The 72,089-nt window shown below is 35.4% G+C and overlaps 3 protein-coding genes across 4 annotated transcripts in view; 2 read left to right on the top strand and 1 right to left on the bottom strand.

Moving 5' to 3' along the window:
- Positions 1–3,985: 3,985 nt before the first annotated feature.
- On the bottom strand, positions 3,986–6,351 carry LOC126689366 (probable membrane-associated kinase regulator 1). Its single transcript, XM_050384539.1, has 2 exons — positions 5,265–6,351; positions 3,986–4,249 (listed from the first exon to the last, which is right to left on the bottom strand). Exons 1-2 carry the CDS (start codon positions 6,273–6,275, stop codon positions 4,247–4,249), a joined length of 1,014 nt encoding a protein of 337 aa, XP_050240496.1. The 5' UTR covers positions 6,276–6,351; the 3' UTR covers positions 3,986–4,246.
- Positions 6,352–21,391: 15,040 nt separating this feature from the next.
- Positions 21,392–31,024, top strand: LOC126689367 (cyclin-T1-4-like). Of its 2 annotated transcripts, XM_050384540.1 has the most exons (7): positions 21,395–21,608; positions 22,433–23,027; positions 23,195–23,276; positions 23,808–23,942; positions 24,249–24,424; positions 30,044–30,189; positions 30,587–31,024. In XM_050384540.1, exons 2-7 carry the CDS (start codon positions 22,444–22,446, stop codon positions 30,616–30,618), a joined length of 1,155 nt encoding a protein of 384 aa, XP_050240497.1. In that variant the 5' UTR covers positions 21,395–21,608; positions 22,433–22,443; the 3' UTR covers positions 30,619–31,024. The 2 variants fall into 2 exon arrangements, with proteins under 2 accessions (XP_050240498.1, XP_050240497.1); XM_050384541.1 differs by lacking the exons at positions 30,044–30,189; positions 30,587–31,024 and adding an exon at positions 24,907–28,133 and having other exon boundaries at positions 21,392–21,608.
- Positions 31,025–64,496: 33,472 nt separating this feature from the next.
- The window catches only part of LOC126689368 (long chain acyl-CoA synthetase 6, peroxisomal-like), a 15,475-nt gene continuing 7,882 nt past the window's right edge, over positions 64,497–72,089 (top strand). Inside the window, exons 1-9 of the mRNA XM_050384542.1 lie at positions 64,497–64,844; positions 69,132–69,192; positions 69,286–69,363; positions 69,978–70,049; positions 70,173–70,254; positions 70,413–70,518; positions 70,611–70,687; positions 71,573–71,617; positions 71,701–71,787. Coding sequence (XP_050240499.1) covers positions 64,730–64,844; positions 69,132–69,192; positions 69,286–69,363; positions 69,978–70,049; positions 70,173–70,254; positions 70,413–70,518; positions 70,611–70,687; positions 71,573–71,617; positions 71,701–71,787 — 723 coding nt within the window. The 5' untranslated portion in view covers positions 64,497–64,729. The remainder of the gene's footprint in view (positions 64,845–69,131; positions 69,193–69,285; positions 69,364–69,977; positions 70,050–70,172; positions 70,255–70,412; positions 70,519–70,610; positions 70,688–71,572; positions 71,618–71,700; positions 71,788–72,089) is intronic.

Genomic DNA, 72,089 nt, shown 5'->3' on the forward strand with positions numbered 1-72,089 from the left:
TGGAGACCATCCCCGAGAGCCCAAATTTCAGCCACAAAGCTGTCAGCTCTTCCAATCTTCCTAGAAAAACCCATCACCCAATTGCCACGATCATCCCTTATCAAACCACCACCAGCTGCATTGCCTGCCAAGCCACTTGCTGCACCGTCTGAATTGAGTTTAAACCAGCTCATATTTGGTTTTCCCCATCTGACTTGCTTAACCACCATATGAATATTACGATTTGGTTTTGAACCACAAAGCAGGAACTCAGTAGCTAATTTAGTTACCACCTTGTCAAGATTCGGATTGGGCCTTTTGTTGGAAAAACAAACATTGTTTCTCTGCTTCCATATCATCCATATCGCATAAGGGAAGAGAATGTTCCAAGGTAAAAAGCACTCTATTGAAGACGTGGCTAAAATTCTTTTTCAATATATATATTTTTTATCAAAAAATTTTCATTTTCAGTTTCAATACTGCATTTTTACTGAAGTGCAAGCCAAGAAAGCAAAAATGATATTAATGTCCTCCGTAGCCATAGGAGGTCCAAAAAATGTTGGTATTACGTAAAATGTTACAATTATCTTACATGACCGACGGTGATGTTTTACATGGTATTAGATTTTTTTTAGTCTCTCTATCATCTCTTGGAGAAATTATAAGGTCTTCATTGTGAACAAGTGACATGCTCCACTATTTCACTAAAAAATTTCCACTAGTTAATTTTTTTTTTTCTAACTCAGCAATTTTAAATAGATGAGAGTTTTTTAGTGAAATGGTGAACCACGTCACTTGTTCACCACGAAGATCTCATAATTTTTTCATCTCTTGGGACCACTGAGAAAACGAGTTAGATTCTAAAATCTACAAATCACTCTGGTGACTAGTTTCTCCACAAAAAAAAAAAAACTTTGGTGACTATGATTTGTCCACTACGAAGACCTTATAATTTCTCCATCTCTTGGGATCACTATGAAAAATGAGTTAGATTCTAAAATCTCCAAATCACTCTGGTGACTAGTTTCTAAAAAAAGAAAAACTCTAGTGACTATGACTTGTCCACCACGAGGAGTCGAAGACCTTATAGTTTCGCCATCTCTTCGGACCACTGAGAAAAACGAGTTAGATTCTAAAATTTTTGAATCACTATGGTGACTAGTTTCTCAAAAAAATAAAAAATAAAAGCAAAAACAAAAACTCTGGTGACTACGATTTGTTAGTATCCATTCTGATTTTTTGAACCGGAACAAAGTTTCTCTCCAAATTAGTTTGAAAAGAAATTCTACAAACTCCTCATATATTTTTATATTGAGTGTGAATTTTGAAAATCTAACTGTTAGATTGCATGTTTTTATTATATTTTTTATGCATGTAAAATTTCAAGAAAATTAAAGATCAATTGCTATCTCATCAAACAAATGTTAAAATTTCAAATTTTATGATTTAAAATTGCGTATAAAAAATAAGTTTATTAATTGAATAGTAATTAATATCCAATTTGAACGAAATTTGATATATATGTTAAGAACATAAGGAATATGAAATTCAACGATTAAATTTTTAAAATTCACACAAAAAATGATATATAAGAAGTTTGAAAAGTTTATCTTCAAACTAAATTGGAGAGAAACTTTATTCTTTGAATTGACATTGGCTAATTTAAAAGGGAGCAGCGAAAGAACAAATACAAATGTATGGTCCTGATTGCTTCATACAATCATGCACTTGGCCGTACTATAGTTGGTTACCCCATCGTTATCTCTTCTCTCTTTCCTTCTTCACCAATAATTGCCATTTGCCAAATTCATGCATCCAAATTGCGCGTGAAGTTCACGTCTCACAAATCATAAGACCGTACAATCATGCATGTATCTACTATGTTTATTTGTATGGAAAACCCAAGGAACAAGCCAAAATTTCACACATAATTTCAATACACAATAGTTCCACTTTTTATCAAATTCTGGTCCCATATATAAATAATATAATTTAAATACCTAATCATAAGTTCTATCATAAGTTCTTTTTTTTTTTTTTTTTTTTTGGAGGGGAATGTCTAATCATAAGTCCCTCAAATGTGTTATAAAATTAGATGTGAATTTGCGTGTGTTTGTAACAACTATATATACATTTATGATGATATACAACCATTCAGTTATCGTTAGAATTTGAGAATATGAGATACTTCAAAGTTCAAACAAGAGCATATGTGAGAATTTTGTGGTTTTAAATTTGTAAACTCTATATCAATTGCTACTTTTTTGTATATGAAATGAAGATATCAAGTGTTTGAATTCCTATTCCAAAATCTGAGATACTTCAAAGTTCAAACAAAAGTATGTGTGAGAATTTTGTGATTTTAAATCTTTAAGCTGTATATCAATTGCTTCCTTTTTGTGCCTGAAATGGAGATATAAAGTGTTTGAATCCTCATTCCACTTAAAACATACCAAGGAAAAAAAACACACATACACACAAATGAAACCCAATATGCTCTAATGGCATTCCACTCTCATTTGTGAGATTAGACTTAAGGACCCAATCCTTTTACTCACTTATAGAAAAGAAAACTAACTATGAAAAATGTAATTGTTGCAACTTGCCAGGAAGGTTGTGCTCACTAGCAAGAATTTACATCATCTAGCCTATGCTATTGATACAATCATATGGATTTTCTATCAAGAAAAGAATGTGGTCCAAGTGTAATATTTAATATTTTTCGATTAATTTTCCAAAATTACAAGCAAATAAAATTGTAGTGCTTTCTGTGTCTTTTTTTTTTTTTTTTCCTAGTTAATATTATTAGAAACATATAAAACCAGTCGCACCCTTTACCAACCATTGACCGTACGAATTGTAATTATTAGGTAATTATATTTGTGGAGCCAAATCTATCATTTCATATGAAAATTTATTTGGATTTTACTCAGTCAAACATGAATTAAGCTCATAGGAAAATGAATTACTAGAAAAATTGTCAGTGTGTCTTGCAAAATGAATTATTGAATTGACAAAATTGAAAGTTAGAGGATTGAAAAAAAAAATGTGAAAATTAGAGGGTCAGTTTTGCATTTTTTTCCTTTTTTGTTGGGGGGAGGGGAATGTCTAATCATAAGTTACTTCTCATATGTGTTATAAAATTATGTGTGAATTTGCGTGTGTTTGTAACAACTATATATACATTTATGATGATATACAACCATTCAGTTATCGTTCGAATTTGAGAATATGAGATACTTCTAAGTTCAAACAAAAGCATGTGTGAGAATTTTGTGGTTTTAAATTTATAAGCTCTATATCAATTGCTACCTTTTTGTGTATGAAATAGAGATATCAAGTGTTTGAATCCCTATTTCAAAATCTGAGATACTTCAAAGTTCAAACAAAAGCATGTGTGAGAATTTTGTGGTTTTAAATCTTTAAGCTCTATATCAATTACTTCCTTTTTGTGTCTGAAATGGAGATATAAAGTGTTTGAATCCTCATTCCACTTAAAATATACCAAGGAAAAAAAACACACATACACACACAAATGAAACCCAATATGCTCTAATGGCATTCCACTCTCATTTGTGAGATTAGACTTAAGGACCCAATCCTCCTTTTACTCACTTATAGAAAAGAAAACTAACTATGAAAAATGTAATTGTTGCAACTTGCCAGGAAGGTTGTTCTCACAAGCAAGAATTTACATCATCTAGCCTATGCTATTGATACAATCATATGGATTTTCTATCAAGAAAAGAATGTGGTCCAAGTGTAATATTTAATATTTTTCGATTAATTTTCCAAAATTACAAGTAAATAAAATTGATAGTGCTCTCTGTTTTTTTTTCTTTTTCCCAGTTAATATTATCAGGAACATATAAAACCCAGTCCCACCCTTTACGGCTTTACCAACCATTGCCCGTACGAATAGTACTTATTAGGTAATTATATTTGTGGATCCAGATCTATCATATCATATGAAAATTTATTTGGATTTTACACAGTCAAACATGAATAAGCTCATAGGAAAATGAATTACTAGAAAAATTGTCGATGTGTCTTCACGCGTTTAACAAAGAGCGTTGAAATTCTAAAAATATTTATTACTCATAATTGAAAATTTTGAAAATGTCGTAAATGAAACTTCGTAGCACTGCCCTCACTCAATAAATAAAATGTGTCGCCGTCTTATCCGATGGGGAAAGCTGACTGATGCTTCATTAATTCAAAAGCACTTGGATGATTCCACGGAAAACAAAATACTTCTTCTTTCTTTTTACTACAAAGTCAGAAATTCAAAATCCACATCAATGAGTAAAACAAAAACATAGGAGTACTCTATGAATTATCAACGTAAAAAGTCATCTTGAAAGTAGTGACAGCCAAAAAACACCTCGTGGTAGCCATTTCGGCAAGCAGGTTTACGTTTCAGAAAAACGACAAATGTACATAACTATGGCGTAAAAGCAAATGCAACGTCCTCCTGTTGATGATTAATAATTTATTTTAAGAAAAATTTGATATTATTTTTATAAAAAATAAAAAAATTTATCAAAATATAAATTGTTTTTTTTTTTTCATAAAAATTTTATTTAAATGAGTTATTAACTATTGTCGTAAGAAGATCCGTTAACATTTCTCAAAATTTAAACATATGAGAAAAAAAAGAAAAAAGGAAAAAGATGAAAAGTTGAATTGTTGTTTTCAAACAGTCAAACTAAGACTTAGTTTGGATAGTTTCAGTGGGCGTTGCGTGTTTGTGTTTAATTTCTGTGGGTCTTGTGCACAGTTCAGAGAACCCACAAGTACAGAATTTAGTAAAATCATCTTTAAAATTGAGTCCTATACTATTTACATATTAAAATTTTTTTTTTACAATATTTTTAGTTTTTAATAATAAAAGGTATCTATTATTTTTTTACAATATTTTTAGTTTTTAGTAAAAAACGGTATCCAAAAAATCTTATAAGAATCATCAAATCTGATGAGGATTTCAAGTTCCAAAGGCTTGGATTCCAAACTAGATTTTCCCATTAATACATTGATACATTGATACAATACGAATGTTACACAGATCACATCACATGTAGCTTTTTACTTCACGTTAGGAAGGAAAAAAAAAAAAAGTCAAATACTTTTTCTTAACCTTTTTACTTATTGCATAATAGCAACAAAAGTGACAACACACAAAGCTAGATTCAAAAAAAAAAAAAATCTTAGGAAACTAAAAATTACTGCTAAATATAATCAGTTAATTTTGATTCATATCTCAAATTTCAAATCTCATTACTGACCATGGTCTTGTTCTGAATCATGGAGTTCTTGCAATGAGCAATTGCACCTTGAATTGCACTCTGTAACTCCTCCATCGACGACGTGTCGCTGTTATACATTCCTCCAACCTTACTCGTCCCTGTACTCGTACCCGTACTCGTACCCATGAACCCGGTTCGACTAAGCACACCCGAATGGCTCGGTGAGGACCTCATCGAAGATGGACAGCTCGAAACACAGCTTTTCCTACGTGGGTACCTCAAATTCCCCGAAAAAGATTGAGAGATTAATCCACTAACACTTTCTTTCCTCGTACTGATCTTATCACTGTGTTCTTTCGCAGCTAACAAAGACACAGTTCTCGCCGTTGTAGAACTCGTCGTAACAAGTCCTCCTCCTCCTCCTCCTCCTCCCATTTTTTGTTGTTGCTGTTGTTGTTTTTGGGAGAGTTTTTCATACAAAGGCTTCACTTTCTTCAAATACTTTCGTATAACCTCTTTGGCTGTAGAGCTCGTTCTTTTCACTGATGAACCGGATACAGTATCTGGGTCACGTGTCTTTGGATCTTTTTTGAACACAGATGAGAATCTTGACAATGAGAAATACTTGGGTTTCTTGATCTGGGTGTTAGGGTTGTGAAGGCGTTTGAACTCGTCGTCCTCAGTGACTGAGCTGGGTCTCGATGAGTCACACTCGGCCAGCAATAAGAGGTCGCTGTTGAAGGAAGAGTGAGAGTCGTTGGAGCTACCTGTGGAGTCACGAGAGGCGGTGGTGGTGGTGTCTGAGGAGGAAGAGGTGCTTGAGGAAGCTAAGAGGAGAGTACGGACCATGGAGAGGCGAGGAGAGGTGTGGAGAGGTAAGAGTTGGCCTTTGTAGAAGAGCTCGTCGGCTGGACAGAGAGTGGTGGAGGATCTGCGTGGGGAGAGAGAGATGGTGAACTCGAAGTCTGAGGAGGAAGAGGATGAGAATGAGTGGGATGGTGAAGGTGGGAGGGTGTGGGATTTGGAGGGTCTCTCTGTTCTCCTACCCATTGTTGATTGCTACATCATCTGTCTATAGTGTTGAGAGAGAGAGAGAGAGAGATGGATTTGAGAGCAAAGTTTGGAAGGGACTCGAATGGGTACTTCTTATAATGGTTTTGAGAGGTAGATTGACCCATACTTTTTTTTTTGGCCTTTTCCTTTTTACCTGTACTAAATTACTAATGCTACTTTTATTATCTACCTATCATAATAAAAGTTGGGTTACTAAACTTATTATTCCGAAACTTAACTTTAAAATTTCCAATGAGTAAATTTGGGCCATGCTAAGGGAAATTTTGAATTTTCTTTCGTTTAATTATGTATCTACTGAATGTTTGGTAACCATGCATACAACTGTAGGACTATTTACATCCAATAAATGGTCTGGTACTCAAAAGAATAGGCTTTTGAAGGAGGCTTTAAAAGCTTCCTCCCGCATTAAAAACTAACAAAAGTTCATTAAAATCTAAGACTTTAGGTTAATGTGGCTCAACAATATTATTGAATTCAAAAACTTATTGGGTGGTTTTGAAAAGTTAATGAAACCCAAAAAAAAAAAAAAAAAAAAGGTAGGATGAAAATATTTGACATGACCCAATAGGTTAAGGTTTAAGTTTAATAAGTTCGTATCAAATTCAGATCTATACTAATAGATTCGTTAAATAAACAAGCCATTCCAAGTTTGACCCATGAAGCTCATTTGAGCCATTTGACCCATTTAATTGAATTTCAAATCTACCAATTTATTTTGAAAAATTTATTAGATCCGTCATGTACTCGTGTTAAGTTGTGTATTGACCATAACATGACTCATTTATTAAATAAGTTAAGCGAATCATGTATTATCATACAACTTATTTAATAAACAAGTTGTGTTAGAGTCAACTAATCATATCACGATAAATAAATGTGTTATATTCATATTAACTTTTTTTAAAATTTTTGAGAGAGTTTCAACTTATGGCGTTTACTTCTGATAATAATTTTTTATCACCAAACTAAGATACTAATTAATTTTTTGTATAAGTGGAGATTAAACTCTAAATTTTCTATACAATTATCAACATTTTTATCAATTGAGCTAACTAAAACCCACAAATTCATACTAACCCTATATAGTTATAAGTAGACACAACAAGACAACTAATATACCCACGTTGTGGGGGGAAATCAAAAGTTACTTTGTTGGTGGTCCATGCGCACAAGAGGTTGGCCGAGGAAGGAACGGGCCACCAGTTTCCGTGGTGATTAATTAGGCAAGTGGGTGGGTTGTGTTTTCTTAATTAATTTTTACACTTCACCTTTTTCACGTTAAATAGCTGGGTGTTGGAAAATGGTGGATCTGGGGTTTCTGATGGAATCACATGGGTGAGTTCGAAACGTCTCTTTCACTGCCTTCGTATCCCCGCCCTGTGTTATTTGTGTGATCAGTCATGTGTTTGTGATTTAGACATGGTTAGGTGTCACGTGCCCTAATCATGAAATGTAGGGGTTTAGATCATGGGTTTGATGAACTCTCAGAAAGGTTGAGTTTTGATATTTTTATAAAGGGATGATCTCTTTGTTGGTTTCGTTTTTTTTTTTTTTTTTTTTTTGGGGGGGGGGGGGGGGGGGGGTAATTGGGACACCAAAGGTTGCTGTAAATTACTAATTATAGTGTGAGCAATGTGTGCTGACTGCTGACTCATATCACACTTGTTGAGTTGTTTCGATCTGAAGTGTGACTATTTTTTTTTTTACATTCTTTTAGTGAGTTTAGACCCATTAAACACAGCTGTTTAGGCCCTAAAAGATGTGAATTTTATGATGATTAGTTGTTTGTGAGTGGTGACTTGTGTTATTATATTGCATGCATGTAATGGGTCAACGTGACTTGTTTCCTTTTTATTAACTTTTACAATGTCTTTTCGATACTTCTTTTTCTTTTCCATCCATTTATTACAAAACTTGTTGACAGATGCATTTATTAATAAATTTTTTTATAGAAAAAAAATTATTAATATTTTAATAAGTTTTTTTATTTTTCATAAAAGTCGAGTCAAAACTTTCCTTTAAAAGTTTATAAAAAATTATCTTAAAAATACCCATTAACGGAACTCTTATACGAAATCAAATGGATTAACAAAGATGCTTAGTGTTTTTCACACAAACCAAAAAAAAAAAAAAAAAAAAAATGCAGATGCTCAAACCGGTGGATCCGCAGCATTAACTAATTATTAGATGCTTTGATTAGAAGGAACATTTTATGTATTATCTTTATGTAGCAGTTTGATATTAACATGAAATTTTTATCAATTTAGGGTCTGTAGCTGTAATTAAGCTTTTAAAATATTGATACCAACTATCTCAGTCTCGAGGAAATTAAACAGACTTCACGTGAGAGAGAAGCATCGACTTAAATATTAATACATTATACTATTATTCATTAGGTTGGACTGTTATCGAATTACAAGTTAGATTAGATTCTCAAGACTTGATAATAATCCCAACATGAATAACAATGTTATATATTATTATACTAAGAAATTTATTTACTGTCAGGCAACGAACTAGCATTGGACTTCGAACTATATATATGTATCTTTACTGCTGCAATCTTGTCGTTAATTTCGTGACAATAATTATTATATAATTAATCTTTTGTACCTTAAATACATCGAAGTACCTAATCATGCCATCAAGAAGTTCGAGGCTTCAAAAAGCCAAGATCAGAAAAAGAAGGTTATATGGAGATTGGAGGCCTTGCCTTAAGGTAGTAAAGACTAAAGACCAAAGAGAAAGAAGAAAATATTATCATCAACAGGTTTAGTGAATTTATGAAAAGGGAATTTGAAACAGATTTTATAAAGAAAAACCAGAAAAAGAATTATAAGAGATTGCAATTGCATATTACTATTAGATCCAATCTACAAATTGCAGGTATTTTGGTTAGTTGGTTTAGTGGTAACTTAAAAGTCATTGCTTCACGCATGAAGGTTGACATTAATAATATTTATAGGATTTCTTTTTGATGGATTAACAAAGTTATAGCCACTTTTCGTGTTAGAACTAATATGCAGAAATGAAAAAGTTGAAATTTGGAAATTTGGGCAGCAAATAATTCTTTGCAGGTTGTGAATGAATTAAACTCTTTTATGAACAATTTGGATTCGATTAGATAAAAAAAATTGTTTATGTTTATTTATGTAACAAAAGAGTCAAGATCAAGTGCAGACTTAGGCTCAACTACTAAATAAGCTAAATTCAAAATAATGTATTCATGATGAAGGGGGAAAAAAACTCCATGAGTATAAATTTATTTTTATATATAAAGACTTGATAGGGTTAAGTTTGTAAAATGAATTCATAAGGTATTAAATTATTATTTGTTATTTATTACTAATATATATAGTTCATTTTGAAAAAAAATATATATATACATTTTAACAAGTTTGGTGAATCTAATTTGTATGTATTCATGAATGAAAATAATTTTATTTAGTTAAATCCATAATATAATTTATATTTTAATTTATTTATTAATTATAAACACAGAATTTGTGAAGAGATACAAATTTTAGTCATAGTTTATAATATATATTATAACAAACAAATTAATCAAGTAACTCATAAACAAGTTTAAACTTATTTAATAGGAATATAAAAAAGTGTTAACATGAAATTTGCTTTGTTGATAAGCTTTATAATTAGCATAGCTCATATTTGAAATAAAATAAAATTAATGAACGATCCTCAATTATTAATACCGATCAGCATAAATTATCAAACCTATCAGAAATTATTCACTAATTCAAAGGCGCAATGGGAATTCATCCAGTAAACTTAACCTAAATATAACAATAAATAAACTGCTTACTAGTTTTAGGCTTTCTTTTTGCACATGGACTTGGATTAGCTTAGCTGATTACTAGATTTGTCTGTATTGAATTGGAGTTATCCTAACTCTATGTTTCTTACTCTTTGGATCCGAGTTGAGGATATATTATGTAATCTAATATTATGTTCAATGCAAGTTTGCATTGTTTAATTTGATATTGGATTTTTTTTTTAATAAAAATGATAATTTATTAAAATGCACAATAGACATTAGTATAATGCTAAGTCCATGTTTTTTTTCGACGTAGGATTATCTACTCGTATAATTGGAATAGAATGTTTTGGTATCCAATATCCATTTTTCATCACTATTTTCAAAACTATCATATTGCTTAGTTAAATATTTTCTAAAAATAAAAGTTAGTGACAAAAAGTATTCTTACAAATTATTATAAGATATATTGAAACAAACAAAAAAATTAATGGGTAAAATAGTCAAGTTGAAAAAAATATTTTGAATATATAGCTAATTCCATAACCCGTATATTTATTAATAGTTATAATTATAACAAAACTTTTTCAAATAAAAAAATCATATTGAGACAGTTAATTATTTGAACAAAAAAAAAGTATTATACAATGGAATCTAAACATGTTTGTATGCGATATTTATAAACATATGCATGACACGTACGTCCATGAGGCTAGTTACTTTTTTTTTTTTTTTTTTTTTTTGAGAAACTAGGCTAGTTACTTATGTTGGGCTATAAGAGAGTATGGTTGTGTTTTTAACAGGAGATTTTTTGAAATTTAGTCCATGAAGCAAGGGCTTAGGTTGCTAGGCCCAAAATTTTTGGTCCATTTTTAGTCCATTGTGAATATTTTGTACGGAATAAAAATATCGTTGTTTCAAATTAAGATTTGGTGTGTTGTGTTGAAAGAGAAAAATTGTATTATCGCATCTTATATTTTTTTTCATGTAAATAGTGAAATCATTGCAATTTCGTGCATATAGAAAAATTGTTGAACCACAAAAATATTACCTTGCATGATTTTTTTAAAACATATATTTCTTTTTATTTTTGCATCTCATAATCACTGATCTAAAATTTTCGTGTATATTCCCGCAACTTATTAGGGCAAAGTAAATAATTTAGTGCAAAATAACCAGCAAAGGGTGCTTAATAAAAAAACCCAGCGAACTTTATGGATTTCAGGCACCTTATGGAATGCAGCTGGACCATCCAAGTGTGCCACATCTTCTATGAAGCTAATGGCTGCGCAGATGCTTTAGCAAAGAGGAGAAACCAACAACATTGTTTTTTGAAAACCTACGATATCTATTCCGCTTTTGTATATGTAACTTTTGTATGGGATATGGAAAATCTTAGAACTAGTAGACTATGTCCTCTAAAGCTTGAACTGCATGTTGTTGTATAAACTCTTATATATATAATCAAATAATACTCTCCCTTTTATCAAAAACAAAAAAAACAAAAAAAAACCAGCGAATGGGTGGTTATTTCTGTCTCTGGGAATACAAACAAAGATGAAAGAACCATTGATGCATACAATGATTACTTGGGAGGGCAAGCCAATGATCGATCGATGTGTCCATTGGAGTGTCAGAGATACTCTTATCTTTTTTTTAATCTTCTGTGCATGTTTGATTTTGGGACCTTGAATTAGCAATCTATTATACTTAAATTACCAATTTTAATTGGAGGAGATATTTAGGAAATCCAAAGGTCGAAGTTTGTGTACAAGAAAAAGAGAGCTAGCTAATCCTAATCCAACTGGGTACAGTACAACAGGGAGCACAGAACCTTACAGTTGGTGAATGAGATTGACTAGAGATGGGGCGGCTGGCTCTACATGCTGCTGCCGTGTTGCACATTTACTGCTCATTCTAGAGTTGTCTTTTTCCAGGATGATTAACTGGTCCCAAACAAGATCATCTTTATCTTCTTCCCATTATTAAAGTTATCCTGGGAATACAAACTAGAAAGCCCTACATATTGGGTTGAGACTTGAGAGAGAATGATGCCATAATTAGCGGTGCTGGTTAAGGGCAGAAAAAAACAAAAAATATTTGTTAGAAAAAGTAAAAAAATCCTAAAATAGCACTTGTAAACTGAAAAGGTAACATAAATTGAGAAAGATGACACAATTTTTTCCAGAAAAAGGTGTACTTAATGGGCACCGTACGGTGCCCGTTAACACAACCCATTATATAAACAAAAACAACAATTGAGCCAGAGCTAGCTGGTATTCCCCAAAACGCTTTGAGGTGCAACCATTCGAAAAAAATGTTTTTATTTTCTATATAAACAAAGTCGTTCGTTATTATTATATGAATTGAAAAAAATAAAAATATATGAATTACTAGTTCAGCAAATTTGGATTATTATATATCACTTGTGTGGTACAAAATCGTGGTGTAACATATATTCTCCCCATTCTGGTCGTTGTAGTGACTAGTACTCGACCATTGGCTTGAGGCAATTTTCAATATTAAGGAATTTTTTTTGTTTTTGTTTTCAATATGTATATATATACTCGATAGTTGAAAGATGTGGGAGATTTAAGCCTTGGACATTTCTATTAGAAATGTCAAGAGGTGTCAATTGAATTGCAGTTCTCTTGACAACAATATGAGACTAGTTAGTAGTTACTCTTAATCCCAGTTTCAATACAATATGATGCAAGAAATGAGGGCTAAAGAATAGAATGCAAGCGAAATTAGTTTGTGGGCTTGATTTTACCCGCAAGTCCGCAACAATCCTTACACACAAGATGCTGAATGGATGCGTGCTTTTCACAAAGTTGAACTAAAGATTTTGGGCAGCTAGCTTTTTGTTGGGCTCCGTCAGGGTCTAAGATGTGCTTAAGGGTTGATCCATGACTTGGAAGCCCCAAAAAAATTAAAAGCCCATCTTCTCCCAAATTATGCTAGCCCAACCTACCATTAATTAGGGGGCCTGACTCATATCTTGATTCATGACATTTTAAAACGATCAATCTTTGACTTAAGAAAGAAAAAGAAAAAGCTCAAGCTAAAAAACAAAAAAAGGCCCACTTTCATTTAAATTTTGAAATGAAAATCAACTTATTTTATTATTCAGCTTATTTTTGCTATTATTTATAGGTTTTATTACACTTTTTGATACTATTCATGGGTTTCACTATAATTTTTACCTTTATGTACAATACTTTTTAGCAAAAAGTTTTCAATTTCAGTTAAGGATCCGTTTGGGAACATCTTATTTAGCTAAAACTGAAAACTTTTTGTTGAAAGTACGGTAGATAAGTCTAAAAGGTAGTTGAAATAGTACATTGAGACCTATGAATAGTACCAAAAAGTACAATGAGACCCATAAATAGTAGCAAAAATAAACTAAATAGTAGTAAAAATAAACTAAATAGTAAAAAAAACTGATTTTTTAAGCTAATGCCAAACGTACACTAAAATAAGCTGATCCAAATTGACATTAAGTGTGTGTTTAGCTAAAACAATGGTGGGTCCCGTGTACCATTTACGGGACCTGTAAGTATTTTTTTTCAAAAAAACAATTTTAAAACTGAGTTTTACGGTACTATTTACCCATTTAAAAATTAATTTACCATAATATTATTAATTTTTAATAATAAACGGCATTCAAATCACCTAAAATTTGAACTTGTTTGTTCAGTCCAGTTCAAGCACCTCGATACTGATTCTCAAAAAAAAAAAAAAAAAGCACCTCGCTACTAGTTTATGTTTATCTACTTTATCTTTTTTTTCTTCTTTTCTTTTTGGTCTCACACCATTTTCAACTTCTTCTTCTTTTTAGTTGAGAAGGACACCATTTTCAACTTGATTAGACGTTTCTTTATGTCATAAGTTATGGATAAGTTTTTTTTTTTTGTTTTTTTGTTTTGGTGAGAAACAGTTATGGATAAGTCCTCTGTAAGAAAATTCTTTGTGTGTGTCTCTCAAAAACTTTGTTTAGTTATGGATAAGTCTAATGTTTTTAATTGGATTCCATTCTTACAAAATATAAGATTTTGGAGATAAGATCATATAAGTGGCCATGGACTCATCACCATCGGGCCTGCTGGCCCAAGTGGTATCTAGTCAACTAAGTGACTTTAAGCTCAAGGTTCTAGCCCCTGCATAAATATTTATCCAGTAAAAAAAAAAAAAAAAAAAAAGAAAGTGGCCATGGACTCATCGCTGTTTTATAACCTACTAGCCCAATGAACCTGGATGGAAAAAAAAATAATAAAAAATAAAAGAAAGTGATAAGGGAGTCTTGAATAGACTTGAGAGTGATTTTTTTTTTTTTTTAAATTTTTATAAGAATGAAAGTGATACAGGTGATAAAAGTACTAAAAGTTAGGCTCTTTTAGATATACACTACTGTCTGTTTATTTAAAATATTCTCCCATCTTCTTGTATGTGTGTTAAAATACTTAATATTCTTAAAAAAAAAAAAAAAAGTGATAAGAGTAAGAGAGATTGGAATTCATGCTTATAATAAAGCATATTATCACCTTCATGAAGCACATTAATACCAATTCTCTCTCTCTCTCTCTCTCTCTCTCTCTCTCTCCACAATCTTCATAACTCATGAGGCAGGATTGTTAATTTGAGAGTTAATGGTGGTGCATGAGAGTAAAACACTCTTCAAGTCTTAGATGGAGTTTGCTCCCCTAGACCATGAATGCACTATCTTTGTGGATTCCGTTGTTTGAATTAATAAAATTGTTTAATTCAACCTATTAAAAAAAATCACCTCAATTTAAACCAAATTTACAAAATAGTTTCAAGTTTATCAAAGTGAACTGAATTGGACGAAACTAAACTGAATAGAACGAAATGGACCACATGAATCAAAGTATACCAAACGGAGTGAATTGGACCGAAGTAGACCAAAAAATGTTGGAAGAAACTCCTAGACCATACATTCCATTATCAAAACACATAAAAGAAAGGGGGGGGGGGGGGCTTAGGAGGTTTACAATTTTGTCTTCTTTACCGTCTTCTTTTATACCAACTACTATTTTTTTTTTTTTAATTTTTAGTCTTCATTAAAATAAATGGTAGATGGATAAGTTTTTGGTTGCTCATATTCTCTCTTTGTTCTTTGATTTAGGATTATGGCTGCCCATTAAAAATTATTGATTCTTAGAGCATTCATAGCAGTGTAGCTATAATGTTATATTGCTAAAATTTAGCTCCACAAACACAAAAAAACCCCTACACTAGTGGAGTCATAGTTAAAAAATTTAGATGAATTGCTACAGTGCACATCTATCTATAGATGTTAGGCCTGTCCACGGGTCGGTTCGGGTCGGGTTTGTGCCCAACTTGGAACCAACCCGACCAGATCGGATGGTCAGAATTTCAACCCGCTGCCGACCGCGTGGTTGATCGGATCGGGCGGATCAAACGTTCAACAGAGGGCGGTCAGTTCGGTCGGAGTTGGAAATCTGAAAATCGGCCAAATTCCGGCACTTTAACGGCGAAATCGGCGAAATTTCGGTGATATTTTCGCCGGATTTTTGCTGGATTTTCTTCGGATTTGTCGAAATCTCATCAGGTTCGGCGAAATCTTGCCAAATCTAGTGAGATCTCGCCAAATCCGGTGAAGATTCCATGGATCTAGTTGAGATCTCGCCGGATCTAAAAAACTTCTTCCGGAAATGCTTAGATCTCGGTTCAGTCGGGTTTCTTCGGGTTTTGGAGAGAAAACCCGCCAACCGACCCGCCATTTTCGGGTTCTAGAGGCCGAGATCCGCCGCCGACTGTCACCGGCGTCGGATCAGACGGTTGTCGGGTCAGATCGGACGGGTTTGGGCGGGTTGGTCGGATCACGGTTTTGTTGGACACCCCTAATAGATGTGTACTGTAGCTTGGAGCAAAAAAAAAAAAAAGTAATTTTTTATTCCAGCCCCTTCTTTTTTTATTCATTCTCTCATTCCCTCTCTCTCATTCACTGAAGCTCATCGTCGTACCTGGCAGAGAACATCCATGGTGTTCTGACCAAGACTCTCCGACAGCAACTTGACCCGAAACTTCTAGACCCCACTCTTCACGTCTTGTTGAGTTTCGGCCTTGGGGACAGCCCTCACGATCTTGCTCGAATTCGAAGTCACCGTCGAATCCTTTCCGGAACCGAAACCGATCGACCTCCCATAGTAGTTGAACGTGGGCGCCCACGTTGAAGACTTCGGCTTGGTGCCCCGAGCCCCATACGGCTCCACTTTGCCACCTTCATACGCATACACACCATCATTGCGAATCAATCGTAGCGCGGAGACTCCTTCGATCGCTTCCCATATGGATCGGACCCTAAATCGGACCAGCTTTGACCAAACCCTCCGTACCTATCGTCGAAATACCCACCGGCGTGGTTGAATTTCACTGGAGATTTGGGTTCCTTTTTTTTCTTTTTTTTTTCCTGCTATGGACTGGTGGTGGTGGTGGTAGTGGTGGTGGTTGTGGGTGTGGCTGATGGTAGAGTGGTTGTGGACCTGTGGTTGGTGCTGTGGTTGTTTTTTTTTTTTTTTTTTGTTGTAGGATATATTATTTTATGTTAGTGGATATATTATTTTATTGTGATGTGTATATTATTTTATTGTGTTGAAAGCTAAAATAGATCCACTGCTGCAGCATGTGTGTAGGTAAAATAGATAAAGTGACTTTTTGTGTAGCTAAATAGCTAAAATTTTGCCTTCACTACTGTGAATGCTCTTAGGTAAGTAATTATCATGTTTTCAATTATATTAACTGTTTTAAAAAAGAATTTGAAATGGTTTTCAATAATACGTAGTACATATTAATTGCACGTAGAAAAGATAGGTTGAGAAATACAGAAAGTTGTAACTAGGAACATGGATTGTATAAAAATGGAGAAACAAATCCATTATTTTAGGATCATCAAATCTATGAAAGTTAAATTGAATTAAGCACATGCCTACTTTACGTACGTATTTTGGCTATATGCCAATTTTTAGTTGAATGGTTTTATGGGGTAAACCAAAACACATTTGCAATCAGATGAATATGAAGTTGATTCATTAAGGATCTGGGTTGCTAAATTGGATTTTATTTTTCTCCAATAAATGAGAATTTCTTCCTAATATGAAAGGGTTCCAAACTTCCAATTATTGAAATTGTGAGTGTAACATTGAAGATGCCAAGAGGGACCACATATTGAGCTATTCAGTACAATAATTTTAGCCCTAAAATTAGTTTATGTATTTAAATGGTTTTGCAACTTTACGAGTTGGTGTTACCAATATTTTCTATACGCTCAATTTGTTTATTTATTTGGGTGATAAGTGTTCTATATGTACTTAACACTCATCGTTATCATGTAATTGTGTGTGTCTTTTTTTTTTTTTTTTTTGTGTAGTTCTTATTTTATAATTAAGTTTTTCTAATATAGTTATTAACAATATGTGTTTACTTAAATATTGTGTTCATTTTATTGTTTTTATATATCTATATTATTGTAAGGGGGTGGGTTGTGCTAGTGGTATTTGACTGCCTCCTGCTGCACTAAGCCCAAGTTTTCTGGATAAGAGAGTCGGGACTGGCCCAGTTTCAGCTTAAGTTGATCCGGTTTGTGCGCAAACTAGGCCAAATCTGCCAGAGACGTGTTCACGGCAGGCGAAACTGTTTCAGACAAATCGTGGCAGGCAGGCATAATAATAATAAATTAAACAAAAAATATCTAGCCACTTTAATGGGGAATTGACCAAATAACCCTTAAAATCAATTACAATAACAGTACTATTTGTTTTCTTTTTTTTACAGAAGAGAAAAAGGCATAACAGAGGACATCAAATGTTAATAAGCATGGGTTAGTCGGAATATTAGAGGAAATCGATCGAAAATCCAATCCGTAGGAGCAGAACCACAAAGGGGAGAATGTTTTTCCTCAAAGCAATCAATCTCTCAGGAAAAAGTCCTGCCGTAGAGGTTAACCGCCCTGAGGGAAACGGGTATGAGTGGTTTTCTGTGTAGGTACTCTCGAGTTTTCTTACAGAGGGTCGGATTTCATGAAGGAGAGAAGGGACTAATCTACCGGTGTATGCCCACCTTTCTAATTCTCACTATTTCTTTCTTTCTTCTCACTTCGTTTTATTTGCTATTTCTTTTAAGTTTTTCTATTTCTTAATCAAAGTTCTCGTTGTTCCTCCATTTTCTATTCACGGCAAGACCTTCCTTTTATAGTGCCTGCCGTGACCCGATTTTACTGTTTTAACCCTTAGCTCCCTTTATCTGGTCTGGATGTACTGGTCGACCATCACTGTTCCGTCTGTGTGTCGCCCTCCCATCGCCAGACAAGGAAGAGTATTTTGTTTGCTAGTCTGTCGTGGCACCCTTTCCTGCTACGGTCTGGGTTATTTCTCTCTCCCTATCCCTCATGGCATGCACTTAATGGTTCCAACTCAGCTTGCCTCTTTTGGGTAGTAAGCCATCCCAGCAGGACACATCCTCGAAAGAGCCTGAGCTGGAACCATAAAAATAGATTTTTCCTCTCTCTCCACCACCAAACCATGCCCTCTGATCCTTTGACCCCCTGACCTCACCATGCTCTGTATTGGCTGGGTACAGGCTAGTGGTGCCTGGGCCTTGCTTGTGTCTTCATTCCATATGTGTCCAAAACTTGCCTGCTGCCCATTCGTTTGCCGTGGTTTGGAGGTTCACCGTCCGTGTTTTTTTGACCTCTTATGTGGGCTGCTTTTTGTTTTCCCACTCATCTCAAGAGCTGGGCTTTATTTGATGATGGGTCTTACATTTCTTTGGCCCATTTCTTGGTTTCCTTTATTTCTTGCAATGTCGTTCTGTTATTCCTGCTGTAATAATTTAATCCTGCTGGACCTCTTTTAGGGTAGCCATTTATTCCTTCTCTCAGTGGCTTGGCATGGCCATTGGTTTGCTTTTATTTATGGGCTCCTATGTCCCTTTTGGTTTTCCTTTGGGCATCCTCGGCCCGTTTGCTTTCTTTGGGCTTCCTTGTCCCTTTTGCCAATTCTACATTTCCATGGGTTTTTTACTAACTTCATTGGACTTCCTTGGCCCAATAACCTTATTCTCATCCTTGGGATTTATGGGCTTGCCATAAACTCCTTACTTTCTTAGTTTGCATTACTTTGGGTCTGCGGCAGCCCTTTCTCGCTTTTCTACCTCATACACTGCCCATGAGATGATATTTCTCTTTTTCCGGGCTTCTTTGAGTCCACTTGCCTCTTCAAGACCCATTTGTTTATTTCTTGGGCCTGTGATTCATTATTCCTTCCGCTTGAGCCTAATGGTTTTGCTGTCTGCTTTGTCAATTCTTTGTTGCCCTTGTTATTGGGCTTTCTTTCTTTCCACCTGGATTCTCACAAATGACCCTCAACAATTATATATAAGAGGATTCCTATCTTTCAACTGGACTTTTATGTGGTTCAAAAATACCCTCATTATTGAAGGGTAACTTCTTTTAGAAATATGGTCATAAATGTCAAATAACAAATTTCATTTGAATTCAAAAAGAGAATTCTTAAAATTTAGGATTTTTTTTTTCAATTTAGGATTTTTTTCCTTCACGTTTAAAAAAGAAATTACAGTTACTGTTTATCTCTAAAGTTTATCATTTTTATTTTTTTTGAAAAATAAAAAATATATATTTCTAAATTATAATAGATGCAAATTATTAACCTTTATAAAAAAAATAGAAAAGTCTCTACGCACGTGCATAAACGTATGCTTAGAGGCTAGTGTTGTTATATCCTATTAGCTTCAATGCTGGATAGTAACTTAATAAAACTCTCTCTCTCTCTCTCTCTCTCTCTCTTTCTCTCTCTCTCTCTCTATATATATATATATATATATATAAAAGGCAAATCACCTTAATTTAAACCAATCTACAAAATATTTCCAAGTTTATCTTCCTTATAAATCAGGTTAACCTAAAAAATTATATAATTTTTTTATGAATAACTAAGAATTAGTTTAGGGTTCATACCTATATGTTCCATCCATTCATTTTTAAAAAAATAAAAAATAAAATATTATCACAATATCTTTTCTTTTTAAAACTATTCAGATACTTTTTTTTTTTTTTTTTTTTTTTTTTTTTAAGATATGGCTCAAGTTTTTTATGGAATGGCAAAAATTTACTAATTGAACTAAGCAGAATCTACTATTAAATGTGACACGCCATACTATAAATTCTCAAAAAAAGAAAAAGAAAAAAAGGATGACTTGACTAGTTATGATTATACAACCTCATAAGTCAAGGCCAAAATTGACCCGGAAGCCCGTATCTACATGCACACGGCCCACTTATACGTCATGGACCTCGTGGGTTCGTACAGTATGTGCACCCAAAAAGGCCGAGACAACAACATTTTACCGAAAAGAAAAAAAAAAAGGTTGATTGAGTTGACTTCGTTAATTCTCTACCTTCCCCTCCATTATTTTATAAAAGTATTGTAATTCACAACATTTTTATAACAAATTAAAAGTGCTAAGAGCATTCATATCAATTTATGAAAAAAAAAATTCATCTATTTTGATATAAAAACATATATTTTTTATTTTATTTTACATATTTACTTTTCAAAATAACTCATATAAAATTATATATTTTACATAACATTACATTAAAATATCAATTTAAAAAAAAATCATTTATCTTTCTTCACGCACAATAACCGCCTTTCATTCTTTTCGTCCAATTTTGGAATACGTAAAGAAAGAATAAAAAACTATATACAAAGTGAATAATGTCAACGTAAATTTACACAATTACTTTACAAATTTACTTAGCTTCACTGATGTAGATAATTTAAGGGATTAAATATGTAAAATTAATATCTTTTTTCTATTTTATATTAATTGGTACAAATATTTTAAATTGTTACTATTTTTAATTTGAATTTATAACTTCAGTTTTTTTTTTCTTTTCTTTTCTGATTAAGATTTGTCATCAAAAGTGTTATGAAAAGGGAAAATTATTAGGTATTTTCAGAATATCATAAATACATACTTTTTCCTCTCATATGAATGATAGGTTTCACCATGAATTTAATTAGTGAGACTCATCATTCATTTGAGAGAAAGAAAGTTCGCATTTATAATAATCTAAAAGTGCACAATAATTTTCCAATAAAAAGACAGCAACTCTCCTTATTTTGTGTTGGATAAAAGTGCCTTATACCTTACTCCACTTCACCACCGAACACCAACAAAATACCAAACATCCACCAAAAAAAAAAAAAAAAAAAAAAAAAAACCCAAAATATCTTTATAATAACAAGCTCGTGTAAGGCGTTTCCTATTATAATTCACCCTCCTTATCTTTCTGTCTATCTGTCTGTCTCTCTTTCTCTTGGGTTTGAATTTTTTTTCCTCTTCCTCATCTTTTTCTTCTTCTCTGTCACCAAACCCTAATTTCCTCCCAATTCCGATCTCAAAATATCTCTCCTTAACCTGATTATATTAACCCCCGAAGCTTTCAGATCTCCCTCCCTGCTAGCCAGGTTGATTTCTTTAATTTTAATTTTAATTTTCAATCTCAATCACGATCTGATTTTTTGTTTGTTTGTTATTATTGCTATAATTTGTGATTGTTGTTGATCTGTATCTCAGGTTGATCAGATTCGAATTTCACATCTTTTAGATTTTTACTACTTTTAAACGTAAATGCTCCTACGTATATTTATGCGTATAATTGTATATCTTGATGGATAATAGGTGTACCATGTTATCTGATTGCGGAACCGGGCCGATTATTTATGTTTTTATTGGTTATTTGAATAATTAACTGTGAGATTACCAACTTTTAATAGGAATTAGAATGGAAATTAAGCTGAATTTGATAAAGTTCTGAATTGTTTTTATTAAAAACCTTCTTAATGTGATATGTCAGATTGTTAATAAGGAAAATTTAATGTAGAGCTGGAAAGATAAATTTTTTTTAAAAAAATTTCTTTTTTCAATATGGTTAACAATGGACATTTTTATAATTTCGTTAATTTAAGGCTGCACGCCTCCAAATCTTGCAAAAATAGGATCTTTGTGAACTGGGTATGTTTTTTTTTTTTTGGTTATAATGGGGGAGGGGAGATTTGGACCCTGAACGTTTGTGTTAGAAACGCTAGGAGGTGCCAATTGAGCTATGAGGCTTTTGGCCACTAGGCACGATCTTTTACTTTCTGATGATAAGAAGGGTACAATAATAAGAACATAAATGGTAGGTTGTTACTCGTTGAACGATTGGTTTATAATTGCCGACTTGTGGAGGAAAATTACTATATTTGTCTTAGATTTTTCTAATATGATCTATTTGTTTCTTGTTGTATAGGAGGAGCAAAGATGTCTTTTGTACGGAATTTCAGTTTGCAAGGAGGCGTTGCCAATGATGACTATTGGTCCTCCTTCACTAGGAACAACTTTATCAACAACAATAGGAACAAGACTAGAAACAATTATAACAATAGGAATTTTAGCAATAACAAAGACTACTCGGGGAAATTTTGGCAGCAAAATGAAAACTTTCATCATATGAAAACTGGCAATTCCCATTATGTCAACCCTGATAATTACACTCATGTAAATCCTAATGGTGCAAGTGCACCGTCTTTGAAAAGAAGAAAATTTTCAGCCTCTACTTGGGGAGGTAGTGGGAGACACTATGTGCCGTCTATCGCATATGACCAAGCCCCTTTAACCTGTAACAGCACTTTCCCTCCTATTCGATCTAATGTGGAGGCCTCTATGGCTACCGGCTGTAAACGTGATCGTTCACATTTAGAAGATGAAGAACCAGTATTCTTGTCACGGGATGAGATTGAAAGGTGCTCCCCGTCAAGGAAAGATGGTATTGATGCACTTCGTGAAGCACATTTGCGTTACTCATATTGCACCTTCCTTCAAAATCTTGGATTGCACCTAGAGTTGTAAGCTCCTCTTCTCAAATTGTTATTTAATTTTTCTGTTTCCATTCTGATTTGAGAAATTAAAATTTTATATATTTCTTACTGATTGGGTTCTAAAAACAATAATTTGCAGTTCTCATTTGAGTCCTTTGTCACCCCCTGATGTTTTTTTGACATGTATCTTGCAGGCCACAAACCACTATTGGCACTGCCATGGTTCTATGCCACCGTTTTTTTGTTCGGCAATCACATGCTTCCCATGATAGATTTGTGAGTATTTCAATTATTATGAATAAAACTTGCAGATTGTTTGTATGAGTTTCATAGATTTGTGATTTTTTTTGCATCCTTTCTATTTTAAAATAGTTTTTTTCTAGAAACTACAAGTCCTATTAATCTTTGGAGGAAGTCCAATTTAATCCTCTTATGCTTATTTGAAAATATTATATATATATATATATATAAATTATTTTATTGTAGTAAAATCTGATGAACCATTGTACTTATTTTTATAATTATATTATTAATTAAATTAATAATGACATCTCTGGTTTGACCATCAGAGAACCAGGACTACTGTGGAAAAAGTTTAATCATTTCTAAGATTTAGTGGCTCTCTTTATTTGGGTTGAAATTTAGTTTTAACGGACAATACATCCCACCCTCAACTCCTTATTTTTAGAGGGGATGAGATGAATATTTCCAAAGACCACTGGAAGCCGTCTTCTACTTGCTTTTGAAATGTTATTTATTAATCTGGTTGCATATCAGTTTATTAATTCTGATCTGGCTCTGCTGCAGTTGATTGCTACTGCTGCTCTATTTCTTGCTTCAAAGTCTGAGGAGACCCCACGCCCTTTGAACAATGTAGTGAGAGCTTCTTGTGAAATTTTCCATAAGCAGGATATTTCTTTCTTGTCCTATCTGCTCCCCACTGTAAGTTCTTCATAGCTTCACTCACCACCCCCCACCTCCCCCCCCCAAAAAAAAAAAAAAAGAATAAGAAAAAAGAAATTCAGCAAGTTAAGTTTGAATTTAAAAAGGGCTGAGATATCTATGGTATCTTATAAGAATTTTTTACAAAATTTTGTCAACATGTAAAAATCATATTATGGGACTGTTTTGTCAATTAGGTATTTATTTTGTTGTCCAACATCAATATGCGTCTAAAATGGTTTTTGAGTATTGAAATACTTTGAAACTTTAATTTTTTCTTATGTTGACATGTATTGTGTTAAACAGGACTGGTTTGAGCAATATCGGGAGCGGGTGATTGAGGCTGAGCATGTGATACTGAGTACTTTAAATTTTGAGCTTAATGTGCAGCATCCATATGCTCCTCTTACATCCATTCTTAACAAATTTGGTCTTTCAAAATCTGTTTTGGTCAGTCTGGCATTAAACTTGGTCAGTGAAGGGTAAGTTATCACTTCCAAAATAGTTACTGTTTTTTCAATTGGATGTTGTTACTGGTGCAATATGTTTGGGTTAGCTGTTTGTTTCATTTAGCACACCTAGCTAGCTCATGTTGTACTTCTCCTGATGATGTGCACCTTGAACCTTTTGAGTTAATTTATGCATTAATTCTGACCATGTACCTTTCGTTTGTTGTTTGGGCCTGTATATTGTAATAATTGTCTTTGCAAAGTAGTTCAGCTGAAAATATAGTATAGGAAGCAGGATTTGGACAGTGATTTTTAGAAGCAGCTCAGCCAAATTGCAGATTTGTTGGGTTCTGGAGGTCGTTCTGAGGAGATGGCTACACTGGTTGTCTTCCCTTTCTTTGAGGCAGTTCAAAACTTGAGTTTTGTTTGTGTCAATAATTTTCTTCTTTGAGCCACTACTCTATGTAGTTATTCTGGTTGGGATATTGATATTTTTGGCATGCATATAATTGCAGGGTCTACACAAGATTAGCGTGCTCGCATGTATGATATTCTTACCTGGCGGATTGATATGCTGTTCATGGAAAGTTTTGTTTTACATCTGAAGTTGAACTGCCAGTGTGGTGTTGATGACTTCATCACAAATACACCCCCATCAACTTGGTCATTGGCTATTAAAGATAGCCTCAGGACCTCTGACTTATAAATTAAAAATAATAATAATAATATAAAGATAGCCTCAGGACCTGCAAAATCAGCTTTGCCATACTAGATTGACACTCAATTGTTTTCCCTCCCCATTGTCTGTGGTATCCATGTGAAGCTAGTCCTCTAGATTTCTTATGCAAACATATGACTTTTGACACATGGCAACCTATCCACTCACCGTCCATTTACTGACTTGGAGGTGTACCATTGGCTAGGCAGATAGTAATTTCTTTTTCCTTGTTGCCTATGATTTTTATCACTACCTGGTGAGGAGTATTGTCAGGTAGCTGACAATACCTGACAACCTGAGGTATTGTCAGGTAGCTTATTAAATAAAAGGGGGCATTATCAGGTAGCTGGGAAGATTATTGGGTTTAGCAGATGTTTTGCCAAGTTTTTCTGACTACCAAGATTTGTTATTATTTTTTTGAACTACTTTTATCTGACAAGTTCAACTCATGTATTTTTTTTTAACTTCAAATACTTAAATGATTTTTTCTTAGTATCCGAGAACTTTGGTTTGATTTCAGTTTCAACCAAGTGTTATGAAAGTACAAATCTTGCCCCAGGAGTTGCTGCTTAATGTAAAGTGTCACATCTGATGTATAGTAAAAGCATTGTGTGGCTGTTTGGGTCAGACTTTCATCTTATTATCTAAATTCTCTTTCCCAGTAAAATAAAAAAATAAAAACTATAAAATGCTTTAGTACCTCTCATCTTGGATGGATAGGTGCTGAAAGATTAGTCAATGCTATAGATGTGAAATGCAAAAATTGGAAGGAGAACAGCAAAGTTTATTGACATTAGGTCCAAATCTATTATGTAGCAAGCATTTCCCCCCAGAGTCTTTCTTATTTTTCAGTGTTTATGGCTTAGATGCAAGTGGTTGGTCAGCAAGTAATGTCAGCCCAGTTAAATTGGACCACCTTTTACGGTTGCAGTAATCTATTGATGTTTGACAGGTGCAGCTGGGTCAGTGACTTCTAGAGTAGATTAGTTAGGACTTAGGAAGTATAAGTTCTTTTGTACTTGATCTACTTTGTCTCTGTAAATTATATGTAAATTATATCCATGAAGTTGTGTTTTAGATCTGATGTCTTGAGATTAATGGGAAACCAGGGGAGGGTTTATATGTTCAGTCTTTACCAACATATCTAAAGAATAGTTTATATCCTAGAAGTCATCAAATTTATACACAATTCTAGTTTCAATAACTCAGTAATTGAAGAGTTTCCACCTAGCCATTTCAATATTACCTTAAACAAACAAATATAATAATAATAATAATAATAATAATAATAAAGGGAAAAAAGAAAAAAGAAAAAGAAAATGGGAGGAAAGTTGGAGAATGTGGATGGAATTTCTCTTCCTGCATCTTGAGACAAGGTGAGAGAATTGAATATTATAACTTGTTTAATATCTATATCTTTTCCTTGTCCTTCTCTTTCTCTTTTTCTCATTTTGTTGTGTTGTAAAAAAAATAACTATGGCTAAGAGCCTTATGGGTCAGTGGCACTGCCCAATCTCCCTTAGGGGGAGAATCTGGGAGTTATTTTCCCTTCTTTTCTTCACTAATATTTTATTACTTACTAAAACACAAGTATGTTGATAGCTGTTGTTGCCTGAGTCCTCGACTAAGTTTTCATGACCTCCTTGCTTCTTCCTCATCCATTGATTATGATGAGTCAATTTTTAATAGTTTTCACTCCTGCCTTTTTCAATTATATTACAGACCACATAAACCTGTGACATAAGTCCCTCTAATTATCCTTACCCACCTTGCTCACTTGGATTTTTGGGGCTGATCTCATGTTTATGAATTTTGGTACTAGTATGTATACCATTCACACTGGATACACCCCTCTTCCACTCCCTCCATCCCAACCTGACAAATGAGGGTCTTCATGACCATGTTCTCTCAACCTTTATATTAATATATCATTGAAGAATATTTAAGAAATAGGGTACATGAGTCCTTTCATGCTATTTGCTACTTTGCCTTTAAAATATACTTTCCAAATTATTGTGGAACTGTTATAATCCTTTTTGACCATTATGTCATAATCACTTTTGTACATTTATTTTTGTTGTTGTTATCATTGTCGTCATCTTCATCATCATTTACTTTTCTATTACTTTTTTTTATTCTAATTCTACTATTCTTTATTTGGAATCTTTTTTCTCTAAATAACCTTAATGAACTTTTTAAGTTGTTTATATGGAAGTATGTGGAGAATATTTTTTGGGATATATTCAGTGACATGATCTATTGTTGCCTTCCCTTTGATATTTTGGATCCGAAAATATGTTTTCCAAATGTTATTATTATTATCATTAGTTTCATCTATAAAATTTTATTATTATTATCATTATTTCTATCTCTGTTTACTTCGCTATAACTGTTTCTTTTTCTACAAGTACATGCTTTATGGGGAATCTATTTTCTATAAATAACTTGATGAACTTTTGAAGTTGTTAATACTGGGGAAAAAAATGAAGAATATATTTTGGGATATATTAAGTAACATAACTTTTTGTGTTCTCTTTGATATTTTGGATCCCAAAATATGTTTTCCAAATATTCTCACGTAATTTTCTAATAATTTCAATTATTGATACTACTGTTGTTATTGTTATTGTTGTTATCATCATAATCATCGTCATTATTATCATCATCATCATCATCATCATCATTATTATTATTAGGGTTACTATTGCCACAATGGCACATGCTCATCTTCTTCCTTTTAAAAGATTACAATTTTAAGGTTGAATGTCATAATATTTACTTATATATATATACACTTTCTCAAAATGAAAACCACAGTTTTATATTATTTCTTAGTGAGTGTTATAGTTTTAAAATAATTTTCTTATTGGTAATTATGCATCGACCTTCACCCTTCACCTTGCTCTTATAAGTAGGGTAGTAAATGAACTGAGCAATTCATGAACAACTCAAGTTTGATTCGATAAAAAGCTTTTTATGTATATTTGTTTATAAATAAGCTGAGTTGGAGCGAAGTTTTGAGGTTTGCTTAATAAATAAGCCAAACTTAAAAAAAAAAAAAAAAGAAAAGAAAAAAGGATAAGCTCACAAGTAAGGGTTTAAGAATAATCGAGTCTTGCTGAGTGTAGGCTCAACTCTAGCTTTTTAATAAGGCTTGATATGGTCTTAACAACTCAGGCTTGATGCAATAAAAAGCTTTTTATGTTTATTTATTTATAAATAAGCCAAGTTGAAGTGTAGTTTTGAGGTTTGCTTAATAAACAAGCCAAACTCAAAATAAATGTTTTGTTCATGAATAAGCTCATGAGTAAGAATTTAAGAATAAGCAAATCTTGCCAGGTGTAAACTCAATTTTGGCTTTTTAACAAGGCTTGATATGGTCTTGAGAACCCAAGCACGTGGCTTGGATCGACTAATCTACAACCCTATAAATATGTGGAAATTACTATTTTCTCAACTTGATTTTGTTTTTAAAATATGAACATAACATGTTTGCTGGATTAAGCTTGAGCTTGATTTGAGCCTGTGCTTGGCTTGATGGTTTGACTAATGAGGCAAGTTAAGCTTAAGCTACTTGAATTTTTAATGAACTTGATTTTCAACATTCTAAGCAAGTTTGAGATAAGCTCAAATTGAGCTTGAACATCATGTTAATCTTGTCAAACTGAGTATAAATATTGAAGGACCCTTTTTGGGTCTGCCCCTAGTCATGTCTAGCTGTTCTTTATGTAAGTTTCATTGTATACATAGATGCATTAGACCTAATGCAATTTATTTTTTATTTTTTATGGACATTTTAAAATTTGGTTGCTGAGGTTTCTTTCATGTTTCCAACATGGTGATATATATATATATATGAAGAGGGATAAATACTTGCCCAAGAAAGAAAGTAGTACAAAGAAACCTCACTACTTACAAGTAACAAGTTTGTATTAAAAGTTGCTGTCATAACCCACTTGAAGGGAACTTTTGTGAAGGCTGCTTTTTTAAATAAATAAATAAATAATTCTCTACTCCTATGTTACAAAAACTTCTATAGTTATGTGCAAAAGCAACTCTAATCAAGAACCATGCTGTTGCATGTAGCACAGCATGATTTTCATTTTTTTTTAAAGGTTATCAACAAGCCTGGCAATACTCTATGCTATCTATTGTGGTTACAAATTACTTGAAGATGAGAACTATTTATATATAAAAGAAGAAAAGAAAAGGAAAAAAAAAAAAAAAAAAAACCAAAGAAGTTGCATAGAAGTTGTGCCTAATCTTTTGTCTTCACTATGATATAAATGATGCTTCTAGCTTTATCTCCTACCAAGCAATATTGCTTCCAATAGAGGATCTTGGGCAGTACTCTATAGTTGGGATTATATGCATGCTCTATTAGCATGAAAGCATGTGTTTCAACCAGCCTATTCAGAAGCAGAAGACATTGGCATGTGCCTTGAGAGGTTTGATTGCTATTGGCAGTTACTTCTTATTTGCTTTCTCATTTGAATTGCATGTCTCTGGAGTTTAAAGCCCCTGCAGCAGAATTTTTCCTGGGAGTTTGGTGTGTTATCTAGATGAGTGTAACTTGTTTGCTATAGTTTTGGTACTCTATCAGCAATCTGCAGAGATTCTTGGAAAATATTCTACCTGCTGCATTTTTAGTTGGTAAGGAAAAGATGACTTGCTCTCTCCACTTGAAACCAATGGTTAATAAATATCTTATTTCTTTTGGATTTTGCTATTGGTAACTGTTGTACCATTGTAGCTGACATAGTTTTTGTCAATGTGGAAATGTATGTTAAGTTGTACGAGGCAATGAATGTTCTTTTTTTGTGTTGCCCCAGATGGTTGGTTTGACTATTCATGAATCTCTCTATATGTGCTTATTAATGGTGCTGCTTGCTTTTATATCCCCTTCTAAAGGTGTTAAATGTTTTGTTTTGTAGGCTTCGAAGCTCACTGTGGCTTCAATTTAAACCTCATCATATTGCTGCTGGAGCTGCCTACCTTGCTGCTAAATTTCTAAATTTGGACCTTTCTTCTCATCAAAATATATGGCAGGAGTTCCAAACAACACCAGCAATTGTTCAAGGTATTACCATTTTCATGATCTTATTTAGGAATTATGTTGGATGTTTGACATGGTTGGGCAGCCCGCAGCCCTCTACAATTACAAGTAGGCTAGCAAATTAACGTCACTGTTATACACACCTCACTTAACAATCTCTCTTTCTGAGAAAAAAAAACACACACACACAAATATGTTAGTCAAGTGGATCAAAACTTGTAGTTAGCTTCCTTTTTTTTTTTGGTTTTTTGGTTTTAATCAAGTCGTTTTTAATAATGAAAAGTCATTGATGCGTGCATATTGATCAGAATCCTGTAAGCCCTTGTGAAGATTAACCATCTAGACATGGAAACCAGGTCTACTAGGTTTTATTTCCATCCTCCGTTGCTAGATGATAACTATGAGTACTTGTTTGATGCAGATGTATCACAGCAGTTGATGGAGCTCTTCTGACTTCTGAGAAGGGCTAGCAGAAACATGACTATAGTCCATAGCAAGCTGCATGATGATGGTACTCTCTAGGGTTTGTGGGTAAATATGCTTGTGGGTTGGGAGATGTGAGTTATGAAATAATGATAACAACAATCATAAGTATAGAAGATCGATGGAATGTCAGAGAGATGATCCATATGCTAGCAGGACAGGTTGTGGTACTAGACCCAATTAGATGGGTTCAACAAGTGGGTGGTCCCTTTCTTTCCCAGCATCCCTGAAAAATATTTTCTTTCTTTTTCCCCTAATGTTTCATTGTAAATTTTAAGGCTGTTTATTTCCTCCTGTTATAGTTAATTATACAAGACCAAAAAGAGAAATGGCAAGAGAGTTCCACGTAAATGCAATAGCCTTATTATTTTAGTTACTGTTGAGTATTTCATTTTTCTTCTCGTGGACTGTGGTAAAGCCCAATATGCAGGTTGATATTGGAGTGTAGAGTTGTTAAGATGATACATGAATAGTGAGTATATGGTGCATCATCGTGACATAAAATAAAAAATCAATTTGAGTCTTGCTACAGACAATTTCACCCGCCACTCTCATGGTCAATTCACTGGCTCCGATTGTAACATCAAAACAAGCCTGATTTGATTTTTTATTTGGTGGTTTACTATGTGTCTCTAGAATTTTCCTTTGATTTATGCTCATGCATAAGCTTTAAGCTGGCTTTTACAATACTTGGAAAGTTGGAATAACAAAAGGGAAATGTTAGCGGCACAGATGGGGGGAACATATGGGAATGGGTGCCATACTGCCATAAGTTCATTGGTTAAGAAAATATTGTTAGAAAATTTTTACGAAAAAAGATAAATGCAATTTATTTTTTTAATAGCTTTTAATTTTTTTGAATTAAAGTGGTATTAAAAATTTCTTAAAATAATATGTTAATAAATGTACTAAAAGAACTCATTAACTGTACTCATAACAAAATGTAAAATAAAAGGTACATTGGGACTTGCTCATTTGACCTAATCTTTGCCCTACTAGAAGAGCTTTATTGCTTCCAAGTTACTGTTTTGCATCAACTTAAATGTTCAGTTTTTAGTTTTTATGTACAGTTTTTAAAATCTCAATTTTTTTTTTCCTGTTTTTTCTCATTTTTTCAAGGTATAAGTATATTTTAGCATACTTACAATAAAACGCTAGATAAATTATTTCTAAATTGACACCAAATTTATATAGTGTTTACATTAATTCAGCCCTACGTGGGAAAGTTAATATTTCAAAACTTTCCAACTTGCTAAGGAGTTGCTTGTGATCTTTCCAACTTGCTGAGTTTTTTGTGATTGACAGAGATATCAGATAATTAAGAGTAAAGTCTCAATTTTGGAGGAGCATATCACCAAAATTGCTAAATTTGAACCTACAATCTTTACAAATATTGGTTTAATAATAAAAGACCAATTAATTATAAATAACACAGTGCCAATTTAATAAAATGATGTGCTAAATCCATTAGCCAAACATTCTAAACATATTCCATGTTCTTCCAGTCAAAAGTGTCAAAACAGCCACAATCCTACATTAGCATTCCACCATCCATGATATCAGCCAGACTTTTTCCTTTTCTTATTATATTTTATGAGAGTTTAAATTGAGGATGGTATTTTTGGAAACTCATAACTTTTTAGCTAAAGTATTAGCATTTGGGATAGCAAAAAATATTCTATTTTATAATCTAAAAAGTTACTTTATCTATTATACAATACACCTAACATTCTAGTTTTTACTTTATTATTATACAATACATTAAAATAATATATTTACACAATAAAAATAATATATTCCAAAAGAGGTGAAATACAATAAAATATTATTTAAAAAGAGGTGAGAATCAATAATGAGAGAGAGAGAGGAGAGAGAATAAGAACTAAAAATAATATAAAAGAGGTGAGAGACAATAAAAAACTTTTTTTTTAAAAAAATACCATCTTGCTACAGTAACATCTATTTTAGAAATAGTCTTCTGGGTAATGCTCCATTTTTGTGATTTGATGGTATAAAATAGCAATTTGAGGGTATGCTAATGCTTAATACATTAAATAATATTCTCTTAAAAACTAACAGGTTAATGTAACTAAAATTCTTGAGTCGGTCAAATTCAAAGTAAACTATGGAATTGACAAATAAAGTTACTTTATTAAGAGACAAAAGTGTATTTGGGAATTTTTTAGTAAGCTTATTTGCTGAAAGTCAGTTTGTATCTCATTTAGCAAATAAGCTTCTTCTTCTTTTTTTTTTTTTTTTTTTTTTTTTTTTTTTTTTTTATAATTTTAAATTATAGAATAACTTATATGCTTACATACCTTTTGTTTCACCTTTCTAGCCAAAAAATATAGAATGCGTAATCTTTGGGCAAATCCAAATTCCATGTCAAGTCCAAATCTTCTGTCCCACTTTTCCTACTCCACTCTATACTCCACTAATAAAAACTTGCCACGTGTTAACATAATTAATTAAATACTATCATTATTGACTTATTAATATTATCATTATTAATTAATGGTAGTATTTAATTAATTATGTTAACACGTGACAAGCTTTTATTGGTGGAGTATAAAGTGGAGCAGGAAAAGTGGGACAAAAGATTTGGACTTATCCATGTCATACTTAGAGTATTGCACGTTATGCAATACATGGATGAATCTTTACCATTCTCTTTATTTATTTATTTTTGATGAGTAAGATGAATCTCCACCATTCAACCAGAGAACAAAAAAATAACGTTAGCTTTTTAAATATTGGACAAAGTTTGGGTGCTAATGGTTATTATTTTCATTAAAAAAATTAATATGACTACATACGTGGACAAATACCAGTGATCATTAATTCCATATATGTATTACAAATTTTCGTTAGACTGTATATATTTTTTATTCTTAACATGTGTGTCAAATTTTGTGTCAATAGATATTATTTACTATTCGATCTATAAATTAACTTTTTATGCATAATTATAGATTACCAAAACTTAAATTTAAATATTTGATTAATGATATAACTATTAATATTTTATTTTTTGAAATTTTTTTAAACATGTATGATATAAGAAAAAAAAAAGTAATTCAATATGAATTTATCAAAATTCATGTCTAATAAAAAGATATTAAATGGAGTTGTGGTTATTGATTACAATTTAGTCGAATTTTGTTCCTAAATATTTTGACTTTTAGTTTTTGAAGTTTTTAAAGTTTCACTGACTCTGATTGTTAAGATGAAACTTAATTTTTTATTTTATTATTATTTTTTTTTTAAGATAGTAATTTCATATCTCGAACTCTTCCTCTCCAACCACTTTATGCACGGATGCATTGCATGGATAGATATCTTGCCATTTCATTAGACCGTCTTTTTGGACCAACTTTCAGTGGACCAAAACTCTATAAATGTATTTGCCGTATCGGTTGGGGCCTATGTTTCTGGAAAAGTTTCTTATCCAATTTCCTTTATGACTTTTGTGAGACAAGGACGAGGTTAACCATTTTTTTTTTTTTTCAATCAAGCATTCGTTGGTGAACCCTTTGCCAAACGGAAAATGCTAAACCCCAAATATTTTTACACATAAAAAAAAAAAAGTTGAACTATTTGTAATTTTGTATCCAATTTCAAAAAGTTGTTTGACTATATGTCCATCCAATATATTGTTGATTGATTGGTCATGCATTGTAATTTTTTTTTCTTTAATCTAATAAAATTTTCAGTTTATTAAAAAAAAAAAAGCTCTACTGTTTTTTTTAATGGAAAAGCTCTACTATTCTAGATAGGCAAACACCAAGTTGGTTTATAATAATGGTAAGCGTTAAAAGATATGAAGCTCAATCATAGTCAAGGCTAATTCAGTTGTCCATCATTTTTTTTTTTTTTTAAGAAGCCGCCCCAAAAAGGAAAGGGGCTTAAGTGATATTGATAGAATTTGCAAGATACACAGCATAAGAAGTTACAGGGACTTCCTCCATCCTCCATCCAAGTACAAAAAGGAGAAAAATTACAAGCTGCCCGTGCCAGACTATGAGCTACTTGGTTTCCTTGTATGCGTGTGTGTTGGAAAGTCAAGCTCCTGAAGTGTGCAGATAGGGCCTTTATGTCAGAAACAATGTGGCCAAAGGGTGCAACAGAATAGGCCTCACTCTTCATAGCTCGAATTGCAATTTCCAAATCACCTTCTAGGATGACGTTATCAAAACCAAGTTCTTTGGCAAAGATAAGAGCCCTCTGCGCTGCTAAGACTTCCACCATCTTCACTGAAGTGGGCAGAGGAATAACTTATGTCAATGCAGCCATAACTAGACCGCGGTCATTATGAATGATGGTACCTAATCCTGCTTTAGCACGCTCCTAGAAAATAGCTCCATCAAAGTTGACTTTGACCCATTCCGTAGGTGGTGGCTTCCAAATGGTGGGGATTTGGACAGAAGGGGGTTTTGGAGTTGTGGAGTTGGCTTGTTGAAATTCATGGAGGGCATCTCTAGCCATTGAGTTGATTAGTTTCAGGTCAACCACTTTTTCTCCCATTCTCAATTTATTCCTTCTAAACCAAATCTGATAAGCTAGCACTGCAAACAGGTTCGTGGGGGTGAGCCTTCTCCAAACATATGCGAAACACATCCAGGAATGTTGAGTACTCACTAGTTTCATTCATTAGTGAGCCAAAATGCACAGACCATACCTCTTTAAGCTTTGGACAAGACCAAAGAGCATGCAATGTAGACTCCGGCTCAGCTCTGCAAATCTGGCAACTGGGATTCGTAAGGACTTTCCTTTTTACAAGGTTAGCCCGGGTTGGAAGTGCATCTTTATTTGCTCGCCACAGCAGTGTTTTAGTTCTGTTGGAAATCCTCACTTTCCAAAGGCCCTTCCATGTGCTCTTTGAGTGAGACACATTTGATTATCCAACATTTGAAGTCAGCCCTTCATTCACCAGGAGTCTATACCCGGCCTTAACTAAATATATCCCATCCACATTGCTCGGCCAACACAGCTTGTGATCAGCTTTGATAAAGCTTATGGGAATTTATTTGATCAGTTTTGCTTCATGCGGCATGAAAATATTATCAACTGCCTTTGCAATCCAGCACCTACTCTCCTTGTCAATAAGGACTGATACCTGAGCATCACTACCAAAGAAGGTTGGAGGGGATTGAACTCTAGTGTGCTAAGGGTCAGGAAGCCATCTGTCCTTGTAAATGAGGATGTTCTCACCATTTCCCACTCTCCATTGGGCCCCCTTTTTTATGACCTCCCAACCTTTAAGAATACTCCTCCAAGCAAAGGAACCCTTATCTTCCTTTGCATAAAAAATAGTCCAATTTGGAAAAAAACTTTGCTTTGAAAAACTTATGGAAGAGAGAAGTCTTTTTTTCAAGCAATCTCAACACTTGCTTTGCCAACATTGCATCATTGAATTTATGCAATTCCTTGAAACCCATACCACCAAGGTCTTTTGGAAGGCATAATGAACTCCATTTCGTCCAATGAATTTTCCTTTGATTTCCACGATGACCCCGCTAGAATTTATGGATCATTTGCTCTATGTCATTGCATAATGTGATAGGGAGTTTAGAGCAGCTCATCGCAGATGTTGGGATAGCTTGCACCATCGCTTTCAGCAGCACTTCTCGCCCGGCTTAGGAGAGGAGCTGTTCTTTCCAACCTAGTAGCTTGGCCCACACTCTCTCTTTGATAAACAAGAGACTTGCCTTTTTGTTCCTTTCCACGAGGGTAGGTAGACCAAGGTATTTCTTGTATTGTTTAACCTTATGGGCCTCAAGGTAACTTGTGATCTGTTCAATGGTTGCTGATGAAGTAGATTTGTTGAAAAAAAAGAGAGGTCTTTGACCTGTTTAGCTGTTGGCCAGAAGCCTTTTCATAGCTGTTTAAAAGGCCTTGAATCTTGTGGCATTCAGTAATTGTGGACCTGCAGAAAAGCAAGCTGTCGTCGGCAAAGAAAATATGGGTCAGCGAGGGCCTTTCTTACATATGGAAACCCCTCTGATTTGCCCAGAAACCGCAGAGTGTCGGAGTAGGCTACGGAGACCTTCTGTGCAGAAAAGAAAGAGGTAAGAGGAGAGTGGGTCCCTTTGTCTAATGCCTCTAGTCGGGTGGATGATTGGAGTGGGGTTGCCATTAACAAGGATCGAGTAGCTAACTGATGAGATACATTCCATCATTAAGGCCACCCATCTATCTGCAAAGCCCATCCTTTTCATCATTTGCTTCAGATATGTCCATTCAACACAATCATATGCCTTGCTTATGTCGAACTTCAGGACCATGAAACCCGACTTGCCCTTTTGATGATGTTTCATATAATGCAATGTTTCAAAAGCCATCAGTATGTAGTCTGTAATCACTCTGCCTGCCTGAAAGGCACTTTGGTTTTCTACACTACTGAAGGGAGGATACCCTTAAGTCTGTTTGCTAACACCTTAGACACCACTTTATAAATCACACTACATAAGCTTATAATACGAAATTCAATAATTCTTTCTAGAGATTTAACTTCGGAATTAAAGCAATGTGGGTAAGGTTAATTTCTCTGAGAATTTTACAATTATGCAAAAAATCCAAAACAGCAGAGCAGACATCATCACCAACAGTAGTCCAAAAAGACTGATAAAAGAGTGAAGGCATACTGTCGGGGCCTAGGGCTGTAATGGGCTCCATTTGTTTCATGGCTATTTCCACTTCCTCCCTAGTGAAGTCTTTGAGAAGCATCGAGTTCATAGTTTCAGTTACTGAAGGTTGGACCATGCTGAGGATTTCAGAAAAATCCGATGGGGAGGAGGATGAGAACAGAGACTAGTAATACTCAACAGCAATGGTTTTGATCTCGTTCCCCTCTGTACATCAGACATTCTAATTGTTATTTAATCCCAGAATCCGATTTTTTTGAAACCTTTGGGAGGCCTTACTGTGGAAATATGCAGTATTCCTATCTCCACATTTCAAGAAAAGTGCCCTTGATCGTTGTTGCCATATCTGACTTTCCTTATCGAGAATGTCATTAATTTCCTTTTGGAGAGATTTTACCACCATTGGATCACCTCCCTTAGCTGCATCCATTTCTGCTTTTGAAAGGAGATTCCTCTTCTCCTTAAGCATCCTTCTAACACTTCCAAAAGAGTTCTTACTCCACGTAGTGAGCCTCTCGCCACAAACTTGAACTTTTCCTACTACCTCAAGTATTGTAACCCCAATTATAGGCTGACCCCAAGCACTAGTGACTGTGTTGCTACAACCTCTATCCCGAAGCCACAATTGCTCGAATTTAAAGGATCGATTTGGTTTAGGATTGATACCTTCTGGTTTCTTAATAAGTACTTGATGATCTAAAGAATTGGAGTGGAGATGTTGGACTTTAGTGCCCGGGTTCTGAGATAGCCACTGATTGTTAGCTACCGCTTTATCAAGACGTTCAAGAACAAAGCCACCTTGCCGATGCCCTTTCCAAGTAAATTTCTTACCTACATAACCCAAATCCTTCAACCCCGCCTTGTCCAAAACCTCACGGAAGGCTTTCATTGGAGATTCGCTTCTTGGCCCCAAACCATACTTCTCATGGGACTAGAGTATTTCGTTGAAATCCCCAGCACACAGCCACGGCATCAAGAAGCTCGCATGTAGGTGATGGAGTAGAGCCCAAGTGTCACATTTTTTGGCCGGATCAGTGAAGCCTTAAATTCCAGTGAGCCGCCATTTATTGTCCAGGGAGGTCCCAACCACGGCATCAATGTGATTCAGTGACGAGGATATCATTTCAATCATAAGCGTATTCTTCAAAAACAGAGCCAAACATCCCAATCTATTAACTTGCGAAGTGACCTAATGCTGATCAAACTCTAGCTTTGCACACAAACTGACCAGCCTAGCTTCACCCGCCCACGTCTTGGTTAGGAAGAGGGCGGTGGGATCTTGTGCCTAGGTAAAACTCTCGAGCTCATAAACGATGCGTAGGTTCTCAAGCCTACGCATGTTCTAGAATAAAAAACTCATCTTGTTCGGCGGGGCTGCTAGCCAGCCACCGCCATTAGAGGAGAAGGAGTAGGGAGCACATTGTCTCTAGTTACCAAGCGCTTCAAAGGTTTGGAGTTCTCTAGGCTTGGTAATGATCCACGCTTGCCTAAAGAGGTCTCTAGAGGTTCATCATTGGGACTAAGATTGGGTCGGTGCATCTAGACCCATTTTTTATCACTATTAGAGTTCAATTGGGGGCGGGCCGAAGGGATATTAGTAATATCCTTGAGTGGGCCTGAGTGAATGGGCTCGGTGGGTTGTTGATTCAGGAGTGAAGTACTGGGGGTGTGGGGCCCAATGTGGTGAGATGGATTATGTTCCACTTGGTTGTCATTTGAACTCGTTTGCGCGGGGGCCACCCTATCAAAATAGTGGATATCCCTGTTAATATCAGCAATTAATTGATCAAACATGATAGGCTGGTTAGGCTGCAATGGGGGAATTAAGAAAGAAGGATTCGAGAAATCTGAGATAGAAGATGTCACTTCTGAAGGGTTGTCAGAGGCGGGGTTCACAATATGTTTCGGGATTTTCAACGACAACTTTGTTAGGAGTTCCCATGCCATTGCTGATGGAGGATTTTGGGGCTGGGTCTGAGCTCCGGCATGGGTTTAACTGGATTTTCCAGCTTTTTTGTTTGCATAGAAGCCCGGAACAGAAAGAAAGCTTTTCCTTGAGGCCATGAAATGTGTTGCTCTTAGCCAAGGACCGAAATGTTGGTCTTCCTTACTTAGAGATCCTTTGCTTTCTATTCATCTTTCACAATCCTTATCCAAATGGGTGAGGCACTCGCACCAGTAGCACAAGTTTGGGAGGCGTTCATACTTGAATGAGACCCAATAAACCTTATTGTTGTCTAGGGTGATAAGCCGGCCTTAACATAAAGGGAGGGAAATGTTTAAGGCTACACGTACACGTATGAAGCTACCCCCATCGCAGTCATTTGGGTTCTCAGGTTGGAGAATAGTACCCATTGCCTCGCAAATCTGTTCAACTACTTTTTTATTTCTGAAGCACAGTGGGATGTCGTGCACCTGCACCCAAAACGACACTGTGGTCATGTCCGAGATATTAACGACGATCGAGTTGTTATATCTCGAAATCACTATGATGTGCTTATCAAAACTCCAGGGCTCAGCTGCTAGGATTCTGTCAATGTCTTCTTTGGAATCGAAGGAGAAAAGAATAAGATGGTCTCCGATGAACTTCATCCTAAAACCTGTTTTTGATCTCCATAGGGGGTTGAAAGTGTTAGCAATGGTGTCGAGGTTGATAGGGGGTTTCATGAGGAATCAGGTCGTCATGGAGAACTCTGTAATGGCTTGGACAGACTTCAAGGTTAGGCCTGGACCTTCCTTCTTTGATAGTGAGAGGGATTTCCAACGGCTTGACAAGTCGTCCATGTTGGAATCGAAAGGTGGCAGGGGAGGGGAGGAAGAGAAAAATGTTTCCCTATAACCCTAGAAAAATAACCCAACTAGCCTAAGAATAATAGTGTTATTCACAAGGACGATTACTCTTCAAGAGAGGAATGACAATGCTACAAGACTAGATGAGGTTTTTAGAGAAAACCCTCATTAGAAACAAGCAACCCTGTCCATCTTATTTCATGTACAAGCAAAAAAAAAAAAAAAACTTAGTCCAAGCTTATTTGGTGTACAAGAAAAAAATCGTAATTGTACTTGTATTATAATCATATTAACATAGGGTGTATCTTTTTATAAATACCGTGTTATTGGTTCGTTATTGATGATGTGCGAAAATCGTCAGTGAGTCGTAGGCTCCTAGTCACTCCAATGGGTACTTGTAAATAAGAACAAATGACCAAACAAAAGGCACCGGTGTGGTATCGACCGAAAACCCTCTGAAGGTCAAGTTAACGAATGAGAAATCTCTATGAACTCTTTAGTGAGAGAGTTAGAGATTTTCTACGTACTTGAGAAAAGTGGGGGTCTAGCGCTTATAAAGTGGTGAGCGGTGAATCAAGATCCCTTCAAAGTAGGGATCTTTTCTTATTGGGAGGGTTTGATACTTAGGGTTTTTGAGATTTCAGGATATCTTTCCATATGAGAGTAATATGGGTGAGTGGTGTCTTACGTGTTGCGCAAGATGTTTCCATGTATAGATATTCGTGGAAGCCAAGCCAAGCCACCCTGGACTCGTTGACCTCTTCACCCCGTTGGCCTCATCTCCCCTTCCAAGGATCCTTCGTCGGCTTACAATGGCACCTGTCGGGTTGTTATAATGGGGTTGTCGTTTGTGCTATAGTCACCCTAAGTCTTCCTTTTTGTGTCTGTGCAACCGACGGGCCCATGAGCATTGTCAGCTCCTTTGCATGACGTGTATAGGAGTATTAAAATTGTTTGAAACACCCCTATTAGTCATAAACATTGAGTTTAGTAGTAGATCTATAATTTTTTTATAGAAAGAGCAATAAAAATTAAACCCAAAGAATAACTTTTATACATATATATATATATATATATTGCTTATACATAAAGTATGTTCGCAATTTTGATTTAAAATACGATATTTTTCTTACATATGATGAAAATGTTTCCGTCAAGTAAGTTTTTACATTTTTGAAAAAAAAAAAAAAACTTTTTACATGTCTAAGATAGTACAAGTCAATTTGATAAAAATATAACTTAATAAAAATTAAAGGATTTTTAACTCCTAACCATGACATCCGCATTTGTTATTTCTTCTAAAAGAAAAAAAACATAGATTCCATTTCTCTAATTTTTTAATGAAAAATAATTCTAAAAAAGAAAATTTTAAAATGAAAAAAAGAAGAAGGTATTAATTAAAAAGATTTTTTTTTTATTCTCCTAAATATTATTTGGTTTAATAAGCTACTATGGTATAAGAGTAATTAGAGGGGGGGGGGGAGTGCATTAATAATTAATATAGACTTATTTATTTTTATGAAAGTATACATTAAATCCACTTTGGTTTAATGAATTACATATTGAAAGAACAAAAATGATGCATTTATGATATATATATATATATATATATAGAGAGAGAGAGAGAGAGAGAGAGAGAGAGAGAGAGAGAGAGAGAGAGAGAGAGAGAGAGAGAGAGAGAAGATGCTATTTAATGTAATAGGCATATTTAATATATACTAGTTAGGGCAGCACGTGCAGGGCACGTGCTTGCCGTGGAAAAAAAGTAGTGATTAAAGTCAATTTTATATTTTATTTGTATAAAAAACAAAGATATAAATCATTTGATTTTTAAAGTGCGTAGAGATTTACATTAATCAAAAGAGACATTAATTTTAATAATTTTGATAAAATATTGCATAAAAAGTTAACCTCATTCGTATAAGTATTTTGAATAACCACAAAACTAGGGTAGCTATTTAACATATAAATATCTATTTTACTATAATAGTTTTTTAATACCTATTTGCCAAAGACAATATATCCACTCACTAAAAATTTTTAAGAATAATAACAAACATCATCATCTTTCAACAATAAATAACTGAGTTTTGCTAAGAAAATAAAAAATAATAATAATGAAAGATAACAAAAGGCATGTGTCATCAAATTTTTCATTAGATAAATTATAAGTTTTGAAAATTTAAACTTTGAAAATCAATTTTTTTGGATAACAAATAAGACACTTTATATCATCATTCCAACTTTCCAAGAATTATTACCATTTAAAACTCAAAATATATGAAGAAAATTTTTGGGATGTTAAAATTTAGTGGGAGTAATTTAGACATTACACAATAAAATATTTTAAGAATCATAAGCTTTAATTTAGGTTTAACTGAGAGAATAACAATATGACATATTTGCTATTTTCCAAAATGTTAAGGAAAAAATTGCTTGATTTTAAAGTTGAAGGAGGAATTGTAAACTACCCCAAACATAAAGGATGAAAAATGTTTTTTTCCTAAGTTTTGTTTTTGTGAGTAAAACTCTGTTTTTACTTAAAATGGTGTGCAAGGAAAAAAAATACAAAAAGTCAACCCAAGAAAATTGTATGTGAAACAATGAATTTTGGCTCAAAAAAGCTGACTAAACCAACAAAAAATTTATAAAAATACAACAAAATGACACAACATTTTCATAATACATTTATAATTTTGTTATATTTTATTTTGACTTGTAAAAAATTGATAGCTCAGTAGTTTTGAAAATATTGTGACGACAACAAGATGTTTTAATACTTTCACAAAAAAAATGCTATGTTTACAACATTTTCGCAACAAATCATAAGTAGTAAGTTATTACAGGTTGTTATTGGTGGGTAAAAAAATAGTTTCATTGGTAAGTTTAAATTAGAACAAATAACAATTTACCACCTATGATTTGTGTAGGGGCATTGGGCCTCAGAGACCGTCGTTTATGTGTGTCTTGGGCCTAAGGCCCAAGCCGAGAACTAAAGACCATCCGAGGAGGGGTGAACACCATTAAGGGGACCCGTGCTAATGGGTGATGAGGTCAACTTTAGCCATAATGGCACAAGAGGGTAGGCTGAGGACAGATGTCACCTCAGACTGATAATGCTGAGATTCGAACAGGTAGTCTGCCATCCAGAGAGGTATTCTCGAAAGTTCTGCGAGCACGGACAAGCATTGCAAAAACAAAGTACAGACGAAAGCCCTAAAATATCTGAGAAGGAATCCACTACCACCGCATTTAAGGCTTTACAACTAACTTTCTGGCTGCATTAATGTGGAGAAGACCCCTGAACAGGGCTATGTTGTCCGTCCCAACGCACAAGGTAGCTTGATGGGGTGTCCGATGAGATAGGCACTCAAGTAAGGGAATGGATGGCCAACAAGTGGAAGGCCAAGATCATTTAAAGGGAACTATATAATAGGAGAAACTCCCCATAGAAGAGGGAGGTGAAAAAATCAAGAGAGAAATATTGTAACAATTAAGAATCAAACCTGTAATCATATTTTCAAGGAATATATAAGAGCTAACCTCCTCGGACTCGTGCCGAGGACTATTTTTCTAACTCAATCCAACCATCTTCTTAGTTCCTGTGAGTTGAGCCTATTTCACTTGCGATCCAATTTACTCTGACCCAGTTTTACAACCAACTCTCTATAAATTCATTGTTCTGGGTTTTTTGGGCCTCACTCCATTCAATCTTGGGTTGGGTTCCAAATTTGGTCCTTACAATTTGTTTTAAAAGTGTTGTGAAAAATATTGTGGATGTAACACTTCTTTTTTCACAATACCTTTATTTTTAGTTGTGATTGAAGGGAATTTAAGCCGAATTCCCAACCTGTGAGAAACAAAAAATAGAGAAAACACACGCTAAAGAAAAACAATCACATGCACAAGACAATATTTAAGTGGTTCGGCAATTTGCTTACGTTCACGGAGTTGCAGGGATTTCACTATTATCAGGAAAGAATACAGAGTACAACTTGCGGCTACAATCCTTTCTCTCTATAAAAAACACGGCAACACAACCTCCTTAAAACCCTAATCACCAAAGTCGGTTTCTACATATACATAATGGGCCAAAAAAATTTTCCTGGAGGCATTGCCCCCGGACCCCCAAGAGGCTTGTCCATGAGCACTCCGGCTTAGGCCTATCAACCCAAGCCTCCGCTCCATGGACTAAGCTTCAGTAAATCTCCCATTAAAAACCACGCAATATTATTCGAGTTGGGTTGGGTCATCGAACTAGATCAAACAAAACTAGGCTCCACAAAGCCCAACAGTGATTGGTTTCAATATAATATTTTATTATTTTATTTTGACTTATAAAGAATTAACACCTCAACAATTGTGAATTGTGCCAATTTTTTTATGTTAATACTTTATTATAATATGAAACTGTGCGAATTGGACAAACCAATGTAATTTTATATTATAAACACATAAAAATCAGCAAATGTTATAGACATTTGCAAAATTTGTACAATATTTATCCATCAGTTATGTAAAGTATGAACATAGGAAGTGAATATTGTGCCATCCCCTTACGCATTTTTCTTCTTAAAAAAAGAAAAAAAAATATTGCATTACTTGAAGAATTTTCTTCTAAATTGTTCTTAAATCTATTAGTTGACCATTAAATGATAATCCCTATATTTTATCCCATCGATGTTTTTGATGCTGAAATTTCAGATTTGACTACTTCTATGTTCTATCTATAGAAAGGTCAAACGTAAGTTCAAAGTTCAAAGTTCAAAGGTGTAAGGGAATTGATATTTGAGTAATGCTACAATTAGTGAATCACAGCATTTCTACAAAAACACAACATTTTTACAAATTATAAATATGAAATTTTTTTACTGGCTTTCATTTTAATTGGCTTACCATTAAAATCATTTTTTTTACCAATAATTATTCATCACAACAGTAAAAAAATTTACGACTTTAATATTTTCTTTGATAATTTGCTAGGAAATATTATTAGTTTACTACGTTCTAATGTTTATGTAAGACTTACATTGTAGATTAAAGTCTATAATATTCTACAATATTCATGCAAATGTATTCAATTGTGTACAGTTAGTCGATGTAAACTAATAATTTTCCTTTTGCTAGATAATATAATGGTATGGTTTTTTTTTTTGATGGGTAATGGTATGAAGTTTTTAATTTTTTTTTCTTGAGAAAGAATAATGGTATGAAGTTTTTTTTTTTTTTTTTTTTTTTGAGAATCAATAATGGTATGAAGTTAAAAAAGGAAGATGATGATGTCAAAATGTTGCCAAATTTGACTTTATGCTAGAGGATTCAAGGCAAAGTCCGATTCTAAAGCAATAAAGTTACTTTAATAAGAAAAAGGTTCAAGTTTTCAAGAGGGGGCTTCACACACATATACACTTAGATTAGGCTAGAGTAGAAATTCTATCTTGTAAAAAAAAAAAAAAAAAAAAAAAAAAAAAAAAAAAAAAAAAAAAAAGAAAAAAGAAGAAGAAGAGAAAAGGGCATCACATACACGTTAACAATAGCCGAAATAAAAACCAACCCTTCATAAAACCAAGAAGAAAACTCTTACAAGAAAACAATAGATCTTGGCCATAATAATTTTATATCATACTTAAAAAAAAAAAATATATATATATATAAATATATATATTTATAGACACACTAAAATATACTACAACCCTTGTCCTCCATTAGCCTTCCACCATTATGAGTCACCTCTCACTTTCGGCCAAACTTTTCTTTTTTCTTTTTTCTTCCACACTATTCTCCTTTTTCCTCTGCTAAGTTCACTTCCATCTTTCAGTTTTCTCTGCTGTTGGTTTCACAAGGTAGAAAGGCTGTCGGCAAGCTAGATTCACATTTTCTTTTATCCTTGATTTGTATTGATGGCAGGTTTTGAGATTTGAGAATTGGGGTCTTTTTATTTTATTTATACAGTATTCATAAACTTAGTTTATAAGCATAATTTTAACTTATAAAAACTTGAAATTTAGACATTTGATTGATGATATAGTTATTAATATTTGATTTTATGAAAATTATGGAAGTTTTAAAAATATAAGAAAAAAATATAATCCAATAATAAATTTGTTAAAAATTACGTTTAGTAAAATAATATTGAATGGAATTGTAGTAATAGACAAGAAGAGCATCTATATTGGTGGAGTCATAAATTTAGCAATTTGGTACCACAGAAAGCTATTTTATCTATTTTACATTCTCACTTTACAAAACACTCAATATCATTAGTTTATTTTAACTTTCAATACAATAAAATAAAATAATATATCTATTATAATAAAATAATATATTCACTATAATAAACAACAATCACAACCACCACCATCACAATTGCCATCGCCACTGCAACCACCACCACCACTAACAAAAATTATTTTTTTCTCACGAATACTGCCTAATAATAACCTACCACTTAAGATTTATTGTGAAAATATTGTGGTAGCATTTCTTAATTTTAATTTCTTATTATTCTTTATATTAGTTTTCCCTTTTATCTCTTTATTTGTTTTCATCCATACACGGTTCTTTCTTTTTTCTTTTTTTCTCCTCCAGATACGTATACTTCCTCTTTGCTCTATCTTCTTTTTCATTTATGTTTTTCTACTTCAGCTCTTTCTTTCTCTCTCACTCTCACTCTCAGATGGGTTAGATTTGCTATCTTCTTTTTTTATTTTTTTTAATCGTTCTAATTTGATTAGTTTTAAGATTGTGATTTGAGTTTGAATTTTGATTGTGATTGAGTTTAGATAGAGATGTTTGAGAGAGAAAAGATCTGGAATGGTTAAGTGGAGGAAGAAAGAAAAAAAAAGAAAAAGAAAGGGAGAAGAGAGATCGACGAGGTCAGTGCTAGGCAGGTGAGTGAGGCGAGGTAGAGGAAGAGGAAAAATTTGAGTGCCAAGCACGAAGAGTGGAGAAGTGAAGAGTGAGGAGAGAGGAGCAATGGCAGATATTGCAAAGGAGGAAAAAAAAGAAAAGAAGAAAAAGAAAAGAAAATATTTAAATATTCTAACTAGTGTGAACACAACATAAAATAATAATAATAATAATAATAATTTTTTTCTTTTTCTTTTTAACATTTGAGCTATAGTGCATGGCTATGCACGGTAGCTAGGAAGCCAAAACTTTTAGCTTTGACAGCGTCAGTTTTATAATTAATGTTACTAAAAATAACAATATAACTTTTTAACACCTCAAATACATGACCTTTTTATATTTGAAGTTTTACCGTTTTTGATCGGATTGACTTTTACATTTCCGCCCTGAAAGATCACGGTCCCTTTGGACCATCTTCCAATGGTCCGAAAGTCTATAAAGATATTGGTGGGTCCCAATGATTTTGGAAAAGTTTCTTATCCAACTACCTTCATAAAATCCTTGTTGATCAGAGTCCTTTCTCCCATACCGGATCAAGGACAAGGTTCTCCAATTTTTTATTTTTTCTTTCTTTCAAGGATTCGATGGTAAACCCATTATCAAACACATTCCGCAACATGGTTTTCATTAATAAATAAATAAAAAATTTGAGCTAGGTATCAAATTTCTTTTCTTTTTTTTTTTTAATTTTTTTTTATAGAAGCAAATTATCTAAATAGGAAGCTCTTTTTAGTTTTTTGTTTTGGGATTCTAGGGGAGCTCAAGAAGCAATTTAGGGCTCGTTTGATAATGTTGTTCTAATAATATTGTTTAAATGTTATGAAAATACGTGTAAATGAAAAAGTGTCATGAAAATACATGTTGTATTGTTTAACCAAACAAGTCTAAAATCTTGGATAAACACCAAGTTGACTTATGATAATTGTAGGTGTTTGCTATGAAGCTCAAACATAATAAAAGCCTAAGTCAGTTGTCCCATCTTCTTTGATGTGCAAGCAACAAAATCTTAGTCAATCATAGAAAGCAGAGCTAGGGGCAAGATTTAAAGACAATATTAAAATATAAAACCTCAAAAAAATAATCAATATTAATAACAAAGTAAATAAATATTGTAAAAAATATGTAAAATTCAACATTTTTGTTCTATATTCTTCAAAGTATTTATATTTAGATTCATAGAAAAAATCAAGGGTTCAAAATTTAAAGTGAATTGATAGAAGATGATGATGATGATTGTGGGGGCCTATCAATCAACAGACCCATTAAGGTCAGGATCGTTGGGCATGTGGCCCATCCAAGGATGCATATCCGTCCGAGGAGGCCATGTCAGGTCACAATACAATTGCCGAAGAAGGGTGGTAATCAATATCACGAGGGTAGAGTTCTGTATCCGTCCGAGGACGCCATACTTCTCGGTAGTATGTGCCCGAGGACGATCAGGATGCGGTCTTGCTGCAACCAGACCTCAGAACTAGGTCACCACTAAAGATAGAATAACCGACCAAGGGTGAAAGAGATAAGGCAAACAAATATCTGTAGTTACAGCTGTCTTCGCATTAATGACCTCTCAACCAACTCTCTGACCGCATTAATGTGGAGGTAATACCTGAACAGTAAGGAAGCAGCCTTACAGCTGCCCAAAGGAAGTTCTAGGAGGTGCTAGATGGGACAGAAAGAAATCCTCCGAACCCAACCTACACGTGTGTGGTGAGGATGGAACACAAAGGGTGGTATATAAACTGAAAGAAGAACATGCAGAAGGGGGGGATCGGAACAGAAAAGAAAAGAAAGAAAAACACAGATAAAAGAAGAAGAGGAAAAAGAGAGAAAAAGAACTGTATCGATTACCAAAGAAAACGATCGTTGTGCCAACTCTAGACTTTCAATATACGTGAGGGTGAATCTTTTTATTACACAAAAGTTAACCTAGTTCTTTACACCCACGCTCTACAAATCATATTGTTTGGGCCTATTTACGTGCGAGCCCAGTATCGTGTTTGGTCGTTACTAATCGTGTCCTTACAATTGGCGCCGTCTGTGGGAAGAGCTTGTGTTAGCTTAGAGGACTTTCGGTGCAACGTTTCTGATGGAGGAAGTGGGTCCACATCACCCCGCGGCGGGACCGCATCAAGAGAATGTCAACCTGCACCAGGCAGAGTCAAGGGGCTCTCAGCATTGTGGTCCTCGAAGGAGTCCCGAACGGAGGGAAGGCCATGAAGGGAGTGTACATACAACTCATACAACCAGGAGCCACTCTCGGGGGAAGAGTCACGTCTCTCACGCGAAGCATGATGGGAATCTGCAACATGAGATTGCAGATTTGAAGAGAGAGTTGCGCCATGCACGGCGGGAGCGTTCCCCACCTTGCTCCGAGCTATTATCTGAGGAGTCGGATGGAACTAGTTATAGGCGGAGATCGAGAACTCCGCTAAGCGAGACTTTCTCCTATGAAGAGGAGCACCGCCATCGACGTAAGTGTAGAAGTCCAACTAGCAGGGGTTTAGGAAACGATGCCATGAACAAAGCCTTGAATCAAATTTCCAAGTCGCCCTTTACGAGAAACATTGATGATGCTACTCATCCTCGGCGGTTCCATCAGCCTACATTCTCTCTGTATGATGGCCATTCAGATCCGGTGGAACATGTAAGCTATTACAACCAGAAGATGGCTATTTACTCCAGGAACGAGGCTTTGATGTGCAAAGTTTTTCCATCGAGCTTGGGTCCGACGGCGATGAGGTGGTTCAACGGCTTAAAGGCCAATTCTGTTGGATCTTTCAAAGCACTGACTCGGGCTTTTGGTGCTCGCTTTATTACATGCAACAGGACTCCTCGGCCTTTAGGATCCCTGCTGACTTTGTCTATGCGAGAAGGCGAGACTCTCAAGAATTACTCGGATAGGTACTGGGAAATGTTTAACGAAATAGAGGGAAATAACGATCCAGTGGCTATAACCACTTTCAAAGCTGGTCTCCCAGCTGATCACGATTTGAGGAAATCCTTGACGGGTAAACCTGTTACTAGTGTGCGCCAACTGATGGACAGAATAGATAAGTACAGAAGGGTATAAGAAGATCAACTTCAGGGGAAAGGAAAGGCCAAGGTGACCCCTCAGGAGAGGAGGGATTTCAGGTCGGACCGTTATAATAACAGCCGACCACGGAGGGATTTTGGTGGGCAGTCGGGTTTGGCGGACGCCCAAGTTGTTAATACAGTATTCCGAGAGCCAGTGCAGCAGGTTTTGGAGAAGATAAAGAACGAGCCATTCTTCAAATGGCCGAACAAGATGGCGGGAGAGCCTAGGAAACGCAACCCGAGTTTGTACTGTCATTATCATCAGGATCATGGACACACGACGGATAACTGCAGGAATTTGTGGGACCACTTGGAACAGTTGGTCCGTGAAGGGAAATTAAAGCAACTCTTGCATCACTCCAGTGGAAGGGCGAGCCAAGCAAGTTCTGAGGTGGGTGGGGACGCTTCATCAAGGCTCCCCTTGGGTACGATTAACGTTATTTTTGCGGCCCCGGGAAGGACTGGATCTTGCCCCTCCAGAATATTGTCGGTGTACCGATCCTCGGTTGAGGATCATTCCCAAGCATTGAAGAAGGCCAAGGTGCGTGTCCCCCTAATTCTAGGCTTTTCGGATGAGGATATGATTGGGACCATACAGCCTCATGAGGATGCTTTGGTGGTAACATTGAGAATTGGCGGGTATGATGTCAGAAGGGTGATGGTTGATCAGGGTAGCGCTGTGGATGTAATGTATCCAGACTTGTACAGGGGGCTAGGTTTAAAGCCGGAGGACTTAACAACCTACAACTCTCCTCTGGTAAGTTTTGAGGGAAGGCTGGTCACTCCTAAAGGACTGATTAGGCTGCCTGTGCAAGCGGGTACGGACGTGGTGGAGGTGGATTTTATCGTTGTAGATGTCTTTTCTCCGTACACGGCTATTATGGGCAGACCTTGGCTTCACACCCCTAAAGCGGTCTCGTCTACTCTGCATCAGAAGGTGAAGTACCCATCCGGAGACCAAGTGTTGGAAATAGTAGGGAATCAGGTAGCTGCTCGGCAATGCCAAGTCGCGGCTATACAGCATCGGCCAGAAGCAGAAACCTCGGCTACGGCCGACAATGAGCCATAGCAATTAAAGTCCCCAGCACGAGGCTTGGACGTGCCAGCCAATTGGGTAGAATGTGAAGATCTGGAGAGGGTAGTTGTTGCTGATGATCCGGAAAAATTCTTCCAGGTTGGGGCTAAATTGCCTTTGCAGGAAAAAGCGAGTTTGCTGGAATTCCTCCGATCCAATGTGGACGTTTTTGCATGGGACCCGTATGAAGCCCCAGGGGTGGACCCGAATTTCATTTGTCATCGACTCAACGTGAACCCTGCTGTTATGCCCAGGAGGCAACCTCCTCGGCGACCATCGAAGGAACACGCCGAAGCGGTTAGAAGCGAAGTTGCCAAGCTCAAACAGGCTGGGGCTATCAAGGAAGTTTTTTACCCTCAATGGTTGGCCAATACAGTGGTAGTAAAAAAGAAGACTGGAAAATGGCGGGTGTGCGTGGACTTCACGGATCTTAATAAGGCCTGCCCCAAGGATCCATTTCCTATGCTGAAGATCGACCAGTTGGTGGATGCGACCGTGGGTCACCCCAGGATGAGTTTCTTGGATGTCTTTCAAGGATATCACCAAATACCGCTGGCCGCTGACGATCAGGAAAAGACTGCTTTTGTGACCCCGATTGGGAATTACCATTACAAGGTGATGCCCTTCGGCTTGAAAAACGCTGGATCTACCTACCAACGCATGATGACGAAAATGTTTGAACTGCAACTGGGTAGAAGTATTGAAGTTTATATCGATGATATGGTTGTGAAAAGTAAAGTGGTGTCCGAACACGTGGAGGACCTCACGAGTATCTTCGGGATACTGAGAAAACACAAGTTGCGCTTGAATGCTTTGAAGTGCTCCTTTGGTGTAAGTTCCGGGAAATTCTTGGGGTACATGGTGACCCACAGAGGAATTGAGGTGAATCCAGACCAGATTAGGGCCATTAATGATTTGCAAGCACCTCGGAATCCAAAAGAAGTGCAGAAACTGACTGGGATGACGGCTGCGTTGAATCGGTTCATCTCCAGGTCGGCTGAGAGGTGTCGTCCTTTTTTCTGCCTATTACATAAGTGGCAAGGATTTGAATGGACCGCGGAGTGTGCTGAAGCGTTCTAGCAGTTGAAAGAGTACTTGTCCAGGCCGCCTATCATGTCTAGCCCTGAGGTGGACGAGGTGTTGTATGCTTATTTGGCGGTAGCCCCTCATGCAGTTAGTTTCGTCTTGATACGAGAAGACAATGGCGTCCAAAGGCCAGTTTATTATGTAAGTAAATCCCTCCATGAAGCCGAGGTGAGATATCTGTCATTAGAAAAGGCCATACTGGCGGTGGTCCATGCAACACGCAAACTTCCGCACTATTTTCAAGCCCACACTGTGGTTATCTTAACCCAACTGCCTCTTAAGACCATACTCAGAAGTGCTGACTACACCGAAAGAATTGCCAAGTGGGGCACGATTCTGAGTGCTTTTGATATCAAATACATGCCTCGCACCTATGTAAAAGGTCAAGTCCTTGCCGATCTGGTGGCTGAGTTCGCCGAATGCCCAGAGGAAGTTAATATGAATCAAGATCACATGGATGAAAAATCGGTTGGCTTAATATCCGTACAAGGAGAGTCTTTTTGGAAAGTGTACGTGGATGGGGCCGCAAACCAATGAGGAGCAGGATTGGGATTGGTGTTGATATCCCCCGAGGAGGTCATCATCGAGAAGTCGTTAAGATTAGGATTCTCGGTTACTAACAATGAATCAAAATACGAAGCTTTAATAATGGGAATGAGTATGGTCCATAAAATGGGTGGAAAGGCAGTGAAATTATTTTCAGACTCGAGGTTGGTAGTCGACCAGGTGACAGGAGAGTTGGAGGCCCGAGATCCAAGGATGCAAGGGTATCTGGACCGGGTTAGGCGTATGCGAGCGAAGTTTGAGTCTTTCGACGTATTACATATTCCTCGAGGTGAAAATACCCACGCTGATTCCTCCTCAGTTCGAAATTTTCCTCGGGTGATTATCGTTGAAGACTTGTATACCCCCACCTCACCAGAAAAGGAGGTTTGCCAAATCAATCAAACCAATCCGTCGGCAAGTTGGATGGATCCCATATTAAAATTCCTTGAAAGTGACGTATTGCCCGAAGATAAGGTGGAAGCTGAGAAAATACGAAGGAAAGCTCCTCGATATTGGTTATCTGATGATAAAAAGTTATACAAACGGTTCTTCTCTGGGCCATACCTGCTCTGTGTGCCTCCTGAGACAGCAGAGTCGATACTGGAGGAATTGCATGAGGGCATTTGTGGGAGCCATACAGGAGGAAGGTCTCCAGCATGTCGAGCCTTCACACAAGGATATTGGTGGCCAAATATGCGAAATGAAGTGCAGGAGTACGTTAGGAAGTGCGATCAGTGTCAAAGATATGCTCCAAATATCCACCAACCGGGAGGAGCTCTTAACCCTCTCTCTAGCCATTGGCCTTTTGCCCAGTGGGGGCTAGACATTGTCGGCCCTATTCCTAAAGCCATAGGAAGCAAAAAGTACCTGCTGGTCGGCACAGACTACTTCACTAAATGGGTCGAGGCTGAGCCCCTGGCGAACATCAGAGACGTAGATGTGAAGAGGTTTGTTTGGAGAAACATTGTTACGTGATTTGGAATTCCCCGCGCTTTTGTCTCGGATAATGGGCTCCAATTTGATAGCAATGCCTTCAGGGAATATTGTTTAGAACTGGGTATAAGAAACATATATTCCACTTCAACTTATCCACAAGGCAATGGGCAGGCCGAAGCTGTTAACAAAGTGATAGTCAATGGGCTTAAGAAAAGGCTGGATGACGTGAAAGGAAAGTGGGTGGAAGAACTGCCACATGTGCTTTGGACGTATCGGACAACACCCCGACGTTCAACGGGAGAAACTCCCTTTTCCATGACCTATGGGGCCGAGGCCGTCATTCCCCTGGAAACTGGATTCCCCACGTTAAGGACCAGTACATTCTCCTTAGATAGTAATGATGCGATGTTGGAGAAGAGCTTGGATCTGATTGAAGAACGAAGGGAGAGCGCGATGGTTCAACTAGCTTACTACCAACATAAACTCAAGCAGGGCTATGATTGCAACATAAAGATGAGGCCGTTAGCCATAGGAGATTTGGTGTTGAGGAAAGTTCTGGGGGCCACCAAGAATCCAAATTGGGGAAAACTGGGACCTAATTGGGAAGGGCCATATCAGATCACTTCTGTAGCGGGAATAGGAGCCTATTATCTGGAAGACCTAGATAAAAAAGCTGTACTTCATCCTTGGAATGTAAATAATCTCAAGAGGTATTATTATTAATAAAAGTATTTCAGTTCAAATATCTCTTTTAATTTACATCAACCATACATCCTGTGCTTCTACGTCCTATGTTGCATGTTGAAATGTTAAACAGAAACTAAGTTATGCTAGGTCCTCGGATCGCAAACTTGGTGGAAATTAACGTTCTATGATGTTTATTGAAAGGTTAAACAGAAACTAAGTTATGCTAGGTCCTCGGATCGCAAACTTGGTGGAAATTAACGTCCTATGATGTTTATTGAAATGTTAAACAGAAATTAAGTTATGCCAGGTCCTTGGATCGCAAATTTGGTGGAAATTAACGTCCTATGATGTTTATTGAAAGATTAAACAGAAACTAAGCTATGCCAGGTCCTCGGATCGCAAACTTGGTGGAAATTAACGTCCTATGATGTTTATTGAAATGTTAAACAGAAACTAAGTTATGCCAGGTCCTCGGATCGCAAGCTTGGTGGAAATTAACGTCCTATGATGTTTATTGAAATGTTGAACAGAAACTAAGATATGCCAGGTCCTCGAATCGCAAACTTGGTGGAAATTAACGTCCTATGATGTTTATTGAAATGTTAAACAGAAACTAAGTTATGCCAGGTCCTCGGATCGCAAACTTGGTGGAAATTAACGTCCTATGATGTTTATTGAAATGTTAAAAAGAAACTAAGTTATGCCAGGTCCTCGGATCGCAAACTTGGTGGAAATTAACGTCCTATGATGTTTATTGAAATGTTAAACAGAAACTAAGTTATGCTAGGTCCTCGGATCGCAAACTTTGTGGAAATTAACGTCCTATATTGTGTATTGAGGTGATAAGTAGTAGCTGAGTTGTGATAGATCTTCTAATTACAAACTTAACGAGAAATAACGCCCTGTAACACTCATTGGGGAATCAAAGAGAGATCTTTGGACGTAAGTTGGCTTACAATCAAGGTACTGAGGGCATGATTTTATTTAATTTATGAACTTTCGTAAAGAATGGCAACTGATTGGAAATGATACGTACATATCTAAAACGTCTCCCTAAGACCCTGTTGTATTAACGCTTATTGCCTATTGCTAATTATAGATTGACGATATGTATGAGTAAAAATGCTGCATACAAGCAAAAGATAGTTGAAATGAACCTCTCTAAATTACGATAACACAGTGAATGAGTACAAAAGTAACATAAAGTAGTAAAAGCGGTAAGAAAATGAGCAAGGAGGTCCCCTACTAGACATCTAGTTAAGTTGCACAACAGTTCTACTTTTTTAATTTCAACTGGATCTATAGATTTTGGATGGCAGGTAGGTCTGCCTCCGAAATTGTGATTCCCTCTTTGGCTGGAGTAACGTCCCCAGTTGGTAGAACTGTGGAGTCCAAATCCCGTTGAAAATCTTGGGAGGCCGTCTCTGCCTTCGAAGTGGAGGTGGTCTTGTCTGGGGAAGCTCCTGGAGGGGCAAGTCCCTCTTTTGCTGATTCCGGTTGGCCACGGGGAGGAGAATTGCGAGGCAAAACCTCCTCGTTGAGGTTAATAACTGAAGAAGGAGCATCAACCTGATGGGGTAGAAGAACTGAAGGGTGGATCGCCTCGGGATAGAATATGTTCTCTGGCTTACGTAACTCAGATGAGGCCTCAACCCCAGTACGGTTAAGAGCCTCGCTCCAAGTTCTCGTGCAGTAGATATGGCATACCTCCGGAACCTCGGCTCTCAAAGCCTTCTCAGTTTCAGCTATACCAATTTCGTAGCCTCTCTGCTCAGCTTCGTTCATTGTCTGTTCGGCCTTGATTTTTGCTTTCTCGGCTTGCTCCTTGGACCTTTCAGCTCGCTCCCGTAGCTTTTGAGTTTCCTCCAGGTGCTTCCTGAGAACTAGAGCTTGCTCCTGAGTCTTCTTTAGCTCGGCATTCGTCTCACGCAGAAGTCTCCCTTGGTCCTCGGCCTACTTCTGGTAGCCTTCTAATGCCGATTCGGCGCTCTTGCGAGCTTGCTCTTCGACCTGTAGCTTTTTCTTCGCATCGGCCAAGTCCTGTTCAAATTTGGACAAGGTCTGAACAGCCGTTGCCCGTCTTTTTTTTTCGTCATCTAGCTGATCGGAACAGGCGTTGAGCATCTCATCTAGCTTGAAAGTATTTTGGATGATCTATAGGAAAAAAGTTAACACTATAGTCAATGAAAAGTGCATATTGGTGAGCAACAGTCACGAAATGAAAAAGGATAAAAGATATCTTCTTACCATGCCCAAATATCGTTTGTTGTCGAGGACGAGTTCATTCTTCCTCATATTCTTTATTTCGGCCATGTCTTTTGGAGCAATAAGGCTTCCTCTATGGCCGAAGCTATGTGACACCCTATGCCGCCGTTAAAGTCCCTTATAGATGCATCATCTCGCAGGGGCTCCCCACCGTGCATAGGTGCGGGCAACCATGCTCGTGGTCCAGGATATTGGGAATAAGATTTGTCTTGGTCCCGCGCGGCTTGGTGCTTGGTCTTTTGCTGCTTTACAGCTCGTTGGGCCTCCTCCTCTCGATTTGGACGAGACTTGCTCATGTCTACCACATCCTTACCCTTCTGTTCCCTGCGCCTTTTCTGCTCGGCAGCGTTAGGAAGCGCTGGTTGTGGTGATGACCGAGGAGGTTGGCGAGGAGCAGGAGGAGGAGACCTAGTTGGAAGAGATGAAACCTGGGATGGTATTGTTTTTGCAGGCACATTCTTTCCCGGCTGACCTTCCATCAGCTCCAGCAAGCTTTTCTGAGGTTTTCTTTGTATCCTCATTTCGTCAGGATCTTCCTCGGGGCTTGTGGGTTGATCAAAAATCCCGAAATCATCCGAGGACTCAGATACTGTTACAACCGTTTCCTTGCCTTTCTCCTTTTTCCTTTTCCTTTTTATTTTTTTTCCCTGAGGGAGGGTAAGGGTGAAGAAGTTCCCGCCGAGACGCTAGCTACGAAAAGAGGCTCTGTGCGAGGTGTGTACTGGGGAAGCGGAATACCTTCTGGAACAATGAACCCTTCGTAGGCAACACTGATACGGTGAAGCCGAGGATCGCGTGCTCTAATCACGCACTTCGGCGCCTGAAAAGCAAAAGAAAGGGGGGTATAGCCGAGAATTAAGTGTGTTGCCCGGAGCTGACCGTCAGCCTCATTCACGTATATTTCGGCCTTCAATAGCTTATCCAGGCTCGCCTTATTGACTAACCTAAGATTGGGTTTCGTGTAGCGTCTATCTGCAAAACCGTTGAGTCTAGAGTGAAAATTGTAAGAGACAAAAATGATGAAAAAGGAAAAAGTAAATGAAACATGTTCACGAACTAAAAAGTATAGATCTATGACTACGCGCCCACCTGGTGTTCCCTCTACGGTCGGGCAAGGCAAACCATCGTGCCATTCCCCAGAGAGAATAAGGAAATCCTCCTTTAGGTTCTTGTTTGAAGTGGGAAGGCACTGGATTAGCCTTACCTCAGGATATCTCGACTTGAGATAATATCCCTGGCCGGTTAAGTGATGGAGGTTGTACACCCAATTCACATCATGATGGGTTAGCTTTAAGTCCATTCTCTTGTTCAGAGCGTCTATACTTCCCAGGACCCTAAACATATTTGGAGCATACTGGGTGGGGGATAACCTAAAGAAATTGAGGTAACTCCTAGTGATACTACCCATGGGGATAGTCATCCCGCCCTCTATAAAGATAATCATGGGAATAACTACTTCCCCAGTTTGTCTGGCATCAACCCATTCCCCTTGGGCTGCGTACCTCATCCCTACCGTTGGGGGGATTTTATACTTAGAGCGAAAGTTTCTAATACCTTCCTCGGATTCGACGAGACATCGAAATGGATTCTTTTGTTTCCCCATTTTTTCTAAAAGATTTAGCAGAAAAGACTGTTGGGTCTGAAATAAAAGTAGAAAAAACTTTGAGAGGACTTACAGATTCAAAGGAATGACCTCGGGCAAAGTACGATTATTTGTAGTCGCCAGGAAAGTAACGAAAATAGAGAAAGGCAGGTTTAATGTATGAACTCTGGAACCACATAATCATCAAAGGTAAAGTACAGGGTTAATTCTGGAACGCCTTTATAGTCATATGAGGATTGTGAGCGGTAAAGTTCCCGCTCACAAAACAAGGGAGGCCTTCTGCCGTTAGATTTAAATCTCACCGTCGAACGTGGGAGACAAGGGCGTTGTCAGAATTTAATGCTGCCAAAATCGGGATGCGGAAGCGTCAGGGGTGTGCCCTAAAACACGCATAGGTACGGGCTTATGACGTCAAAATCCACCTTCTCTTCCGAGGAGTCGAAAAGTAGGATTTTGAGGGGCTATTGTGGGGGCCTATCAATCAACAGACCCATTAAGGTCAGGATTGTTGGGCCTGTGGCCCATCCGAGGATGCATATCCGTCCGAGGAGGCCATGTCAGGTCACAATACAATTGCCGAAGAAGGGTGGTAATCAATATCACGAGGGTAGAGTTCTGTATTCGTCCGAGGACGCCATACTCCTCGGCAGTATGCGCCCGAGGACGATCAGGACGCGGTCTTGCTGCAACCAGACCTCAGAACTAGGTCACCACTAAAGATAGAATAACCGACCAAGGGTGAAAGAGATAAGACAAACAAATATCTATAGTTACAGCTGCCTCCGCATTAATGACCTCTCAACCAACTCTCTGGTCGCATTAATGTGGAGGTGATACCTGAACAGTAAGGAAGCAGCCTTACAGCTGCCCATAGGAAGTTCCAGGAGGTGCTAGATGGGACAGAAAGAAATCATCCGAACCCAACCTACACGTGTGTGGTGAGGATGGAACACAAGGGGTGGTATATAAACTGAAAGAAGAACATGCAGAAGGGGGGGGATCGGAACAGAAAAGAAAAGAAAGAAAAACACAGACAAAAGAAGAAGAGGAAAAAGAGAGAAAAAGAACTGTATCGATTACCAAAGAAAACGATCGTTGTGCCAACTCTAGACTTTCAATATACGTGAGGGTGAATCTTTTTATTATACAAAAGTTAACCTAGTTCTTTACACCCACGCTCTACAAATCATATTGTTTGGGCCTATTTACGTGCGAGCCCAGTATCGTGTTGGGTCGTTACTAATCGTGTCCTTACAATGATGATAATAATAATAATAATAATACAGGCTTTAGAGTTTGAGTACAGGGACATTAGTTAAAATATAAGACACAAATCAATTGAAGTACATCAAATAAACAAAAAAATTATTGTCGGATAAACATTCAAAATGCCATGAAAGTGAAATGCTGAAATAGAGGGACAAGATAAAAGTTCTCTTTAGTTTAAAAAGAAATGGTATATAAAAGTTTTATTTATAAAAGAATGGGAGATTAATTTTTTATTTGGTGTATGAGTTAAAAAATCGTAATTGTTCCTGGATTGCAAGTTCTAATCATATTAATATAGGGTTCTATAAAAGGTCATGTTAACGGGTGCTCATAGGACAATTGTTAAAAATCATATTAAGAAAGCTTTGACACTATTTTCATGAGAAATATAAAAAGTTGTCAACAAAATTAATTGCTTTCTTATTTTTCCATAAAATATTTCTAAAAATAGTTCCTAAACCAATGCCCTTAAGGTATTCATTAACATTTCCCTTTTACAAATACCGTGATATTGGTTCGTCATGATATAATGAGTTCAGTGACAGAGTCAGAAATTTTTTCAGAATGAACCATGATAATTGTATTTAATAAAAATTAAATTTATAGAATAACTTCTATATATATTGCTTATATATAAAGTATGTTTGTTTTATAAAAAAAAAATATATGTTTGTAATTTTGATTTAATATACGATATTTTCTTATATACATCGAGTAAATTTTTACATTTTTGTAAAAAAAAAAAAAGTCTTTACATGTTTAAATAGTACAAGTCAATTTAATAAAAATATAATATTAATAAAAACTAAAAGATTTTTAACTCCCAACCATGGCATTCACATTTGTCATTTAAAAAAAAAAAACATAGTGTTCACATCTCTAATTTTTTAAATGAAAAATTATTCTAAATAAAGTTTCTAAATTGAAAAATTAAAAAGTTTGAAAAAAATAAAGAAGGTATTTATTAAAAGATTTGCTTATTTATTCTCCTAAATCTTCTTTGGATTAATAAGCTAATTTGGTGGGATAAGAATACTTAGAGGGAGAAAAAGTGAATTGGTTTATATATACTTGTCTATTTTTATGAAAATATACATTAAATTTACTTTGATTTAATGAGTTACATGTGACATAAGAGTGAGGGGGAAGTTTTTCTTTTATATATATATATATAGATAATAAAAATCTCATAGGGAATTATTTAAATTATATCTAAATTATATTTTACTCCCCAAATATATGAGGGAGGAAGGCTTTTTAAAAAGTAAGGGCATCATGCATGGCCCCTTAACTTCCCTCTCTCCGTCTATGACAAGCTTATAATAGTAAAAATGTAGTCATCAAAGACTTTTTGTTGTGAATGTAAGCTAGATCACGTAGCTTTTTATTTATTTATTTTTTATATCAAGAAAAGTTCTTGATGACTATATCTTTACTTTTACACTGTGTTTGGTTGGGGTGAATTTGGGGGGATGGAAAACTTAGGGAGGAAAATAGGGTGGAAAATAGTATTTTCCACTGTTTAGCAAAAGAAGGAAAATGGGGAGGAAGGAAAACCCGGGAGAAAATTTTCTTTCCCAGGCCCACAAAATTCATCCTCCCAACTCGAAAGGAAAAGGCTGGAGAGAAAGTGCTCTCACAGCACTTTTACAAAAATGCCCTCTCCCAACGTCTACAACAACCCAGCACAGTAGAATAAGAAGAAGGAAGCAGAAAATAACCACCAAACCCAGCACCACCACCAAACACCGCAATCTAGCACAGGAAATTAACCCAAAATTAACGGAAAACAATTAGAAAACCTAACTCAAAATCAAGACAAACCCACTGGAAAACCTAACTCAAAATCAATCAAAACTCACTAGGAAACCCAACCCAAAATCATCACAAACACACCACAAAATCATTCTAAATCTAGATCCAAATTCATCAAACCCATATACAAATTCATATAAATAATCAAACCGAAATTGAAAGAAGAAGAAGGAGAAGAAGAAGAATGAAAGAAGAAGATCTAAAGAAGAGGAAGAAAAACCCAAACCGGAATTTTGCTTTCTCCACCCAAAATCACTGCCCTTAATCAAACCCAACCCAAAATCATCATCTATAATAAAAGCATAAAACTCAAATTGTAAAAGAAGAAGAGGAAAGAAAAAGATTCTCAAAAAAAAAAAAAAAAAAGAAGAAAGAAGGAGAAGAAAGAGAGGCGGAGATAGAGATAAGAGGACTGAAGGAGTGTTATTATGAATCAGAAAAAAGGAGGAGGGGTTAGGTGGGGGGTAGTTGGGAAATAATAGAAAAAGGGAAGAGAAATATTATTTTAATAAAAAAGTTTGTATAATAGATAAATTAATGTAGGTGTTTTGTAAAAATAATGGTGTAAAATAGAAAAAATAAATTTTTTTGTGTAAAATAGATGGATTTTTTTAGATAAACTGATGTGGTTGCTCTTATCACTTTTGCCTCTTCTCATGTTACTTTCACAGCACACCAACGTCCAGCAGTCCAGGTTCTCTTCTCTCTCTCTCTTTTTTTTTTTTTTCAACGTGACCTGATCAAGTTGTACATTATTGTAATTTTTATATTATAATAATAAAAATAATAACATAAATTTATATATATAATGTGATAAATTTTATATTATTTAATGAGTACAGATAAATTTATTTCTTATCTATTATGTAACAATGGTATAATAGTCAATTTATATAAATTATATTTTCCATCATTCCCTTTTTCTCTCCAACTAAATAAAAGAGTTTTCCATCCTCTTACTTTTTCACCCCTCCAACCAAACACACAAGAGGGAAACTAAATATTTTCTATCATTTCACTTTTCCATCCTCCCACAATTTTCCATCTTTCCACTTTTCCACCATTCCAACCAAATTGACCTTTAAGTAATAGGCATATGATTTCTCTGTTTAATATATATGATTTCATCAAATTTTTTTAAAATGTATATGAGATGTCATTTAATGTAATAGGAATATTTAATATATATATTTTTTCACATATCTGTCAGGTATCGCGCCATTCCCACACATTTTTCTTCTTAAAAAAACAAGGAAAAGAAGAAAATGAATATTGCATGTAAACATGAAGAGTTTTCTTCTAAATTGTTCTTTTTTTTTTTTTTTTTTTTGTTGCTAAATTGTTCTTCTAAATTGTTCTTAAATCTAGTACTTGAACATAATATGATCATCCATATGTTTTGTTCGTACGTAGATTTTTATTTGAGAAAAGAAAAATTCTGATCCCATCGATGTTTTGATTCCCGTGGTTTAAAAAAGCTAGACATAGTCATAGATGTTGATAGACCAGCCAACATTAAAAGGCGTGGACCCGAACCCAAAAAATCAGTAACAAAACAAAAAATGCTTCCACACTGTGGACCTGTGGTGGCCGGTGGGGTGGCTGAAAATTCAGATTTGACTTCTTCTAGTACTTTCTCTAGAGAAAGGTTAAACGTCAGTTCAAATAGTACGAGGCGTAAGGTTATTGATTTTTTTTTTTTTTTTTCCTAAGAAAAGTTATTAGTTTATATTTTACTGTACAATGCTAACTATTTATGTAAAATAGTGCAAAATAAAAAAAAGTGTTGAGATATATATATTTTGATAAAAAAAATTTATATTAGTAGGTGTAAAATTGTGTATATATGCACAAGTATTACAGTAATTGTGCATTATGTAAAATAGTGCAAAATAAAAAAAGTGTTGAGATATGTATATTTTGATAAAAAAATTTATATTAGTAGATGTAAAATTGTTCATATATGCACAAATATTGTAGTAACTGTGCATATATACACAGTTACTGTAGCTCATGCATTCAATATTTTAGTATTTTTTTGGTAGTGTTGGGTTTGTGGGAGAGAGGGGTTACTTGTGAGCGAGGAAAAAATAAAAAATTATAAAAGAATGAATATTTTATTGAATAAATATGTAAAATAGATAAATTGATGTGAATGTTTTATAAAATGAGTACATAAAATAAAATAAAAAGTAGATTTTTAACCTAAAAAAAAAGGAAATTTTTACACTTATTTGATGCGATTGCTCTAAAATTGTATATTATACCTGACAGGTAAATTATAAAGTAATAATTGTCCTTTTCCTAAATATAATAATGGTATGAAGTTGAAAAAAAGAAGATGATGATGAAAATATTGCTAAATATGACTTTATGCTAGAGGATTCAAAACAAAGTCCGATTCTGAGGCAGGAAAGTTACTTCAATAAGAAAAGGGCAACACATACGTGTTCACAATGGCTGAAATAAAAAACAACCCTTCCTAAAACCAAGAAGAAAACTCCTCCAAGAAAACAACAAATCTTAACCATATTAAATGCCAAATAATGCTAAATACTAATTATATACCATGTTAACATTATGGCAATTGTTAATAAATAATAATAGAAAAGTTTTTTAACAAACGTATTCAAAACTCTTCCAACACGTTATCCTAAGATACTAGTCAAAGATATCAAACCCAAAAATTATGAATATTATATTATAGAGGTGTAAGTAACTACTAATCCAAACTATTACAATATATACAAAATTCAATTCCAAATTTTTAAGGTACAGCTTTGAGACCAAATTGACTACAAACATCAACAAAATGTGCACCAAATCCATTGCTCCTGTCAAAGTTGACCACCTCACCAAGCCACCAAGAGTTTAGAAACATCAAACTGTTTACATTAATGTCGGTATAATAGTACCACCCAGTTTCATATAAAAAAAAAAAAAAAAAAAACTGGTCAATGAAATCTTCACAACAAAAAGAAATTGCCAACTTGCGTAAAAATCACAGCAATTGTTTTGGAAAGTGCATGTTCGCACGTAAAGTGATTTATTTACCATTTTAGTGCCAAGTTACCGAATTATCCAAACACAAAATCCACAGATATACAGAGTTCTATATATTCATATTACTATTATTTAATTTAAAAAAAAAAAAAAAAAAAACCAAACATGGAAGTTACGCTGATATAGTAGCTTCATTCGTCATCGTCAATCATCATCTGCGTTGTAAAGCGTGCCGTACATTTCTCTCTCTCTCCCTCTCTCGCATTTTCGTTTTCTCTTTCTCTTTCTTTTTCATATTCTCGAGAAACAAACAGAGAGAGAAAAAAAAGAAGAAGTGTTACGTGCCGACTTCATTGAAATCAAGATCACCGGCTTGCAATGGATTCGATCGCAGCTCAGCGTCGTCTCAAAGCCATTCACGGCCATCTCGCCGTCGACGGTGACTCTTTCCCTCAGCTCCGACCGAACCTCACCGCCGGCGAGTTTTTTATCGGTACTCTCTCTCTCTCTCTCTCTCTCTCTCTCTCTCTCTGATATGCTGAAGCTTATTACAAAAAGTATTATAAAAGTAAGATCATTCGCTTTTGATGTACAAAAAAAGAACTAGGTTATTAAATTTTTGTTATAATATGCTGCAAAAGTAGGTGAAGTACAAAAAGTGTGGTGTATATAATTGCACCGTGTCGTTTGGCAGAGTGGTTGATATATTGGCCTTTTGGAATATTGATTTTAGTTGTGTCTTTTTGAAGCTCCAATAAATCTCTGTGAATGTTGGTTTCTATGGGGCCCAAACGGAAAATTTTCATATTTTCGGGATAAAAAAGATGGCATCATTTGGTTTTTATTCCAATTTTGTATCCAAAAAAGTAAATTCAAGAGGGACTTCTGGGTTTGATTTGGTTTTTAGTCATTTGGTTTTTATTCCAATTTTGTATCCAAAAAAGCAAATTCAAGAGGGAATTCTGGGTTTGATTTGGTTTTAGTCATTTGGTTTTTATTCCAATTTTTATCCAAAAAAGTAAATTCAAGAGGGAATTCTGGGTTTGATTTGGTTTTAGTCATTTTTGTTGGTTTAGGAATTTAGTAAATTCAAGAGGACTTTTGGGTTTGATTTTTAAGTTTTTATTTGGATTAAAAAAACTGTGAATTTCAGAGCTCGATTAGGTTTATGTTTAAATTTTTATTTGGATTTTTTTAAAATAAAAAAGGAATAAAATTCTGTGAATTGCAGTGCTCGATTTGGTTTTATTTTTAAAATTTTATTTGAATTGAAAAAAAAAGAATAAAATTCTGTGAATTTTAGAGCTCAGTTAATTATTATGTTTCTGTGGACTTGCTTCTTGGGGCCCAGTAGGCATTTCTGTGGAGTTTTGGTCATGGTCTCAACTTAAAAAGAGGATCACACAAGCACGGTAGCAAAAAATATGAAACCAATGAAATTTGATTGAAAAGGGAATGGTCACTTTGCATATGGGAAAGAGATATATGAAAAGTTTAGTCATCATTGCTTTGAGATAGAAGTTAGGACTTAGGGGTCTTTATCTTTTGTTTGTGTATTTTTTAAATGAATAACCATCTTTCTAGATTTGGTAGGCCAATTAAATTTAAAGGCATTTAACTTTCATTTGCTAGTGTTCTTTTTCGGGTTAATCTTTGATAACACGAATGCTTTCCAAGAAGTGTTGCTCTATTTGTCTCTTCTTTTCAGTAATCAGGGAAAAAATGGGTTTTGCTCTCTCTTTATCTTTTTCTTGTTAGGGAAATTTGTTTAGATGATCGCGAGTAGTTGAACATTTTTGAAGTTAGGTTTTGTTGTAACTGAGTCAAGGATGAAGAAGAGAATTGAAAGGGACAGATGAAATAAATACATTGCACATGATGTGCTAATTATACTGGAAAAGTTTGGGCGGTTACTAGAGATATTTAGCAAATAGATCGATAAACTAGAAGTAGGGTTTTTGCGTTGGATAAGAAGTGAGCAAGATGACCTATGGTATTCAAGATTAATGCCTTCAAATTTAACAGTTTACAGTCTAGAAGGTTAGTTTCAGATTTAGGGACTAAATCAAGAAAAGGTTACGAGATTCCTGCCCAACAATGATATTTTAAAGGCTTTCAAGAACGGTTAGAAGTTTATAAAAGTGAGGCATGGGAATGGGTTTGTGACAAGGTTTTTTAAAGATGAGATTGATTTTAAAGATGGAATTGGAAAACTTCATAATCTTACAAAGGCCTCTAGGATTCTCACTCTCACCTAAAAGAGTTTTGAAGGAGTCTTGCCAATAAAGATGGGGCCAAATCTGCCAAGTATTCTATTAATTTAATTTTATTAATTTTTTGAGAAGACTTATTGCTCTAAATGCACAACAATTAGAGTTAGGTAATTCCTGAAATTGGAGGCCACCAAAACTTATTCCTCTAGAATGTTGGGGCCCATTGGTGGAAGCTCTTAGTCGGTGGCTTGAATCGGATTGCTATTGAAGTTGGTTTACTTATTGCGGGCTTGAGTTCTCTCTGTGCAAGCCAACAAGAAATTAGCCTTGTTTGAGCTCTTTTTGTGCATAGATAGGAAATTATCTGTGCTTGAGTGGCATTAGAAAACCGTATTGCAACTGTGGCTCATATATATTAGGTTCTTTTTTATAGATTTAGGTAGAATGCTCTCTCTTGTGCACGGCTAGGGAATACACCCTAGGCGCTAAATTTTGTATTTGTGAGAGAAAGCACTTTGGATGTATTTGACTTATGGGTTTTGTGAGAGTAGCTTTTTGTCACTATTGTAATATGCCCAGGTGTTCTTTATGTGGGCTGCGGCCCTTGGAAAATTCCTAACAATTGACAACCTTTGCAGGAGGCACATTTTGAGAGTTGATTGATGTTGTATGTGCAAAAATAATTGGAGGGGGGGGGGGGGGAGCTTGTCTATAGTTCACCTGATCCTCCATTGTCCCACGGCTTTAGATATATGGTCCTTCTTCTCTTTGTTTGGGCTAAACCTGCATGAGGCTCAAATTTGTGGTTGAGTTGCTGGGGTGTTGGAAGGGACAGTTTCAGCTCCACAGAGCTAAGGGTGTGGCAAGCTTTACCTTTATGTGTCGTGGAATTTGTGGTTTGTAAGAAACTAGCAGGTCTGTGATGGAGTTGAGCGCCCTCCTCTTCTAATCAAAGAGCATATTTTTCAGACTTGTGTGATAGGATGTGCACTCTAGGCTGCTTCCACTCAATGTCTTTTGTTTTCTTTGAAAAGGGAAAGTACACATCTTAATTTGCTTCTCTATTTTATATTCTAATAATTTTTGCTTACAGTAATGAATTGTAATATCCCTAAATTCTTAGTGAATTTTTTTCTCATTGCCTCACCCTTGGACTTAGGCCTAAGTCAAACCACATAAATCCTTAGTGTTCTTTATTTTTTGTAGTTGTGTCTAATTTTTCTTTCTAGTTTTATTTGTTCCTATTATTTTTTTGTGAGAACTATCTTATACTCATAATAATGTTCACAATCAATCTAGTGTGCAAGTGCTTGGAGGCCTTAAATTTTGTTGATTGGTTTGTGGATATGGTATTGGGAAGAAAGATGTCAGGTGAGTCTTTTACAAAACCTTTGGCTGTATGGACTGTGGTCCTTGATGCCAAATTTGAGGTATAGAAATTTGATGTAATGAAAAATTTTGGCATGTGGCAATGCGAAGTTATGGATGTTTGGATCCAACAAGAGGTTTTTATTTTTTTATTTTATTTTTTATTTTTTTTGGTATAGGGATCCAACAAGAGTTGGATATTGCTTTGGAAGGCAAACTTCAATAGTTTTTGGATTAAAAAAAAAAGGGAAAAGATCAATAGATCAGCCTGCGGCTGTTAGGCACCATCTGTTTGTGTTTGACTAAGAACCAAAAGTATTTTGTTATGGGAGACGAAGTCTAAAGCGCTGTAGAAGTTTTGATTGTGAGACGTCATTCAATTCAAGCAAAGGTATAGATTTGTTATGTGGTAGCTTGAATTGGATTCCTATTAAAGTTGGTTTGCTCATTTTGGGCTTGAGTTCTTTCCGGGCACTACAACAAGACATTAGTAGCATTTATTAGTGTTATTATAATACCACTTTGCTGACTCTGGCTCATATATATCTCTTTTTCATTGCTTTAGATAGAATGCTTTCTCTTCTGCACCGTGTGGTTAAGGGAATAAACCCTAAGCCCTAAATTTTATATTTTTGTGAGAGAGCTGTTTGGGTGTAATCGGTGTTTGGGTTTTATGGGAGTGCCTTTGTATCACTTTTGTGATCTCAATAAATTCCTTCTGAAATATTGTCCTCATCACCACCCCTAAAGTTGAATCATGTAAATCGTTAATGTTCTTTTCTTGTGTATAAATGAATCAAATTTTTCTTGTTAGTTTTATTTGTTCCTATTTTCTATTTGTGAGATCTTTCTCAAGCTCATAATAGTTTTAACAATCAATTTTGCGTGGGAGTGCTTTTGGAGGACCTTTTGCGCTATAAACTAGTATCAGAGCTTCTTCATTTTCTAACAAAGGCCATGATTTCATAGCAGATATTTATTTGACAGCCATCTTTATCATTTTAGTTCTAGCCTGTCTGCTGCTAATTGTTAAGTTATGGACATATATATATATATATATATATATATATATTCTGCGTGTTAATTCAGTTTACAGTATTAGAATATGTATCCAATTTTGCTGTTTGTGATTATGTTTCTTTATATTCCACCTGTATTACATTATTGATATAGTACCGCTTGCATAAAATACTGAGCAGATCACGGGTACAGCGTTGTGCTTCCAGAGAAATTGCAAACAGGGAAGTGGAATGTGCACAGGTAGGAATTTCCCATTTTCTTGGATTTGCTTATTCTAGGTTTCCATTTTGTCCTATATTGCCCAATAACTGCTTCCCCCCTTTTGTTGGGCAGATCAGCACATTCTCCTTTGAAGCTTGTGAGTAGATTCCATGATCATCCTGAAATTGGTACACTGCACGATAATTTTGTGTGAGCATCCCCAATAATTTCTGGCTAAATTACTCCTTAAGCTGGTTTTGTTTCACAGAAAATATATATTTTTTGATAGTTATAATGGGATGAGAGGATTTAAACCCTGGACGTCTCTGTTGGAGATAGCAGGAGATGTCACTTGAACTACAAGTCTCTTGGCTTTTTATGATTGAAAAACTTTTAACGAATTATATTTGTCAGTCCTCTCCTCCCCTCCCCCCCCAAAAAAAAAAAAAAATCTTCACCCCAATTTTCAGGTAATACCACAGCATTAATTACTCAAATGGTTCAGACTTTAATGAGGAGATCGTTAGTACCTCTATTTAATAACCTGAAAGCTTTGGTTTGTGGTTATAGGATAATATATTCTAGAACAAGATGTGGGATGACATTTTATTTTTTGAACTTAGAAACTTGTTTCTCCAAGATTTTGAGAAGTTCCTAATGAACAAGCGGTTAGCAAATGGAATTTTACCTGAATTATTTTGTTTTTCTCAATTTGTTGCGTAACAAACACATCCTTTGTTCAACAACTTTCACTGTAACTGTAACAAGCACTGTCTTCTTTCATTTAGATGTTAGCTTAATGATTATCTTCTTTGAAAACATAGGCACGCTGTTGAAACTTTCCGAGATTACAAATATCTGGGAACACGAATTCGGGTTGATGGAACGGTTGGAGAGTATGTATCTTTTCCTGTAATATTGCTACAAAAAGTTTTCAACTTTACAAGTATTGTGTTCATTCATTTTTTTTTTTTATGATATTGTCTCCTCATTCATTGCATTCATTTTCACCCTTCAAGGTACAAATGGATGACTTATGGAGAAGCAGCTACTGCTCGATCAGAAATAGGTTCTGGCCTAATTTATCATGGGATACCAAAGGTGAATATTTGATAAACATTCTATTTTTAAATAATTTTGTGCTTCATTGAAGTTTATAATTTAATTTGGTTGGATTGCCTGTGAAAATTTTCATATTTTATAGTAAATCCTTGGTTTTTTTACCTTGTAGCATCTAATTATGTTGCTTCATTTTACAGGGATCTTGTATTGGGTTATACTTCATCAACAGACCTGAGTGGCTTATTGTTGATCATGCTTGTTCTGCATATTCTTCCATATCAGTTCCTTTATATGACACACTTGGTTTGTCACTGGTTATTAAGTAGAGCTTAATACAATCTTGCCTGCTTGGCCTAGCCTTTAGATGTTAATGTAGACTATTGTGTTCTTCTCAGGTCCGGATGCTGTCAAGTTCATTGTAAATCATGCTTCTGTGCAAGTTATATTTTGTGTACCTCAGACATTGAATTCTGTGAGTGAAATTTACATTCTACTTTATCTGTGTTTTAACATAAACAATGCCATATAAAGTCTAGGAGAGGCTAACTTTAATAGCATCAGTACTTCTCCTGAAAACATATTCGTTTTAGAATGGGATTTAGTTATCATCGCCCAAAATAACTATAACCAAGCCTTATTCCCAAAACTTTGTGCATAGTTATAAATCCTCAATAAACTAACTAGGGCTGGTTGCTTTTCATACCAATCTATCCTAATGCAAAATCATACTCTCCATCACCTCTTTAATTGGCATGTCCTGTTTTTTACTACTAATAATGTTATTTTAGGTTTTCTTCTACCTTCTCTTCTCGTTCCCATGACTTGAATAAACTCATTCTTCCTCATTGATGCATTCATTGCTTTCCTCTGCACATGACAAAACCATCTTAAGTGAGTCTCCCTCATTGTTTCATCAATAGGAGTCTATCTTTAGGAGAAATTCTTTCAAATATTATATTTGCTTGCATTTACATTTTTCCATTTAACATTCTCAGTTAAGATACAGTGATTTTTTGGTCTTTAATAGCCCAACATTTTAGTACCATAGGACATGGTTGGTCTTTAATTATCTTATACATACTTTTAACTTAAAAGGTATTCTACAATCACACACTATTCTTGATATGCTTCTCCACTTCATCCAAACTGTTCTTATCCTACGATTCACATTCTCTTCAATCTTTTCATCCTTATGAATTATTATTAATCCAAGATGTTGAAAGCACCTACTCTTTGGCATCTCTTGGCCATCAAGGTTTACAAAAATTATACTTTTACAAAACTTATTTTCCATGTACAATTTATGATTTTCAATTGCTTCTGCAATATTTCATGTCATGTCACTTGGAATTTGCAGTTGTTGAGCTTCTTGTCAGATATTCCAACAGTGCGTCTGATTGTGGTATGAATATACAGCTTGTTCCCTGATTCTGCAACTTTTTTTTCCTTGCTCTAGTTATTTCATTTGTATTTCTCAATAAACAGGTTGTTGGAGGGATTGATGATCAAATTCCATCGCTTCCATCAACAACAGGAGTTCAGGTTGTAACATATTCAAAACTGCTTAGTCAGGTAATTAACTAATTACTGTGTTCTTTGCTATCAACAAATTTTTTTTTTCCAGGTTTTGGGCAGAACTTCAATGAATGACAGGAGGGATACATAGATGGGATTAAAGGCTTTGGTTTTTTTTTCTTTTTTTTGGATAAGTGATAAGTTTTATTAGAAAATTATGAACATCAAAGTACACAAGATGTATGCTAGATGCATATTACATCTAAGCTTTGAAAGTACAATTATCAAGAAACTGCAATAAGTTTGAGAAAGAAAACTTCCCCGAGGCTGATAACCACTCATACAAAGTCCTCAGAAAT

Source organism: Quercus robur, chromosome 6 (assembly GCF_932294415.1).
Source record: "Quercus robur chromosome 6, dhQueRobu3.1, whole genome shotgun sequence".
Lineage (NCBI taxonomy): Eukaryota > Viridiplantae > Streptophyta > Magnoliopsida > Fagales > Fagaceae > Quercus > Quercus robur.

What these genes read in the sequence shown, in the direction of transcription:
- LOC126689366 (XM_050384539.1), bottom strand. Translation starts at nt 6,275, where the DNA reads ATGGGTAGGAGAACAGAGAGACCCTCCAAATCCCACACCCTCCCACCT.
- LOC126689367 (XM_050384540.1), top strand. Translation starts at nt 22,444, where the DNA reads ATGTCTTTTGTACGGAATTTCAGTTTGCAAGGAGGCGTTGCCAATGAT. An exon ending in CTTGGATTGCACCTAGAGTT is followed by an intron (nt 23,028 to 23,194) that starts GTAAGCTCCTCT and finishes TGTATCTTGCAG; the next exon opens with GCCACAAACCACTATTGGCA. An exon ending in AACACCAGCAATTGTTCAAG is followed by an intron (nt 30,190 to 30,586) that starts GTATTACCATTT and finishes TGTTTGATGCAG; the next exon opens with ATGTATCACAGCAGTTGATG.